This window comes from Furipterus horrens, unplaced genomic scaffold (assembly GCF_987537825.1).
Source record: "Furipterus horrens unplaced genomic scaffold, mFurHor1.1.pri manual_scaffold_12, whole genome shotgun sequence".
NCBI lineage: Eukaryota > Metazoa > Chordata > Mammalia > Chiroptera > Furipteridae > Furipterus > Furipterus horrens.
Window position 1 is genome coordinate 70,598,820 of NW_028327182.1, and position 72,089 is coordinate 70,670,908.

At 40.8% G+C, this 72,089-nt stretch overlaps 1 pseudogene; it reads right to left on the reverse strand.

Annotated features, from left to right (window-relative positions):
- Nucleotides 1-23,403: 23,403 nt before the first annotated feature.
- On the reverse strand, nucleotides 23,404-35,681 carry LOC149996337 (heat shock protein HSP 90-beta pseudogene; annotated as a pseudogene).
- Between the last annotated feature and the right edge of the window lie 36,408 nt (nucleotides 35,682-72,089).

Here is a 72,089-nt window from a genome sequence, read left to right on the forward strand (position 1 = left end):
CAAGGCTAAACACCTGATGTACCTGCCACTTAGTGGGTGTCCAGTCAGCCACTCCTTCCACTCAAGGCCTATGTGGCCCTAGAACAGAGTTTTCTGTCAAGGATTCCCTTAGCTCTGAGAGTACTTCAGAGCTTGGAAGGAGGCAGGGGCAGCAAGAGGTAATCTCTCAAGGACGAGGGACCTGTTCTTCAGGACAAAGCCCATTTCTAGCAGGTCCATCTGGGTACTCCTGCACAGGGCCTAGCAGGGCACCTGGAAGAGGCTCATTCCCACCTGTATGTTAGTGAACTGAGCTGTAAAGGATGGTCCACCTGCTGGACTAATGGAAGGAGGAGAAGGGAGCACCAGCAAAGGCTGAGATTAACTTAGAGATGGGTGTCCAGCAGCCAGAGTGTGCAAGTGTGTGTGTGTGTGAGCTGTAAGGCAGGCAAGGCCCCAGCCAGGCTGAGGGCAAAGAAGAAAACCTAATGGTAGAAATCTAAAATCTAATGGAGAAGCTGTCCCTGCAAAGATGATGGACAAGTGTAGAATTGGGCTCTGAGAGTGGAAGTGTGGGCTATGGAGAGAAGAGGGCCATTCAAAACTATACCATGTTGAAAAGAATGTGATTAAAAAGCAGGTGGAAACAGAGGTGGGCAAAGGAAAGATGAGATATGATAAAGGCATCTCCACCACAGATCACTATTTTCAAAAGTGGTTGGCGAGGCTGCTGGGCAGTAGGTGGCTTGAAAACTAAATAATTTGCCCAAGTTTTCACCCAGCAGATCAAGATGGGGACTTTAGCTCCTTTTTACTCCAGGGCACACTAAGGGAGAAAAGCGGAAGACACCCCTCTGGATATCCCATACCCTCGGGACACTGCCACCTCAGATGGATAGCTGCCCCGTATTTCCTTCAGTAGTGAAACACTGCCACCACTCTCCACTCCTCCTTGTGACTCAAAAACTAGCTTTGACATGTCAGTTCAGAGTAATCCTGGCTGGGTACTCTTGTGAAGAAGCCCAGGAGAGTACCTACTTCCTCTGTCACCACTTTACTCCACAGTGTTTCAGTGGGGTGACCATGATGCATCCACCTGCATCCCTGCTCTGAACGAGCCACGAAGAATAGAAAGAGAAAAGCCAAACAGGCATTTGCACCATCCAGCCTTAGGCTTTGGTCTGTAGGAAGCTAGAACCAGCTCAGCCATGGGGAAGTGTTGTCAGTCTTTGCAAATGTGTCTTTTCCTGATATTCACCTGACCATTATTGAGACGGGTTTACCAGGTTCCCCTTGAGATGAGCTGGATCAGAACAGGCACCTTGAGTAGCTGTTATGGATCAGGATGCAGAATTAGTAAGACCCTGATCATCCTGAAGGAATTGCTAGTTAAACAAGTAGTTGCTTGTTGAGCACAGGGGTGAGAGGTGTTGCTGGTCAACCTCCACCTGTGTCCCCAAGGGCCTGTCTGGGATTAAAACCCACCAAGAGGAAGGAATCCCAGTGTTGTGGACAAGACAAGCACACCCTCACTAGCTGTGAGCACTCCTCTGAGGAACAAGCCCCACCACTTTGGGTGATGCATTGAAGAAATAGCCAAGAAAGCACTGCTTTGTGACTGCTGAATTTCCCGATGGACCTGGCGTTACTATGTGAAAGCACATGAAAGAGTCTGGCTTAAATGTCAGGTGGAGTCTACCACAGGAAATGACAGATAATTTATCTGGAATGACCGCTGAAGACCAAGGAATTACATCCTGGCTGTTTGAACGGACATTGGCCATTTTGCACACAAACATGGTAGCCTCAATTTTCTCCGTCCCTTGAGTGCCTTAATATTCACCCATAAATGGAATGGAAAAATGGGTAATGATAAAGGAGAGAACTATCCTATTCCCATCCCATGTGTTTGAAAATTTACTCAATTGCCTTCTGATGGAGCAGTTCTGGACAGCCCTGGTGGTATGCATGGATGAAAGGGCACCCAGGAAGCAGGCCCGACACACTCCTCAAACACAGAGAAGTGAGCACCTGAGCCATGCTGAACCCAAATGCCTGTTCCAGCACCCTCTTCAGTTAGCCCCCTCTCCATGGCCTGTCTTAAGATTGTAGCTCTTCCTCCCAGGACCCCATGATCCCTGGACCCCCACCCAACTCTACTTTAGTTTTTGGAACAGCACTTTTCACCATTCACCAAGCTATGCATGGCAGTTCTTTATAGGTAAGAATGTACTTCCTGTGCCAGAATGCAGGCCCCATGAGGACAGGGAGTTTTGTTGTTGTCGCTGAAGATGAGAAGAATCGCTGGTATGTTCTGGGTGCTAATAAAGATTGTTGAATGGAAGCAAAAAAAGAGAGGGGCAGGAAGTGAGGAATAAAAAGCAGAGTAGGAGAAAATGCAGGCTACACCTCACAAAGGTAGTTTGAAGGTAGCAGCTGTGGATAAGCAGTCTGTCTGTGAATCCATTTCAGGATTTACATTCATTGACTATATCATGGGACTCCAGTGTGCAATTATAGCCAGAAGTGCTTTTTCACTAAGGTACATAATGATTCATGCTGAGAATGTAATTAAAATATTGTGGTAGTTTAAAAATAATACTCTATTAGGATAATACACCAAAATGGCTAATTCAGAATGAGTGCTTTCTGCTTTGATTGCATTTGGTTAGTATGGTATATCAAACACTTTCATCTGAAACATCAAGGTCTACATAAATACATCACTGTGATTCTGGGTGGATGACATTTGAAAATCTCTGTGTGCTCCAGAAGTGTCTGAGAGCAACATCTCAAGCTGACTCTGGTTTTTGAAGTTCTGGCATGCCTCAGGGCTCCTCTAAATATCATCTATGGTCAGTGCACTTGAAGGCTGGACTCCTGCTTGACAACCTTTGCCTTTGCCCTTTTGAAAATTACACAGGTTGGAATTCTGAGACCCAAACGATGCAGAGGTCCATGCTCCTGTGTAGGGAGGGGCCCTAGGGCACCCTCTAGTGCAGTTCAGGGACCTCTTGACCCACCTAGGAAAGGGGTCTGGAGGCGGTAGGGCCTTACCACCCAGACCACACCTTCCTTGGTCTCCAGTAGGGCAGAGGTGGATCTCTTAGGGATCAAGACTGACTTCGTAGGAATATTGAAACAATGATGTACAATTAGCACTTATTGGAGTCTGCTACACTCATTGAGTATTTGTTCTAACCAGTCTCACAAACTTTGGCTGCCTCAGAGTTGTCCAGAGGCCATGTTAGGACACCAATTGCTGTGCCCACCTTGTAGGCTCCCAGAGGATGCCCAGGCTGTTGATCGGTGCCACCATGGAGATCCACTGCTCCCATGGTGCCCTATGACAAGCACTTCACACTGACAAATGCATCCAGGCTTCATGCAACCCTAAAAAACAAAGTAAGATTGAAAAACAACAAGCAGAAAAACAAGATGAAGAGTAGGTTAGGAATCTACTCCGGTTCACACACTGTATGTGTCTCATGGGCCTGTGTTCTTACCTAGTACACTGAGTGTAGACAGAGGAATTACCATGGATCAAAATTGCTTCTGAGCCAGAACTATCACTCTAGTAGCTTCCTGGGGCCACCAGAACAAAGTACCACTGACTGTGTGGCTGAAACAACAGAAATATATAGTCTCACGATTCTGGAGGCCAGAAATTTGAGAGCAAGGTATTTGCAGGGCTGGTTCCTCCTGCGGCTTTGAGGGAGACTCTATTCCAGGCCTCCCTCCCAGCTTCTGGTGTTTATGGCAATCATTGGTATTCTTTGACTTGTGGGTGCATCACCCTGATTTCTGCCTATTTTGTCACATGGCATCCTCTCTTTCTGTGTGTCTCTGCATCTCCTTGCCTATTTTCATGAGGACATCAGTTATCAGATTAGGACCCATTCTAATGGCCTTATGTTAACTAACTAGATCCACATGACCGACCTATTTTCAAATAAGGTCTCATTCTGAAGTCGGGAAGGGGGAGCAGGGAGATTAGGACTTCCACATGTCTGTTTAGGAGACACAACTCAATGCATAACAGAGGGCATATTGTATTACCTAAACCCATAATCTGGATTTGCAATGGAAGCAGAATCCCTGATCCTGGGGTACAGCTGCTGCTGAGGTTCTCACTACCCAGGCAGGAATGCAGGGTGGGTGGGGCACAGGAAGAAAACCCCCTGCCTCTCCTCTTGTCCTACCATTGGCCAATACCCTGTGCTTGCCATTGGCCAAGCCACAGGGAAGCCAGAGTATAAGGGAGCCTGGGAAATGTAGTTCCCGAGATCTGGAGTAGAGCCATAATGGGGAGTGGGCCTGCAGGCAGAAGGCACAGCGAGGTCCACCTAACCCAGATTCTAGTCCTCATCAGCCTTTGTGCTAATGCTAACCAACACTTTTATGCCAGGCTTAATAGAGATGATCAGCTCATGAATTCCCCTCAATTCCAGTTTACCTCCTGCCAGCAAGCACACTGGAAGAAGAAAGCCAGAAGGCCAGTTCCAGCAGTGAAGCCAACCTCAGAGTTACTCAAATGGCCTTTTTTTAGCTAGTGGACATTTAGCTGATCTTACTGTGAGATGGCCTGCCTCTTGTTTGGCCTTCTCATTTGGCCTTGGGCACTTCTGGAAGAGGGAAGAAAGCCCAACATCACTCAGAGTCTACACCCACCAGTGGAGACAGATATTCACCTGTTTCTGTTCAGAAAAGTGTGACTAATTTTTCTTAAATCATTCACTCACATATTTGAGCAAACATATAGTAAATGTTTCTATTCCTAGCAATCATTAAATAAGATTACATTCTTCTCCAGAGTCAAAGTTGATCATCCCCATTCATTAGGGTCTTTGGATGATCTTAGTATTACAAGCATGATGTGGTGGCATTTACATCAGAAACATATACAGAAAATATGCTTGGGCACTTTTATCCCACACAGAGTGATACACAATTATAAGTATCATAGCACAGGTGCCAGGAGTGGGCAGACAAAATGTCTTGTGGGGCTGAAGAAACTGAACCTCATTCTTGAGTTATATGAGCAGATGAATGTCGAATTAAAGAGAAACCAGGCCTTAGTTTGCTGACAATTAGGAAGAGGTGAGGTAGATTCTGGGTGAAAAAAAGTGGTATTTATAATAGTTTCATGACCTAGACACATCGTGTCCGAAGGATGACAAACAGGTTGTAAAAAATAGTATTAAGGCCAAATGATGAATTTTGAGCTGTTCGCATTTTTCAATTTCCGACTGCCCACTGCACACCCAGCTCCCACGCCTTCTGGGCCTTCTCCTGGCCAGCCCAGCAGGTGCCTTTTTTTATTTTGTCTCTCTGTGTCCAGTCTTATCCCTGCAGTCTCCCTTGAAAATGCCATCAGTGCAACCTGAAGCTCAAGTGTCCCCTGGTGCATGGTGGGGGCGATTCACAAATGGTGGCCAGGCTGGTTGTTTCTGAAAGGAGCCTTCATTCCAAGAACTGACAGGCTGTCGTGTATGATGCTCATTAGCACTGGGCCCTCCTGTGTTATATGGCACAGCAAAGAAACCAAACAAAGGGCAGGGCTCTCTCATATCTTGGCTCTACTTACTTAGAAGAATTACTTTTTATTTTATTTTTGTTTACTTTGTTTGGGGAGCATGATTTCTGGTCTTGGCTTTGGGGTTTTTTTTGAAGATAAGTATAGAAAGAAGGAAGAAAACAGAGGTCAGGAAAGATGGAGATAAGTCAGCCACCCCACCAGGCAAACTGCTGTGAAATCTATAAATATTGCACCTCATTCTCTGTGAAGCGTGATCCTCTGAAAGTGCAGAGTGAATGCACTTGCATTCTGCGTGCAGTAGGAGAAATCAGTTTTTAAAAGGGTCTCTCGGAAACTGTGCAGAGATCGGCTTTTTATATCTTTACATCCATGTACCATTAAATAGAGTTTTCAGTATAATAAGAGTCTTGGTCCACCATCCCTTACCTTTAAACAAATGGTCATTTCTTCATGGAAGCTTTTATTTATTTATTTATTTATTTATTTATTTATTTATTTATTTATTTATTTGGCAAGAAAACTAGGCCCTTTCCTTTGTGGAGGGAAATATTGTTTGACCATGGGACAGGGAGGCAGCCCCAGGCACTATTGCACTGTTTCTTAGGTGGAGGGGGAAGTAGGGGTCTTCTGGTCCCAAGACCCTTTGCTGGAACAGTGTCTAGGAACAACACTGTGTGAGGGTAGGACGGGGCCAGCTGCCACCAGGGAACAATTGGCCAGGTTCCGACCCCCGTCCCCGGGACTTCCCTTCACTTTCTCAGCCTTTCTAACTTGTCTCTATCCCACTCCCCCTCAAAAGAAAAAAAACTATTGTCCAGTGCAAAGAGCAATAGATGAGAGCTCATCCATCTGCTCTTCACTAATAACAGTCACGGCCATCACCATTGTCATCGTTGTCTTCATCATCATCATCATCATCTTCCATTTAGTAACTCAGGTGCTAAACATATCCTCTCTTTTAGTGGAGCCGATCTTCACCCAAGCCTGGAAAATTGTTACGATTATTCTTATTTTACTAAGGAAATGGTCCTATCCTACTAGGACCACACAGGTTTCTAGATCCAATTATCCAATAATCCAATAATCGGGTTGGCCTGATGACAGAAGCCCCTTCTGCCCTCAGGGAAAGTCTGAATCTCAGCTGCCTCCCTGGGAAGTTGATGCCAGGACCTCTGAGAGGGGGCAACCCCTACACCCCCCTCTGGCCACTCCATATCTCTGTCTTACTCTCCTTTACTGGCACCCACCCTATCCTCATTTCTTTTTGTTGGTCCTCCTAGACCCTTTGTTGATGACAACATGGAGGAGTGATGCACATTTTTAATACTTCTTTTGTTTCTCACATGTGGTTTGATGCTGCCTATTCTCAATTCAAAAAGCAGGTGGATTAGAAGGCTTATGTGTCTCTTAGAAAAATTCATCTGTAAAATATAACTCTTTGTCCTTTTCCTGTGGACCATGGAGCCATCTAGAATAAAGATTGGCTGAGTTTCTCTACACATACATGCCATTCTGACCTGAGGGTGAGTCAACAAGACAATTCCACTTGCTAATTGTTCATCTCTAAAGGCTGAACTACAGCTGTGAAAACATTGGCACACACCAGCCCATGGCCACACAGCAACCACTTTCTTCATTACAGCTCACCTGCCAATGTACTATTTGATAAGTTAATATTTATCGTTACCTGCCAGGACCATGCTAGCTCTTCAGTTATCCATTCACTAACTCTCAATCACCTTATGAAGTAGATCCTACTATTATTCCCATTTCACAGATAAGGAAGTGAAGTGACTTGCCCCAGTTCTCACAGCTCCTGGACATTTGCATTTCAGGTAGCCTGGCTCCAGGCTCATTGGTTTAACTCCTGTGACGTGCTGCCCTGGGAAGGTGTGACAGGGCAATGAACGTGGAGTCAAATCTAATAGCTCCAGCACATCTTAGTCAGAATATTGGTGAAAAAGTGAACAGTGAATTAATGAATTAGTAAGCAACTATGACACCCACAGAGAGATCCTGGTTTTACTAACTTTTTCATTGGCTCGAATGAATTGGCCAGCTGCTTTGATATTATACAAACATAGATTCGGCCACTTCAGTGATTCTGAAGGAAATTTCCTAATGATGAAACAAGTCGTAAACTCTTCTCCCCCATGGAAAACCAATGCTACCATCCAATCTGCTCATCTTTTGGTGGAAAAGTACCTGGATCTTTATCTGAAATTATTTATTCATTCTAGCCAGAAAATAATCCATTGGCACTTTAGTTCTGTGATGTGCAGAGCGTAGGCATAAGTCCGTGTGATTAGACCTGCCCACCCTCCATCCTATGCACTTTGGGTATGAGCAGAAGGGTCACTTATGCATTTTTATATCTTCTTTGTGAAATGATGCCTTTTATAATATATTGTCAGCCCGTTTCTTACTTAATGTTACACACCACCTTATGTTTCTCCTTACCTGATACAGAGACTGTCATTCTACTCTCCTTTTCTTTTTCTTCCTTTCTTCTTTCTGCCTTTCATTTAACTGGAATTTCTAAGCATTCCTTTATTTGCAGCCTTTCTTTATTATATTGTTTTAGCTATGTTCCTTGTGCCCAGAATATACCCTATGAATTGTTTGCTAATCCAATCTGAGAGACTCTCTCTTTTCATATAATAAAGTCTGTCCATTGTATTTAGTGGAATGGCTAATTACTTGGTTTTATTTCTTCCATTTTAAAGTTTTTTGTTTATTTATTTTGGTAGTAATTTTTCCACTTCTCTCTTGGCTAGTTTGACCAGGCATTGTTATTCGCTCTTGTGCCTCCTACTATATGGATAGCTCCTTTGTACCATTGTTAATAATGTCTTTCCTTCCTGGTGTGTATAATCAGTTGTATATTACTTTACATACCATGACAACAAGATCCCAGGTATTTCTCCCACTGAGACACTCACAGCCTTCCCCTGAGCCTCCCACACACTGATCATCTAAGTAAAAGGAGAGCAGGGGAGTGCTTCATGCCTGTTTTCTACTTCGAAACTCAGCCCCCTCAGATGACATGGCTTCTATGCTCCAGTCCCCATCATGTGAACACTGAGATTCTGTAGATTTAATACTTTTACTTATAGACTATTACAAGGTTTTGCCTGTGGTATGTCTCTTCAATTCAAAAATATTTATTTAGCACCTGTATTTCTCATTTCTAGATAAGTTATCATCACCGTTTATATGTATCTGTGTGTGTTTATCTGCTTGTTTACTTGCTTATCTCAAGATTACTCACCACTCCTTCCTTAGGTGTTTTCCCAGGAAGGTGACCTGAATACTCACAGCTATCCTTTCTTCACCTCAACACCCCAAATGCTGGAGGAATCTTGCGTTGTGTGCTCCCTTGTGGAGTCTATAATTATATTCTATCATCTTCTGGCTTTAGTGTTCCAGATGAGAAATCGATGTCCATCTGATTCTTTTTCCTTTGTAATTTCTTCTTTACTTCTGCAGGCTTGTAGATTTTCCTCTTTATTCCTGTCATGTAGGGGATATTCCCTAACTATTTCTGGCCATGTTGTCTTTACTTAGCAGAGCTTCCTAAATCTGCAGACTCTACTCTCTCTTTAGCTTTTTTACTATTTGTTTATAAATGTCCCTCCTTCATCTGTTCTTTTTTGTTTGTTTGTTTGTTTGTTTGTTTGTTTTTAATTTTCCATCTGGGACTCTTATTTTTCAGCTGGAAAGTTCAGTTTTGAAATATCTTCTCTTCTCCATCCACTAGGGCACTTGTTAGATTCTCAACAGTGACCATTCTCCACTCTAATTTAGCTATTTTTTTCCCACAGGAAATGTGGTATTTGCTATAAGAAATAACTATTGTGTTAGACTTAAGTCTCTGATAGCAGTTTGTGCAGACACCATTCCAAGCACTCCCACTTGTACTCTGGTGGAGGGCCCCTACCCCCACCCCAGGAGTGTTATTTGCTTTGCTGCTCTGCAGGGCCATGGACACCCTGCTAAAGGGACAGCTCAAGGGTCACCCCTGGCCTTGGGCAGTGCCCTGTCCAACCCCAGGAGAACCCTTTGTGCCCTGGTCTCCTCATACTCTCTCAGGAGTGGAGAACACCAGCTTTGACTTCTTCCTTAGCTCCTTGGGCCAAAAGAGCCCAACCACCTGCCAGGCTTTGTGGGGCTACATTCTGGGGCCTCTCTCCAGAACTTCAAGTCTCAGAATGTTGCCAGAGTCCTTAGCGCCCATCCCAGGCTCCTGTTCAGACCAGAGAGACTGTCAAGAAAGTCCCACATCTGTTCCTAAACCCCAACAGGGCCAAGGCCCCAGGGCTGCTGGTGTAGAAGTAGCCAGCTGCAGCTGGGAGAGACATCCACATCCATCTTCCAGAATCCTGTCTCACAGCTTCTACACCAAGGCATCTGTCCCCATGCACTTGTGTTAATTAGCATAGTGGCATTAAGGATGTTTGTGGAAGTCTTCTCAGAAACAGTTACACCTCGGAATTTTTGTTTAGCATTATAATCCCTCTTTTAAGTGGGAAACACAGAACAAGCAGATACACACTTGATTATTAATGATAGCTATTAGTACTAACATTTTGTATACCATTTTTGAATGTTTACTGTGTCTGGGCTCTGTGTAACCATTGTTTTAATTGTTGTTTCATTTAATCCTCATGATACTCCATGAACTTGACATTCTTGTTTTTCCTTTTCAGGTAAGAAAATAGAAGTGTGAAGAATTTAAATTTCCCAGAGATGCTCAATGGGTAAGTGGCAAAGTTGGGTCTGTCTCCAAAACCTGATACTTTTCATAGCACTTAGGACACTTTTTAGGATCACTTTGTCTGCATATTTATTTTTCTGGTATCTGTCCTTCCCCTGGACTGTGTGTCCATAGGGGAGGCATTTTCTTCTCCATTATGGGTGGACCCAACACCCACATAGGGACTGGTGCACAATGGGCTCTCAACAGATACCAATGTGAGAGCAGAAGACCTGCTCTTCAATTCTTTATTGATGAGAAGCATTCCTTTTACTGATGTCTACTCTTTTGCTGTCTTTGTCCTAGAGTACAGGACAAGCTTAAAGGTGGTATGGAGATGTGGGGGGATTAGCTCAGCCTTCCCACTGGTTCTCAGTTGGGCAGAGGAAGTGGGAACTGAGCTGATCCCAAAGAGGCTGGGAGTTGGCGAGCAGGCCAGGAGGCCAAGGCCCATCCTCGAATGAAACACGGTCTCCAGTGCAAACCTCAGACACCAGAAGGCAGGATCTCACAGGACTCCAGAGAACAGACAGGGGTTGCTGTGCTGAGAGAAGGTCAACCAAAGAGCAGAGCATTGTCCCTTGCCCAGCCAGGCTTTGCCCCTGATACCTGCTCTGTGCTGACAGTCTCCACTCTGGGGGCTTCATCAGTGTGCACTGCGGCTTCCTGCAGACCCATCCTGAACTAGGGACTCATCAAAGAGAGGGCCTGTGTGTCCCCCAACTCTCATCCCCAATTAACACATGAGTGAGTGCATGAGCATTGAAAGACCAGGATGAAGAACTGCTATGTCTTAAATTCCACTTTTCCTCCCTGAGGGAGAAAATTTTAGAAAGATTAATGATTGTGATGACAAATATATTTTAAAATTAGGGGTGGCACATCTTTCCTCATCAATTCCTATTTTTTGGGTCATTAAACCTTGAAGTTTTAAATGGAAAGACACTCATTCAATTAAAGCAGAGCTTCAGAGATGTGTGAAATGTCAAGAAATGGGCCTCAAGTCCTTCTTATCATTTGTGTCTGTGACAACTGTGTCTTGGCAAATCTTTGTACATTAGCTTACTATTTTCTTAAGTGTCTTATTGCTTTGGTGGGATCACCCATTAATTCACATTCCATCCTGGTCTCCAGCACAGCTCATTCTCCAGGTCTGAATCCCATGCTTTGGCATGCTCTGCACATCCCAGAATACTCTGCTCCAATGTCTGCCTGCAAGAAGTCACCACCCTCAGAGGAGCCATAATATATCTGAATTAATGATAAAATCTGATGGCCACATAACTTGGTCCACCTGTTCTCAATGAAACCCTATCCCACACCTCTAACTAGCACCTGGTTATCTTCAGGCTGCTCCCTTAGGAGGGCAGCAAGAAGCTACAGTTTCACAGATCGGCCTTCTGGCCCTTCAGATTACACCTGGCCTGCAATGCCCAGCTTTGGCATGCAGAACAGGTGCAGGCACTCCTTGACCTGCATAGACAGATTGATACCCACCCCCAACCTGTGATTCATGGTGTTCCTTATCCCTCATCTGCTCATTCAGCCCTGGTACAACCAGCTTCCTGACACATTCCTTTCATCTCATTTCTCTGGTGTTGCTCCCCAGATCTGCAACCCTCTGCTAGATTTTGAATCCAACGTCTGCAGTGATACTTATTGGTAGCTGAGCCCTTATCATCTCTGCTTCATAGGTTAGGCTGTGTCCCAACACACTGAATGTCTCCTCTGGGCCTCAGACTCCCAGCTATGTTATACTGGCCCTGTCTTGCTCCTGGTGTGGGCTCAGCTCTATGGAAACTTGCCTTCAAATTTTTATGGGAAAATGATTTTTCTCTCTAGAATTTTAACCCAAACAATCAAGACTGACTACATTTTCAGACACATAATTGCTTAGTAAATATATCTCCCACCCAATATCAGCAGGCTCCTGGAAAATGTGCCCCACCAAATGAGAGAAAAACTGAGACAAAGATAAGGGATTCAGGAAACAGGGAGGTAGGCAAAGGGACTTTCCTGAGAGTGAGAGGAATTCAGAGGACACAGGTGTGGAGGAGGAGCGAGGAAAACTGCAGGATAGCTGTCTTCCAGAAAAGAGGGAAATGGCAGCTTGCCTAATGTCTTTTGCATTTTGAGAGGAGGTTTGCAATTCTCACAGAGAGTTTAGAAATAAATTAGTGATAAGTAAGTAAAAACTAATGCAGTGAAATAGCAAATCGGTTAAGTCTGGAAAAACAAAAGAGCTGTGTAAGGAAGGAAATGAAGCTGTAGTACACGAATTGACTCTGCTGTGAATGATAGTTATGTTGTTATAAAATGTAATTTCCTCTACTCAAATATCGACCTACTCAGGTTGTACGCCATATTGGGTCCATGGGGGAGAAAAGGTCTATATAAGGCAGTGGAGGGGGTGGACATGGAAAGGAGCTAAATCCTCTATAATTCTCCATAATAGAAAGTCAGAAGAAATTAAAGTTAAAAAATCAAGAAAGAAAGAGTATAAGTATGCCATTTAGAAATGCAAAGATATGTATGAGAAGAAGCAATGAAAAGATTCTAACAGCATTGCCTCTGGGGAGTGTAATGGCTGATGTGGAACTTAGGGGAAGGACACAGTTGTTTTTCTCATAAGCCTAATTTGAAATTTTTGACTATGGATACATCAATGATAAAAATATTTTTTTGAAGTTTAAAGAAAGACTCAAAAGGCACTAAAACCTAGTTTGATGAACACAATATGGAAGCATGAAGACTGCTGAGTTTCCGGCATTTCCTGGCATTCACGCAGTCAGCTAGTGTCAATAATTTGGGGGCCAGAAATGATTATATGTTTGCAATTAGCTGAAAAAAGTAATTAAATTTTTTACCTCATTATCTAATTATTGCCTGTCCCCTAATTACTTATGTGGCCTTTGTAGTAATTGTGGGAAATGTCAAAAGGTGAGATAAAGAAAAAATCAAGATTTACTTGTAATGGTTAGTAGTACTGTTTCTGGTTTTAACTGGGCAACAAGGAAAACTGTGTCTTTATTCCTTTGAATATTCCTTTCTTCCTGTCTTTATTGCCATATTGTGAACTACATATCTAAGTAAAATTCCACTTGAATGGTTTTATTGTATTTATGCTCAATTTAAGGCTGTATGGAACACATATTTAACCAGAAAGAAAGTTGATTTGCCTTCCTTTACCTCTTCTCATCTGAAAGACAATTATGGTGTTTGAGTCCTATATCTTAGAGTTGCTTCCATGGAACAACATGGAAATGAGGGAGCTCCACAGAAATCATCTTAGGTCTGCAGGTTTTGCTATGTGCTTTGCCCTTTCTGGTTTGTTTTCATACCAGTAGTCATCTAGCTCAAATAGTGAGTTGGGGGAGGTGGATAGAGGGCCAACCTTGTCTCAGCCCCTACTGGGATTCAGAACCAGTCCTCACACAACTCTATCCATTTAAAGATGAGAACAGAGAGGTTTAGTAACTTGCCCAATGCTACAAAGCTGATGCATGGTCAAGTGGGGGTTCACGCGCACTTCTCAATGGCTGTGAGGTATGTGTTCCCTTGTCCATCGTGGCTGTGCTGATCACCCTGCAACCTTGACATTGCCTTACCCTGACCCCTCAAGTGTTCCAGGGGGTGACCGTGCTAGCATGGTGTGAGAATTCAAAGAAACAGTCCTGTGAAGTCGTTAGAACAGCCAGCCAGGCACAAAAGAGGACAATGATTGTCCCCTTCTTATGTTTTTATTGTTGCTGGTGTTATTGTTAAACTATCTGCTTTTCCTCTGGGTTTGCGTTTTAATGTAAAGACATATTTGGACTCTGTGTGACTGGATTTGCAATGTCTGTGGGACACAGTCCCACAGAAAGTCGCTGATGAGAACTTCTTAAGAACAAGATAGGGTGGAGATGATGGAGCAGGTGCTGTGAGCAGGGCGGGCGAAAAAGAGGAATCAGAGTGTGTTTCGTTGTCCAAGGTAATATACACATGAAAGGGTGTTCTGTTCTCTCCTGTGACAGTGACTCTGAGCTGGATCTAAAAATGCAATATTAAATGGAGAACGTGGACACTGTCCTGTGCCTTCTATGGAGAAGAAATGGGTGGAGGCTGCAAAACATCAACCAGGACTTGAATCATTCCCATTTGTCAGATAAGGACACACTTTCTCTTCTCAGTGCCCACAAGGACCCTACCTTGGGCAAACACAGACAGGCATCCAATGACTAGAACAGGGAGTCTTTGGGATCCAGCCAACCCCATCTGCAGATTTGGCTCTCCAGGGGGTCAGCTGAGATCCCAGGACACCTGGGCTTTCCTCCCTGTCATCCCAACTGGTCTTGTCCTGGGTTTTCCCTGACTTCTTGGTATTATGTGGCCCCAAATATTCTCTTGGGAAGGAGGGTCATAGATGTTACAGGTGAAAGGAACCCTGAAAATAATATCACCTCTTTATGGGGCGTCATCTCTGTTCAAAGCAAGTCTTTAGGTGCCTGGTGTGTGAACTGATAAAAACTGCTGCTGTGTTCAAGACATGAATGGGGGCTGGAAGCCCCTGCTTTGCTTCTCCCATATAGAATCACCAGTCCCTGGGATCCTGGAGTGCTGTTAGGAAGCCTACGTCTTGTCCATTTTGAATTCACTGATGAGGAAACAAGCCCCAAGAGGCAGGGTGTGTTCCAGGTGTGTCCTAGAAGTGTTCTAGGTGTGTCCAAGCTGCTGGGATAATCTCTGACACAGATCTTTGTCTTTCAGAGCAGCCCCAGGCTGAGTCTGGCTACTGAGGGAGCTCCCCATCTTCTGTGGCATTTGAGTGAGAGTTTTGGTTTCTTGACCAACCTATGCTGATTTAGTTCTCAGACACACACACACACTCACCAGTTAGAAAACTATCACTTTTGTCAGAAACATCACAACAGGAAATACATATAAAATGGGGCTGCCACTCCTCTGGGTCACCAATGAAGAGCTCACTTTCTACCTGATGCCCAGCTGTATCTGGTGTAAATGAGTCCTCTCCTCTGGCTGGAACAGCCACCCCTATTTCCTTGGAAGTTTTGGCTCTCCCTCACTAACAGACCCCACACTGAGCATTATCAGAATCCCCTGTGCGATGTTCTGAACCAGCCACTGCTTCTGATCCCACAGGTCTCAGGCAGTACTGAGACCTTACTTTGCTCCCAAGTTTCCAGGTGCTGGGAGAAGCACTGTCTCTGCTTATGTAGGGATGGTGACAGGAGCATAAGGGAGACATGGATGTTTATAAATGGCCTCACACACAGCAGAATTTTAGCTTTGATTTTCTCTCCTCCTGGTAAACAGTTAGAACCTGGCCCCTGAGCCCACCCACTCTCCAATCCACAAGGTCAGAATGTGAATCTTCACCCCTGCTTGACTCTCCATACACTGTCCTCTGAATGTGCCACCTCAATGGTGCGGCATCAGGGGCCATCTGGACCTTTGTAAAGAATGTTGTTTTCACTTAGAGCCACGCTGTTGGTGCAGGGACCAGTCAACCTGGTGACTGCACAAGAGGCACATTTCTGGGCTGTTGTGAGGGACTCACATGTCAGCAACGCTGAACTCTGCAGTGGCCATGTCCATCGTCAGAGGTGTGTGTGTGTCATTGTGGGAATTACTCTGAACCTGTTCCATCAGCCAGAGACTAAATAAGATACCCACACCTGCTGGTGACTACTCACTCCAGATACTGACCACATATTGTCACAGCGGTGCCTATATAAGCTCATGACCAAGTTTAACACTGAAGCTTAGCATTTCTGGCCAATCTATTTCATTTTTCCACTCTAGCCATTCACTCATGCAATCACTCAGCAATTATTTCTTACACACTGCTATTGGCACCAACTATGGTGAGCATTAGAGAGGCAATGATTAATAAGAAAGGTGTCCCTCTGTCTTCGTAGCAGTTACAGTTTAGTGGTTCGCACATCACACATATATTTACATAAATGATGACTTACAATTAGCAGCACCACAAACTCTGCCACAGGGCATGCTGTGGAGTCTGCTCTGTCCATGGAACCAAGAAAGTTTCCCTGAGCAAATACATTTTAGCTACAACACAAAGGGAAACAGCATCAGGCCAGCAGAGATGGGAGAGAGCACTGCTCACTGTACCACCCAGCCAGACTCACTCCTCCACTGTTTCCAGTAATAGAGCAAAGGTTAGCACTGCCCCTGAGTCTGAGCATTAAGGGGCCATTTTTCTCTAGAGCCAGCATTGTGGAGCAGTGGGAGAAAATGTGGGTGTTGTGAGATACAGCTGTCTCATCCCACAGTGACATTCTGTCTCTACTCTCTTTCTTGTATCAGGGACTGTGACCATTTTCCTGTAAGGACATGGGGTGGTTTCTGTGGCCTGACCTTGAAGGGAGATGCCCAAGAAAACAAATTTGCTCTCTGGGATCATGCTATGTCCCTGGGAATCCCAGTTTTCTTTTCTTAAAAATACTTGGGAAAACAGTTTCCACACATCCAGGATGAAGAGAAATTTTGTGGATTGAACAGTTCTGTCTTCCCTGAGCCAACCCCTTGCTTCATACTGGGGTTCTGAGCTGTCTTAATAAAGAGGCAGTCTGAGCAAGGGCTTCTGTGGCTCCATTCTTCTTCCTGGAGTTAGGCTCCTATCTGTCTGCTTTGGGAAGAGGCCTCAAGGAAGGGGGTGCTGCTTCTTGAGCTTCCCTAGGAAGCTGCCTAGACTTTTATGTGAGTGAGCCCCCATGTGCCCAGGCCTTCCATGCTGCCCAATACCTAGCTCTGAACTCTCACCCCACAGATCCTGAGAGCTTTGCCTCAGACATCACCAGGATTGCACCACAGCCTGTTCCTCTGCAAGCTGCCACAGTGGCTTTTTCTCTTTCTAGAAAGTCAATGTTGGACATGCCTGCTAGGTTCTCAGGGTCCCTTGCAGTCCGCAGAATCTTTTACAACACAGGCTGTAGCCCTCCAAGTACTCCACGTCTGTGACTCCAGGTGAGGCCCTCACCACCCGCCTTGCCCATCCCAAGTGTGTATGAATTCACCCCTTGGTCAGGCTCTTGATCTGGGAATTCATCATCAGGTCAGCTTACTGTAGACTATTTACCAAAGCCTCCTTGTGTCACAGAGAATGTTCTCATTGAACAGTCATATTCCTTTGCTAAGAAATATGGTTCTCCCTACCCTAAGGGCCAGCCTCAGACACAGAGGCAGGTCAAGGACTAGCTGCCTTGAGACTTGTGTTTATGTTTTTCTGTTGGAAGTTTGGGCTGAAGTTCTAGTAAATTGCTAGACCTCACTGTCCTTCTGACATCTTCCTGGTTCACCCATTTCAGTGATCTATAAAGGGCACTTTGGAATGAAAAGGGATCCAAAAAGACATTTAGAAAAAAGTGTGTGATGCGATTATTAGATAAAAGCACCTTTGCAGCAAACGCCTTTCTTTGGACCCCTGTGCATGGAAGGAAACCTTGGCTTCTCACCTGCAGATGGAAAATCCCGTGTGACTGCTATTCCTGGTCATGTTGTGTGTGGGGCACTTGAGCAAGAGCCCCAAAGTCAGCTGTTGAGGGGCCTGGGTGCCCCCAGTGAGGAATCTGCCTCCTCCTGCTCTGTGCTGGGCCATAGACTATTGAAAACCAACCAGCACAGGAATCAGCCTGGAAGATGGTCACAGGCAGTGGATCAATCCCCCAAGTGTGACCATCTTGGGCTGGCCTGTGCCCGCCTTCCCTTAAGTGTTTGTCTCTGAGACTGCCTGGGGCTAACCCCATCAGTTCGGCCTGCTCAAGGCCCACCACCCCGACTTCTCTCAAGGAATGTCAATCGTGGGTCAGTGTCAGATTTAGAGAGGCTTCTGTTTGTCGTTTAGGGTCACTTACATGCTGTTTGTATATCATTCTCAATTATATTCCCAGGGCCTCCCACAGCACCTGGCATATCATAGGTGCCCAATAGATGTTTGCTAACAAATGTTGCCCCAGGATAACTTGTCAGGTGTGCCCAGGCTGCCCCTCACTTCCTCTCTTTTCCCAGGAGATAGCTGAGAGCTGCTGGAAGCTGTGGGCAGACTCAGGCTTCCCCAACCACATGCTGGCAATTGTCAGGGCCAACACATAGCCCACCTATCACCAATCTTTACCCTGGGGGTGGAGTTCCCTCTTCAGTGACAGAGCACACCCTGTCCCCAGTTGAACCATGCTATTCCAGCATATAGCACTTTTTCTCAGTCCAGGTCCTTTCAAGACTCACTCTGGACATCTGGCTTCCAGACAGGACGCTCCTAGCATGACCTCCTAGTCCTTCAGGCTCCACCTTGTGTCTCTTCTCCAAGGAAGGTGCTTGGCTCCAGTCTTCATCTCTACTGGAGATGTAGCCAATACAGGCTGACATCTGCTCTCCCATGCAGAGGGATCACTAGGCTAGGCCACTAGTTTCTGAGTAACCCAGAGACAGGAACTGTCTGATTTTGCTAACTGTCCTACCTCCCCTGTGCAAGTGGGAAGGCTTAATAAGCATTTGTTGGGTGAATGAATAAATGAAGAACTGTTAGGGGATTCTCTGGAGTGCTCACCATGTTTCGATGTACTGTGCAGACATGAGCATTGATCTACTCACTGTCCATCCCCTCTCACTAGAGTGCGAGGAATCTGTACTATGAAGTGAGTGCTTGCAAAATAGCAAGATGTGCTCAGTAAAATAATTTATCTTTCCACTCTGACACAGAGCAGATATTTAATAAACAGCCTGTGTGTTACATTGCTTAAACTCTCAGACTTAATTCACCAGTTACATATTATTATAAATTCAGTACTTACCATGCATATGTATATCACATATTAATACACAAGATCAGTCCTGGGAAGAGTCCAACCATTTTTAATATAATGAGAACGTTTTGCATGACATCAATGTAACCTGGCAGCCAAGGAGAGTGGACTGGAATGCACATATGTGAACAATGATGACTTCACTCTACTAGTCAGTGAGGTTAGTAGACACCATTGAGCAAGCATGTGTACTGTGAGGTCACCGCATTCAAAATGACTGAGTAGGTAGAGCAATAAATCTGCATTAAGCTTTGCATTAAGCTTGAACATTCCTTCATGGAAACTATTTGATGATTCAGAGACCACAGCTATGGGCAACTGGTGATTGGCAGGTTCATCAGGACAACACACCCAGTCATGCAACATGTCTCATGCAGAGTTTTTTTGCAAAACATCAAATCACCCAGGTGACTCAGCCCCCCTACAGCCCATATTTGATGCCCTGCGACTTCTGGCTTTTCCCCAAAACTAAAATCACTTTTGAAAGGGAAGAGATTTCAGAACTTCAGTGAGATTTAGGAAAATACAATGGGGCAGCTGATGGCAACTGGGAGAACTGTGTGAGGTCCCAAGGTGCCTACTTTGAATGGGACTGAGTCATCATTGTCCTATGTACAATGTTTCTCGTATTTTGTGTTGTCTTCAACAAATGTCTCTTTTTCATAGGATATGTCTGGATACCCTCTGTACGGGCCTTTTATGTACTTCTATAACATTTATTAACCGTCTACTATGAGCTGGTTGCTAGTGCTATTGGCAATCCTGACACACAGACCTTTGTATAACATGAGCAAGTAGGAAACAGTGTTTGTCCTGGTGTCAGTTGGGGTTGTCTACCCACAGAAACTGAAACCAAATCAGCTAATTTCTAGTGCATGTGGCTGGAAGAGTGAAAATAGGCAGGGAAAGGGCAGGCACTAGCTGTACCCTAAGTCACGACTGTCCCTTTTACCCATTGGGGGTAGAGGTGGCTAGATATTTATTGGAAAAATAGCATGTGCTCAGTTCTAGACATTGTGTATCACTATTACTCATGTAATTTAATGTACAAATACTCATCATGGAAGGAAACTTAGGAATCTCTGGTCTAGAGCTTCTTAACTCCCTGAGATTATATCCCATTAACAATATAATCATGAACCCACCACAATAAAAACAAAAAGCCCATTTTTCACAAAAATGTTTTAAGGAACATAAACAGTGTTATTTAGAATAAAGTTTACACTTATGGATCTAAACACCAAAGTGATCATTGCAGTAATAGCTATAAATATTAATACATTACTTCTCTGATACTTTAAAATATAAATCAATGTTTAAGCTATAAAATTATGTGCAATTCATGTTCCTGATTTGACTAGAACATAACAAACAACATCAACTGCATTAATTGCTGTAACATTGCTAATGGTGGGGCACTGGAGTGGCTTGTACTAGTTGAAGAGATCCAGCCCTGTCAGTTTTTTCCCAGATCCATGGTCATAAATTTCACACCGGTTTCTTGAACTCAGCCATCATGGGAGTATTTATACTGGAGAAATTGACAAACATTACAAGTCAGGGCTTCTTTTCCTTTTTCTCCCTTCTCTCCTTTCTTCTTTTCTTTCTTTTGAGAGCCAGTTTTTAAACACTTACCAGCACACCTCCACCTGCATCCCACCTAAACCAAGTTTACACCCAAGTATCTATTGTTTTCTGTGGAGGTTCCCTGCTCAGTTCTAGTCACTTTCTGACCCTAACACACAAATGACAGATGGAAAAACTAAGATTCAGAGAGACTGTGGAACTGGCCCATTATAACACAAATTATAACAACAAAACTAAAAGAAATAAAAACCCAGGCCTATTTTACCTCTATCAAATTCATTGCTTTCTCTACTATATTTGTGTCCTACTGTGGTAGGACATACTGTATAAGGTTTTGAGACAAAATTGCTTTGCATTTAGAATTTGAGATTTTAGAGTTAAGTACTTCAGTAAAGTTATGTTTTATATGGAGTGTCACAGAAGAGTACATTTGTAAAAATTACTGAAGAGTGTTCTGTTCATAGGATATCATTTAATGTTGCTCAACTGTGTAGTTATTTATTATTTCTAATGAAAACATATTCCCATAATTGTTCAAAACCACCTCAGGACTGATAACTATATAATATAAGTATTTTATAGGTGTAATTCAATTAATCTCCAAAGAAAAATATCTATTGGATGAATGTAAACATACTGGTTAAATTGTATATCTTCATTTCTTCCACTCCAATGACCAAGACTGTGGAGAATAGACTATAAAAATGGCACCAAAGAGCTTATTCTATTTTTCATCATTGCTGCGATACCCATAGTTGGTGGTGAAACATTGCAATCCAATGCTAGCTGGCAATGAAACACCAAGTGTGAGCTGTACATTGAGTTTAGGTAATGTACCAGAAAACACTGCATGAAAACACTAATTTTCTCAATATATATTGGTAGTCATGGTGTTTACCAATGAGAAGTGAAGATGTTTTTAAACAGTTTATTAACTTGAAGTCTTGGCCGGGATGCATGTAAGTACTGTATAACTGGTGTTAAAATTGGAGACATGAGCACTGTGAGGTCTTGGCTGAATTATTCTCGTGAAGCTGGTCTGGGGAACAACCTGGATCATATGAACTCTTAACTCCATTCCCAACATTACTCCAAAATGAACAGCTTCTTCTCTCTTCTCCAGGCCACCTCTACTTAGCTTACACTAGGGACGCACACTCAACTTCTGAAAGAAAACTCCACACACATTCACCTTTAAGCCAGTCATTCTATTGAAGGAGAGCAGAGCTATTATTAACAACACATCTCAAGCTGCTGAGCAAAGAGCTGGTTTAATTTAATTTATCTGGCCTATAAAAAAATAAAATAAGACAAGTAAAATATATGTTATTATCAGCCTTAGATGACACCAGCATTCAAACATTTTATTATCTTATTATTGAGCAGTATTTCCAAGAAGAGCCTCTTTGTCTCATATACCATTCTTAGACATCTATTCTTCAGTTTTAAGGAATAACTGTTGTCTAAGAGCAAAAGGGAAAAAATAGTATCTTGTGGATATTAAAATGGTTGATCTGAATGAGTGCGAAAAGCTGGTTCCGTCTTTGCCCGATTTGACTTTCCAGTGCGTTCTGTCCTTATGTTTCTGTGACATGGTTAGAACCTAATATTAGGTGGTTTCAATTCTTGTGCCTTTTAAAATAATCCTCATTGACAAACTGTGGAAAAAGGGTCAAAATCTGACAGTGTCCTCTGGCTCCCAAGCATTGTCACATTGTTGCATGGAGCGTTTGTTTGTTTGTTTCCGTGAGGTCTGTGGCAGCTGTGCTTCATTTCCAGATTAAAGGCGTGGGAATGAATATGCCTGGTCTTCATATCAACCTAATCAGTATCTACTGATATTCAAGTGAGCAAAGAGCAATCCAGCACTGAAGCTGGTCCCCTTTCTGCACTCTAGTCTAGTACCAGGAAAAATTATGCATTAATTCAACAACCACATTAAAGAACCCTGTGGATATGGAACAAGACATCCACACCAAAGTGCACTTCAACCAAAGCAGAATCAGAGTAGAGTGGGAGAACCATTTCCTGCAAGATGAAGAGACCAAGGAACGGTTAATCATTTCAGGTGGTCAGCTGGCATTTGCTTTCATTTTTCATGTTTATAGCATGATTATTACCACTTTCTAGTGATATCCTTATGACCCCAGGAATTTTTTCTGACTGGATTATATTTAAAGGGTTGGAACAGGAAGAAGAGAATTGTTTCCAGATTAATTTGTTGAACAAATTAAACACATTTTATATACATTTTATGATAATAAAATAAAACTTTTGACAGCTAAGAGGGGAGGTTATGGGTGGAAGGATTGAGCAAAAAGGAAAAAGAACTCATGGGCATGGACAACAGTGTGGGGATGGTGGGGGGCATATAAGGGCACTAAATGGCAATGAGAAAATACAATAAAAATAAATAAATAAAATTTAAAAAACCTTTATGGAGGTTTTTTTTTAACTGCATCTTCTTTATTTTGCATACTTTAATTTCAGAACAAAATTTAAAAAACACAATACACAACAAATCCAAGCCTGATATCAACTATGAGAAGGGAAGGCTTGAGACCCTTGTAACCTGCCTTAGGCAGACAGGAGAGAAAAAAAATAAAATAAACAGCAGAGGAAACCAGGGGGCTAGGACCACTCAAGGCTGTTGGGAGAACCGTGAAGACACTACACAGGACAGACACAAGGTCTGCAGATAGAAACTCCCAATCTACTTATTTCATGTGAGAGGCATCCTCATCACCCTCAAGAGAGGGGATCTTATCAGGAACAGCAGCACTGGGTTCTTCTGCTGTCACTTCATTTTCATCAATGCCTAGGCCTAGCTTGATCATGCAATAGATGTAGTTGGAGTGGGCCTGGGGATCCTCAAGTAAGAAGCCAGAAGAGAGCAGGGCAGTTTCAAAAAACAACACCACAGGTCCTTGACAGCATTGTCATTCTTGTCTGCCTCTGCCTTCTGTCATAGAGTCTCCACAATGGGGTGGTCAGGGTTGATCTCCAAATGCTTTTTGGCCATCATGTAGCCCATTGTAGAGTTATCACGAAGTGCCTGAGCTTTCATGATACGCTCCATATTAGCTCCCCAGCCATAGGTGCTAGTCACAATACAACAGGGCAAAGACACAAACCTATTGGAGATTGTCACCTTCCCCACCTTCTTATCCAAAATCTCTTTCATGAGTTTGCAGAGGTTCTCAAAATTGGCCTTGCTCTCTTCTATTTTCTTCTTCCCTTCTTCATCCTCAGCTAGCTCCAGGCCCTCCTTGGTAACCGAAACCAAACACTTCCCATCAAACTCCTTGAGCTACTGTTCACAGTACTCATCGATAGGCTTCATCATATATACTACCTCAAAGCCCCACTTCTGCACTCGTCCCACAAAAGCAGAGTTGGCAACTTGCTCTTTGTTCTCACCGGTGATGTAATAGATAAACTCCTGGGTTTCCTTCATGCAAGAAACAGACTCCAAAAGAGAAGTCATTTCATCTCCAGACTGGGAAGTGTGATAGCGCGGAAGCTCAGAAAGGCATCACCAATTAGTTGAGTCCTCATGGATTCCAAGCTTTAAGTTTTTAGAGAATGCCTCATAGAATTTCTTATAGTCCTCCTTGTCTTCTGACAGCTCAAAGAAGAGCTCAAGGCACTTCTTAACAATGTTTTTATGAGTGACCTTCAAGATTTTGCTCTGCTGGAGCATTTCTCAGGAGATGTTCAGGGGCAGATCCTCAGAGTCAACCACACTGCCGATGAAATTGAGATACTCTGGTATCAACTCATTACAGCTGTCCATGATGAACACACAGTGGACATACAGTTTGATGTTGTTCTTATTATTATTATTCTCAAAGAGGTCAAAGGGAGCCCGATGGGGAATGAATAGCAATGCCCTAAATTCCAACCCACCTTCTACAGAGAAGTGCTTGACGGCGAAGTGGTCTTCCCAATCATTGGTAGGGCTCTTATAGAATTCTCCATATTCCTCCTGGGTGATGTCATCAAAGTTTCTGGTCCAAATGGGCTTGGTCTTATTCAGTACTTCATGATTGATGTATTTCTCCTTAATCTTCTTTGTTTTCTTTTTCTTATCCTTAGCACTATCATCCTCCTCATCTGAACCCACGTCTTCAATCTTGGGCTTCTCCTCATTATTTTTATCTTCCTCTTCTTTCTCCCCTTTCTCCTCCTGTACTTCATCATCACTGATTTCTTTCTCTCATTCCTTCTCCAAATAAAGGGTTATGAGATAACCTATGAACTATGAGTGCTTATTCACCACTTCTTTGACCTGCTTCTCCTCTAAGTACTCTGTCTGGTCTTCTCTGAGGTGAAGGATCACTTTGGTACCCCGGCTGATGAACTCACCGTGGTCAGCTTGCACAGTGAAAGAACCCGCAGCAGAAGACTCCCAGACATACTACTCGTCATCATTGTGCTTTGTGACCACTACTACTTTCTCTGCTTCCAGGTAGGCAGAGTAAAAGTCAACACTAAACTGTCCAATCATGGAAATGTCTGCACCAGCCTTAAGAGCCTCCATAAATGCTTTTGTGCCAGACTTGGCAATGGTTCCCAAATTATTTACAAGATCAGCTTTGGTCATGCCAATGCCTGTGTCTATCAGACTCAAGGTGCATTCCTGGGGATGATGTCAATTTTCAGCTCTTTACCACTGTCCAACTTGAAATGGTCAGTCAGGCTCTTGTAGTGTATCTTGTCCAAGGCATCAGAAGCATTACTAATCAACTCCCAAAGAAAAATTTCTTTGTTAGAGTAGAAGGTGTTGATGATGAGAGACGTGAGCTGGGCAATTTCTGCCTGGAAGGTGAAAGTCACCACCTCCTCTTCTCCATGGTGCACTTCCTCAGGTATCTTGAGGGTGAAGAGACCCAAATACTAGAGAGCGTGATCTGTTTTCAGCTCACACACCATAAAACAGAATGCGTAGGGTTGACTCAAGAGAGCTTTTTTTTTTTTTTTTTTTTTTTGTAGAACATTTGGAGTATATGTAGAACCCCTAAGGAAAAAAAAAAAATACAGGTATCCCTAATCTCATTCCCAGACGGAAATCTTTGTTAATGGGCATGGTTCATTAGAATAGGTATTTCTACTACAAACATCATAGAGCTCCTAAAAATTCTCAGTTATGCAAAATTTTTTAAAAAATAGGTTTGGGCAGACTCACAAAATCTATGGAACTTTGTAACTAGAACCTTAATAGAAATGATATCATCTGAATATTCCTGCAGGGTACCCTTAGTGATATCTGGAAATGTTTTTGGTTCTTGGGACTAAGGATGCTACTGACATTGAGTGGATGAGGCTAGAGGTACTGCTAATACCCCCCAGTGCACAGAATAGCCCACAGCAAAGCCTAACCCAGCCAAACTGTCACTAGTGCTGAACACAAACTCCAGCCTTAACCACTTACTCCCTAAAGACCCCCAACAAAACTCGACCTTTCCTGTAACATCCCACTCATTAGCTCTCTCCTCATGTTTCCATTTCTGATTCATTTATTCATTTACAAGCATATAAAATATGAGAATACAAAAATGAATTGGACACAACCCTAGCCCTGGAGAATCCCACATTCTAAATGATATCAACAGTATCAACAACATCAGTTCACTTTATATCTATTAACTCATCTAACTACCCAATGAGAAAGTCCTATGATAGCTTTTATTTTACAAACACAGAAATTGGTACATTAACAAACAATTATAATAGATAAAAGGGTCAACATCAACATGCAATTAATGCCACAGGATCACAGCAAATTTACTGAATTCTTTTCATGGCAAGATCTAGGGATATAGTGGTGAGCAAAAACCTGATTTTTTAATAATTAACGTAATTTATGACAATTGGTTATTTTAACATTATATGCCAAAATTCAAGTACATTTCAATTTTTAATGTTCATTTTTCAAAAATGATTTTTCCAAAAACCTAACTTATTCTTTAATTTTTTTAAAGGATACAAATATTGTTAATTTCCTTTATACTGACCTGTGGCTTTTGGGAAAGAAAAAAAGGACATGTATAATTGCCACAAAGAATATCATTTTTAAGGAAACAACATCTAAATTTAAAACTCTCCTTAAGGATATCAACAAAAGTAATACATTGATAACGGATTTTGTTTCTTTTATCCCAAGTTTCTATGGATAGTTTTCATGCTATTTCTTCATGTTTTTATGTATGTGTGGTGGGGTGGTATGGATAGAGCAATAAATGACATAGGAAATAACATAATCAATACTATCCAATATGGTAGCCACTGGCCATATGTGGCTTTTAAAATTTAAATTTGGATATATATTATTTATCAAATAAAATAAAACCTCAGTTGTTCATTCGCATTCACTGCATTTCATACACTCAAAAACCATGCCTGGTTAGTGGCTATCATCATATGGCTCAGGACAGATGTACATTTCCATCATCACACAAAGTTCTGTTGACAGCATCATGATAAATCCCCATGTTTCTAACTGTCATCCAGCAACAAAATAAGGGTCTATTATAAATTTCTAACTCTTCACTTAGTCAGCCTTTGTGAGTAAGGAGCACACTGCCATATCAAACAATGTGACATGATTTTTTTGTGATTCTAAAAATTTTGTCACTTTTGATGCCTTGAGAAAGAACAATCAGATTTTATATGGACACATTTTCAAATTTGGCTTTAAGAAGAACTAACTTTGAGAACCCCATAAACTGTTCAGAAGTCCCCAAGACCTGATAATTGTGTTCTAGGATGAAAGGGAGGTTTCAAGTGGTGTCTATGGGACAAGGACATGGACACAGAGCTGGACAGACTCTAGCCCAGTAAAGGGAGGAATCTACCGCCTTGAAATTTGTCATGACAATGGGCCTAGAAGCAAAAACTTTGTCATTCAAGTGAGTCAATACCCTGTGGGGCATGCAGAGGACCCTCAAGGCCTTGGGTTGTTATGGTGTGATCACATTAAAATGACACACAAAATCAAAAGCAGGAAATGAAAAGATTCCTTCAGTTACAAGGTTTTCCTTCAGTTTCCTTCTTTTAGGGAACACCAAGATTAAAACAAACCAACAAGCTGACCTGGAATTCTGTGTGTTTCTCATGTCTTTTTAAAATTGATATATAATTGACATATTTTTCTTTCTTTTTTAAATTGAGGTAATTAACAGATAACATTGTATCAGTTTAAGGTACACCATGCATTGATTGGATACCTTTACGTATATACTGCAATATGATTATTACCATAGCATTAACTAACACCTCTATCAGGTCCAACAATTATTTCATTTTGTGGTGAGAACATTTAAGGTCTAGTGTCTTAGCAACTTCGAAGTTTATAATGATGTATTGTTGACTTTAATCATATGCTGTGCATTAGATCTTCAGGACTTATCTTCTAGTTGCAAGTGTGTACTCTTTGATCAATGTCTCCCCAATTCTCCTTCTGCCAGCAGCTGGTAACCACCATTCTACTCTGTTTTTATGAGTTCAGCTTTTTGAGGTGAGATCATACAGTATTCATCTTTCTCCTGTCTGAGTTATCTCATTTAACCTAATGCCCACAAGGTCCATCCGTGTTGTCATAAATGGTAGGATTTCCTTCCGTCACTGAGTAATCTTCCATTTCTGAGTACGTATCCAAAGGAAACAAAAATAGGATGTTGAAAAAATGTCTGCACTCCCATGTTCATTGTACCATTATTTACAATAGTCTGCACTCCCATGTTCATTGTACCATTATTTACAATAGCTAAGAGTTGTAAACAACCTCAGTATCCGTCAATGGATGAATGGTTAAAGAAGATGTGCATGTGTTTTTAAGGATAGAAGGTGAGAAATGAATAATTTTTCCAGCCAACAGATGGCCAGCTCCCTCTTGGGCCTCCAAGTTTCTTATTTAACCTGCAGGCCTCTGAGCCATTGGTGACTTCCAGCCCAGAAGGAATTTATCTGTCCTTCCAGGAAAGCTATTCATACGCATTGGTGAGAAGTGCCCACTACCACCATGAGGCAGTCGACAGGGAAAGGGATTTCCTTTTTTTCCTCATCGAGGCAATTTCCTTCCTGCTATAGCAAGTCCCAGATGGGGGAAATTCACGGCCCACATGCAACCTCAAATCATGAAAATCAGTAATAGGAAGCAGCCCTCACCCTTCAGAGCATGAACATGCTACTCCATGGGGGTGCCTTTGAAACCAGAGTACACCCTGCGCGTGGGTTTGCTGGGGCGGGGGAGTTGCTGATCTCCCTCTCATGCAGCTGCTGGCTGATACCATTTTGCTCTTGCTTTGTTCCTCACAACCCCTTTGCACTGAACCCCAGATGCAAGTGAAATGGTCACAAAAGAAGTATCTGGGTTAAATGTGTGCTAAACAGGTTTAAAATTACTGCTCATTGTTTGGAAGCAGATGCAAGCCTCAAACAAATGCAAAACATCAAGGCAGATGCAAAAGGGAGGGCAATTTGAAAATCAGATCCTAAGTGCCTGATTCTGTAGTGGGTGAAATGGGCTGCCTCCCCTAGCCATCCACAAGGCTCGTTGGGCCAGCTGCCCCAAAGGGCAGTGAGAACCATGTACCAAACTCAGGAGGGGCCCAGAAAGGGCAGACACCCCCTCAGGTCTTTGACTCTGTCACAGTTGTCTACTTTTTTAACAGTGGTTTCTTTATTTCTAGTATCTTGGGAACTGCTATTAAAATGAGCATCAAGCTTTATGAGGTTGCCCAGGAGCCTTTTCTCTCCTCCATACACCAAAGCTCCCACACCCCCACCAATGAAGAGCTGGGTTGCTTAGTACAGTTTTGTTCTTTGTTGTTCCCTGGGTACATTTTGCACACCTGTGTCACTGGTGTGTGACATGGTTTATACTTATATAATCTACTCTTTGAGCCTGGCTTCCTGCACAAACATTTTTAACTTGGTGCATGGATTTCATGATGATAACTTTTATCACAGAACCTAGATCTTGTCATGAGGTCTTTCAAAAAGTCTTCTTTTTATCACAGCACCAATAGCAAATGAGCTAACATTTCCTATTTTGTGCTATGCATTTTCATAAACTCTTGACTTTTACCTCTGTGCGGCAGACATCATTCTTTGTACTGACAAATTGGAACCCTGTCACCTTCTCAGGTGTTTGGTCAATATCAGGATATTGCACATGGCCTGCCTCAACCACTGTCCCAGTGTTATGGTCCCATTCCTCATTGATTGCATCCTAGATCCCATTCTGTTTTCACTGGCCCCAAACTGTTGCCAGCTGGAGTTGGCTCATGCTTTCTTTGGAACTGCTACAACCCAAATGGCCCAGGGGACCTAGAGTTTATTGTACTCCCTGAAGGGAAAGCTCTCCCTGAAGCTGGCTGAGTCCCAGTGAATAGGGCACACACAATTGCAGTCAGAGTGTTTGCTATATTGCTGTACCAAACACTAGCTCTCAAGGCTTTTCTGCACAGACACACTCAGTGTCCTTGAAAAAAAAGGACAGTGGTGCTCTCACTGCCAGGGCCAAGCCAGAGATATGGTAGGTTCAAGGCTTTGGTAACTTGAGTGAGAAGGTTTCCCATGGGAGCAGGAATAGTGCTTCCTTTTCCCAGGAAGCACAGGATGGAGCAGGACAGCTGGGGATGTGGAAATAAATTCCCACCGAGACAAAGAAAAGGTCCCAGAACAGAAAACCTGTGCTGAATCCAGTGAATTTGAAGATCTGAGGTGTTTGGGGGCCTCAGAAATTGGATAACTTCACCACATCTTTGGATGTTTAAAATATAAAATTGCTTGGGAAAAAGGGCAACTTTTGGACATCAAGCTGTGGTTTTGTTTAGATTTGTGATGGTTCAGGACCATGTAGACTATAAGTGGCCCCAAATCAACCCATGTGATCTAATAGGTTAGTCAGGACCCTGATTCTGTCAGCATCCAGAGAGAAGACAGCACTGAGAATGAACATGTAAAGGCTCTGCCTTCCCATGAGCCATGGTCAGCTGTGCCTCAGTTTCCTCCTGTGGTATTCAGAGGAGATGCTTCCATCTCTGTTTTAACTCCCAGGATTAAGCAGCCCTGTGTGATCCCCTAGAGACACTTTTTCCTTGCTGTGTGTGGCATATTGCCATCTAAACACTGGAAGGAAATCCATTTGAAACATCTCTTCTATGTTGATAAAATTAAATTTTTTTACAAACACACATTCAACCCTAGGGGCCACGAAGACGGTGCAATACAGCACCATTTTGCACCCTATTAAAGCCAGAAGGTGTCTTTGTGAATCTTGCCTCGTGTCCTTATGTGGGGGAAACTGGAGCAGTACTTTCTGAGGCTGTTTCGTGAGGTTGTTTTCTGTGTACACAATACAAAGCAGAAAATTGAAACAGAGGATTACTGGAGGAGACACATTGTAGCCAGCTATATAATGCACATTATTTATCCTTTATTAAGTCCAGACATGATAAAGAGCCCTGCTCCTCCTGGGGTGTGGACAAGTGGATGTCTAGAACCCTCACAGGCAACAATTATCTTTATAAATAGTCCGGCGATGCTCGGCCTCCTGTATTCTCCACAACAGCACACACAGTGCAGGGCCCCATATCCCAAATAGCACTTGAGCCTTCACAGATATCAAGCACAAAGCAGCCAGGTATGAGTCACACAACCTGGGCCCAGGGAGAGAGACTGAAACATAAAGCAGGGTTAATCAATGGCAACCCAAACAGAAAACGTGTTTTCAAAAACATCTTCACTTCCCACACTCCAGTTTCCATTAGCAGAGAACAGATGGAGCCCGGACATGGGGGTGTTGAACTTGGCCCAGGGAGGCTGTTAAGTGGGAGAGTTTCTGGGAATTAGTTAGGTGCTCGATCTTCTATTTACATTTAGGGCTCACTCTGTGCAGAGTGCCCAGAGACTGTAACTTACTCACTCATAGGATGAAAGGGCCCTCCTCTCTCCTCCTGATTAAATTATGAGCCACAGTCTACAGCTATACCATCCTGAACCCACCCGATCTTGTCTTAAATTATGAGCCACAGTAATTACCTCTTTCTTGAGATGGGCTCATTCTTCCTTGTGAGGGAGACTTGTGAACAGCACAGCTTGAATAGAGAAGGAAGCTCCAGAGGGTCAGGGGCTACTAGTTATAGGAGGGATATCTGCCTCTAGCCAGGGATATAATAAATGCAAGAGACAAAAAGGGCCCTGCAATATATATATAACTAGGTAAATTATCTCAAAGCTTTAGGCTTCTTATCTACAACACAGAAATAAAAACTCCAACCAACTCCAGAGGTTTTGTGACTATAACTATAAACTTCACATGGTATTTTAGAGGTATCTATGTTATAGTGGTCACTTTTCTTTAGCCCCTTTAAAAGACATTTGGTGTCCAGTATGGCAGGTATGCGTGTAGCGTGATTTTGGTTAAAATGTGGAGCTGAAAGGGACCTGAGAGACCATTTAGGCTGAAGCTTCCCAGCCTGGGTGGCCCTGACCCTGTAGGAGGCACTTGAAACTGAGGGATGGTCTAGGTACACACCTGTCGTGCAGTTTATTGAAGCAAGGATGCTCAAGGACCTGTGATGTAAGGTCAGTTCTTACAGATCAGAAAGTGAGGCTTAGGGAAGGAAGAAAAGACTCCCAAATTGTTTCCAGAGGCAGCTATTGAGTGGAAAGGGGGACAAGAGTGTAAGTGGGTGGGGAAGGAGTGGGAAGCTAACATTTTCTGGGTGTCTGTCATGCAGAGTCTGAGCACAGACATGACCCCACCTCCCTTCTCTACTGTAGCCCTATGATGTGGGTCTTCACTATCCCCATGTTAAATATGGGAAACTGAGGCTGGAAGAGTTAGCAAATTACACAATGTCACACAACTAGGAAGGGCAGGGTGTGCATCTGAAGCCATTTTATCCTGCACCAAGAGGGAGCAGCACCTCACAGTTTTGTTATAAAACTTGACTGTTCATACATTTTACATAGGTATACATGCATTTCTATTTATATACATAAGAAAATGGGTAGGAAACAGGTTTCCTGTGTTAATCAGAAGTCTCGCCAGACTTTCGGCCAAGATGGAGGTGTAGACAGACACGCTGTGTCTCCCTCCAAAACTAAGAAGGAATACAACTACCTCAAAACTAGAAACAACCAGAAGTTCCAGAAAATAAAACTGCATGGAAGTGCAGCAAACAAAGATATAAAGAAGAAATACTCATCCAGACAGGTAGGAGGGGTGGGGCCAGGGTGGAGAGGACGTGGTGTGGTGGCGGCGGCAGCAGCAGCGGCAGCGGCAGGCCAGCAGAATGCACAGTCACAAGTTTTAAAAAGTCAGGAGGCACACCTGGGGAGTGTCCCCAGCTCCTCACCAGACCTCGAAGCTCACGGTCCCAGCACTGGGGAAAATCAAGCCTCATTACTTCTGACTGTTCAGACCAGTGGGAGTTGGGGTGGAAGCAGAAACTACCAGTCTCAGCAGAGTCCACTTGTTTAAAGGGCCCCCACGGTCCTAGAGCATCTGCAGACCCACCCACTTTGGGAACCACGGGCAAGGCAGCAGCTAGAGGGGTGCCAGTCCAGTGGGAAAGGTGACTGGAAAAGGGGCGAATGCTGGGCAGGCACCACTGTTCCCTCTTGGGCCCCTCCCACACACACAGCACCACAACATCGTGAAACAGATTGCCCTGTACTGATGAATCCCTAAGGCTCCTCCTCTTACAACGTAACAAGAGTGACAGCTCTACCTGGGACCTGGAGGCAAACAAACACAGGAGCCTGTCAGAATGAGGAGACAGAGAAGTATGGCCCAAAGGGGGAAATAGATCAAGATTACAGTGGGAGAAGTAAGTGACGAGGAAATAGCCAACCTCAAGGATGAGGAGATAGACAACCTAACAGACACAGAATTCAAAACACTGGTGATAAAGATTCTCACAGGCTTGACAGATATGCTTGAGTATGGCAAATGCATAAGAGAAAAGTGAAGGCTGTGCTAAGAGAAATGAAAGAAAATCCACACAAAACCAATGGTGAAGGGAAGGAAACCAGGGTTCAAATCAATGATTTGGAATGTAAGGAAGGAAAAAACAGTCAACCAGTGCAGAATGAGGAAGCAAGAATTGAAAAAAATGAGGAAAACTTCCCAAATTTTGCGAAGGAGATGGACATACAGGTCTGGGAAGCACAGAGGGTCCTGGGTGAGCTGGACCCAGCGGGGACCACGCCAGGACGCATCATGATTGAGATGCCAAAGGTGAAAGATAAAGACAGAGTCCTCGGGACAGCAAGAGAAGGGCAGAGGGTTGCCTACAGGGGGTTGTCTATAGGACTATCAACTGATTTCTCAGAGGACACTTTGCAAGCAGGAAGGGACTGGCAAGCAGTATTCAATGTGATGAAAGGCAACCTGCAACCAAGATTACTCTATCCAACAAAGCTATCATTTGGAATAGAAGGGCAAATGAAGTGCTTCCCAGACAAGGTAAAGGTAAAGAAGTTCGTTATCACCAAGCCATTATTGTATGAAATGTCAAAGGGGCTTACTTAAGAAGAAGAAGATCAAAACTATGAACACTAAAATGACAACAAACTTATAAGTATCAACTGAATCTAAAAATTAAAAACAAATCCAATTGAGCAAATCAGAATAGGAACAGAATCATAGGTATGGGGATCATTTGGAGGGCTATCAGCTGTGAGTGGGGAGGGGAAGAAATGGGGAAATGGTGCAGGGACTAAGAAGCATACTCGGTTTGTACAAAATAGACAGGGGGAAGTTAAGAATAATATAGGAAAGGGTGAAACCAAAGAACTTATACGCACAACCCATGGGTATGAACTAAGGGGGGTGGGATTGCTGGAGGGAAGTGGGGTACTGGGTGGAGGGGAGCAAAGGAGAAAAATTGCAACTACTGTAACAACATAATCAATAAAACATACTTTAAAAAAATAAGTCTCTTTGGCATTTGGAGTTCTGCTTTGGTTTTGTTAAACTGAAGATGTTTATTGGAAATGCACGTAGGTCTAGGGCTCAGAGGCAGCAGACAATGTTTGAAATGGCCTTTGGCAGTTATTGACACAAGATAGGTCACAAATCACTGTGACTTCCATCTTTCTTTCACTCTCTTGCTCACTCTGATGAATTGAGCTGCCGTGCTGTGAGTTGTTTTACAGAGAAGCTCACCTGGCAAAAGCTAAGAGCAGCCACTGGAACTTAGGCTATCAATCCAACAGCCTGTTATGAACTGACTACTGTATCAGATTCTCCCTCCCTCTACTTAAGCCATGTTTTGCTTGTGTTACCTACAAAGAGTTATTTATTGTCTTTATGTGAAAAGAAAACCTTATTTTGAGAAAAACCTTATCCTGTCTTATTTCCCAAAAGAGCCTTGGCAAATTTGAACCATCCCAATGTAATGACCTGGTGATTTATAGGCCTTTTCTCCATTTGCCCATGCTGGGCTCTCAGCACAGCTCTCAAGCGCAGTCTAAGAGAGACTTCCCATTGTCCACCCATCCAGACTTGTCACCACTTCCTCAAGGGAACTTCCTCCAATGGCCCCAAGAGGGTTAGTTCACCTGGCTCCTGGGTAAGACACTTATCACTTTATGATACAATGGCTTTCTTTTAGGTTTTCGTGGACTTTGAAAAAAATGAAATAAACTTGTGCCAATTGACTTCAAGAGCTAGCAACTTCTATTTTAGAGATGAAAAAAAAACAGTTGCCATTTCTTGTTTTAGTTCATGAAAACCCAACTGAAAATACTGAGCATTATTTGAGAAAAAATTTAACAAAAGAATGATGCCTTTTGGGGGATAAATTAGAATGTTTAGAAGAGGATATATCCACACCTATAAAAGAGAAACTTTTAATACCCTACTTAACTACTTAATAATTCTAAACATATTAATACATCATAAAAGATCCCAATGAAGATAGGCATCATCTCTCACCTGTGTGAGAACACGGTGGGACAGCAGGGCTCTGGCCATGGTCCTGATGCTGGGTTCTACCTAGGCCTAGTTCTGTCATTCTTTTAACTTGGTAATTCTCATCAATGTAATTTAACTCCCACAGGCTTCCCTTGTGAAAAACAACAATGATGATTAATATTTACCCTAAGAAGTCTTCATTTCAACTAGAACCATCCAATGTAATGGTTCAGTGATTTATGTGGCTTTTTCTTCCACAAGCCATGGAGTGATGATAGAACAAGGGAAGAGGGTACAGAAGCTGGAGCCTTTATGAAGCTAACTTGGCCCTGCCTATCAGGACCTGCTGTTAGCAGATACTATGGTAACCTGTATCTGCTACATGTCTTGTATCTACAATTAGTTAGGTGAAGCTCTGACTGAATATAGTGGTGGAAGGTTCCGCTGCATTTGTTTACTATTAACTCAGTGCTCCCTGCATCTACCTGTATCCTGCATCTTCAGAAGTGGGTGACTTGTGGTCCAGAGTAATTCTTAATTTATACAACATGTGGTTTACCTGCATGCCTCTTTTCTTTGCCTCCCTCTAAACAGGATGGTTTACTGTTCATTGGCTTGGCAATTTTTTTCCTGGTTCAGAGTCAAATGTAAAATACCCTCCAACCTCAGGAAGTTCCAAAACATAAAGGAAAATCACAAGGCCACCTGGGAACCATGGCTATTGGTGTCCTTGCTTTGCTCTCTGGCTTGAGACATCTTTATTCCCTATTCCTTAAAGGGGTAAATGGAAAGGATCATGGTTCATGAGACATAACTCACAGACCAGATGGTGCTGGTCAGACCAGGGTGGAAGGTGAGGACAGAGCCCTACTCATCTCATAGCTACCTATAGAAGGAACAGTAGAGCTTTTCCCATTGATTCCTACATGCAGTGGGAAGAATAGATGAGAAAATAAATAGACCTCAAAAGTAAAATAAATAAAGTTTCAGCTTTCCTATGAACATGCTGCAGAGTACCTGCAATTCTCATTATTTGGCAGTAGTTGTGTTATATAAAGTCACTGTAAACCCTGAATTACTTTAGGTATATTTCTTCTTGAAGACATTTTATTTAATATATATTGTTGATTCATTAACATGGAACTCACAGCCAACAGTACAATATGAGGTCTGTCCAGAAGGTATCCAGCCATGTAATATTAAAAATAGACATTTGTTGAAGAAGATACAAGAAACATTGTACATAGGACAATGACGCCTCAGTCCCCTTTAAAATAGGCACCTTAGGACCTCACACAGTTCTCCCAATCTCCATCAGCTGCTTCATCATATTCTCTTAAATCGCATCGATTGTCTGAAATCTCCTCCCTTTCAAAGGTGGTGTTAGTTTTGGGAAAAGCCAGAAGTTGCAGGGCACCAAATCTGGGCTGTGGGCAGGCTGAGTCACCTGGGTAATGTGATGTTTCTCAAAAAAACTCTGCATGAGACATGATGCATGAGGGGGCATGTTGTCGTGATGAAGCTGCCAATCACCAGTTGCCCATAGCTGCAGCCTTGTGAATCATCTGAATGGTTTCCACAGAGTAATGTTCAAGTGTAATGCAAAATTTGATACAGATTCGTTGCTCTACCCACGCAATCATTTTGAATGCGACAGCCACACGCTACACATACACACTCAATGGTGTCTACTGCCCCCACTGACTAGTAGAGCGAAATCATCATTGTTCATGCATGTGCATTCCAGTCCGCTCTCCTTGGCTGCCAGGTTATGTCAATGTCATTCTAACCATTCTTGTTACATTAACAATGGCTGGACTTTTTCCAGATAGACCTTGTATACTTTGTACCTGAAGGGAGCTCATGTAACGCATGTACTTTCCTCGTAAGGCACATTACAGTCTTCTTGGACTTCGGAACAGTAGACAGCAACAGTGAAATCACAAGATACATAGTGTTTAATGACTATGATTTACTGCTAAAACTAATATTGTATGTCAGCTATAATTGAAAAATAAATTTTAAAAACATTAAAATCATTAATAAAAAGCACAAAATTGTGAAAAACATGGGACCAAATAGATCACAAAAGGGATGCTTGTTTATCAAATGAGAGCTGAAACAGGAAGGCAGAGTGTTGCCCTCTGAGACCTCAGCTGGGAACATGTGCATCAGGCAACCCAAATTTCACCACTCTGCACATATAAGTGAATGATTGCAATAGTGTGGTGGTGAATGAGCTAGGGGTTATGAATAAATGTTAACAAGTAGGCAAACTTGTAAATATGGAATTCACGAATACTGAGGATCCACTGTCTATAATTCCTGGGAGCCTAGATAGAGTTCTCTGCATAAGCAGGCAGTTGAGCAGAGCATTTCAGAGATGAGGCTCTGAGTCCAATCCTGGCCCTGTCACTTCTGCTGTATAACCTTAGGAAAGTCATTTACCCACTCTCTGCTCTGGCATTGTCTTCTGTAAAATGAGAGCTTATACAGTCCTACAATAGTGTTGTGAGGTTGGATAAGACCTGGCACACACTTACTTCAGTAAACATCAGTTACTGTTATTGTTGTTGATAGTTTATTATCATTGCCAGTCACTGTAGACATTAAGTCCACCGAAAAGAGTGAGATTATGAACTACAGTGCCCAGGACTCCACTATGCTAAGGAGGTATTTACTGAAGATGATATGTAGAATAATTACCTTCTCTGGGAGTAAGGGAAGAATAAATAAGGCTTGTTTGGGTCCTGAAAGTCATGTAGGAGTTAGCCACTTAAAGAAATGGAGAACAAGTATTCCTGTCAAAGGGGCCAGTATCTGCAAATAACCTTAAGTGAGGAGGAGCTTGGAGTACTGGAGGAACTAAAAGGAGGCCCCTGTGGCTACAGCATAGTATCATTAGGTAAGGTTGGAGTGGTAAGCAAGGACTAGATCTGGCCAGGATATTTCTGGCCATATTACAGATTTTAGACTTTAAGATCAATGAGAAGTCATTGCAATATTTTAATCAAGAGGATGACATGATTAGATTTAGGTTTAGATCCAGTCTCTAGCCTATAGTGGCCCCATGAAGGTGTAGCCTGTAGCAAATAGCTGCCTCAACCCACTATACTACAGTCAGCAGCATTCTGTATAATGCATTTCTGTACTGTAATCCATAGCATTGTATATAATGCATTTCTAAGTTCAGACTTAGAGTGAGCCCTTAAAATATAGAATCATTGTCCCACATTGCCTGCAAGAAAAATTGACTTTAACTTCCAGGCTTAAGGAATGAATATAGTGACTAATGTATTTGTATTTCATCTTCAATCTTTTAAAATCCAAATAATTTATTAATTTTTCTACTAGCTTCTAAGCTCCTCTCTAGAAATTTAACACAGTTCAGAATCTATGTCAACCCTTTTAGGCCACTAGGAATTCATTTAGGGAACTAAAGTGGCAATTTATTAGCAAACTAGCATGGAAGCTCCTTTCCTTGTCTTTGTATTTGTTTTTACATTTGGCTCACTCTGTAAAGTAGAAATTACTTAAGACCTCAGAGAGTAAAGGTAGCATCCAGATTGCTTAATTTATGACTAGTGAGAGATTCTACAGGAGAATTTGGTTCATTAAAAAATGATTTATATTACAAACACTTCCAGAGACTCTTTGGCATCAGTCTTTTTTAAAAATTAAATAAATAAAAAGTAATTTAATATAATTCAACACCTCCTCCAAAAAAAGAATACTGTTGATGGAGCCTGAATTCAGTACAAGAACAAAGCAAACAGTTCTACTTCTTATTTGATCTACAAATTTTCAGGCTGAAAATTTTCCAGTTTAAGATCCAAACTAAATATAGAGAGCCGGTGTCTAAATTTAGCAGGATGACTCTCTCTATTCAATTCTGGGTCTTTTCACTGTCACCAACCAGAGCTCCCCACTGAGACTTAAAGATGTGAGCTGCAATAAGCTGCCCTCTCTCAGGGCTGGAAGTCTGGGAGCAGGAGGGGGAAGAAAAAAGGCCTAGAGACTATGAAGAGGAGAGGGAAGTAGTTCTGGGAGGGCAAAAAAGGGGTCTCATACCTGGTAGTTTATTCCATCTCTTACCTTCTAGAGGGAAAAGCATGCCAACCACAGTGGGGGGAAGCAGATTATATCAAGGAATCAAAAACAACCATTTATGTTTGGTAAGAAGACAACATGGGCTTGAAAACTCTTTGATTCATTCTGGTAAAAAGAGAAATTGGGATTAATTTAATAAGCAGCTAGAGATAAACTATTAGCCTGGGGAGGGAAGTGATATTACATTCATTAGGAAAAGTACTTATCTGTAATGGCTAGATTTAGAACCAAGTAATGGAGATCTAAAAATAAAACAATAAGAAAGAAAGAAGAAAGGGTGCAGGGCTGGCATACATTTACATACAGACTGGTATAATGGGTACATGGTCTATAGAAATCAAACTCTTTTCAGATGTCTGCATTTTCATTACTGAGGATGGCAACTTGCTCTCATGGTCCCAAATGGCTGTTGGTGCTCCAGCCACCAAACCCATCTGTCAAGCAGCAGGATGGACCGGGGAGAGAAAAAAGGCATGCTCTTCCATACTCCTTCAGAAGTTTCACTCAATACATAACTTCTGATTACATTTGGTTGGGGAAAACCTTGCTCACATGGCCACACACAGTTGCAAGGGAGGCTGGGAAATATTGCAGCATTGTTATAGCTCAGTTAATTTTCAAAAGAAGGAAAGTGGATATTTGGGGAGTGATTTTCAGGACCCTCCACAGAACAAGCCCCTAACCAGGTGACTGCTGTATATCACAATCTTCTTAATGGGAATGTGTCAGCAGCTTGAGCATCATTGAAAATGAGTCTTTGTGGGAATTATAGTGGGAGTGAAGATAGAAGTGTGGCTGTCAGAAAACTCTCTGCAATAATGCCATTTGGTAAATCATGGACCACAGTGGCAAAGTATAATTGTGAGGTGATTGGTCACACTAATGAGACATTAAATTCGTATAATACCAGCTAATAAGAAGGCATAGGGAGGAGACTGGCCTCTTATAAAATGGGTCACAGGAGAATTGCTCACCGAGAGTAATTAATGTGCTGCCCAGAGGGGCCATTTTCAAAAGAGAGGCCATCCTACGTGTGCTCTGAATGTGGGCCTCCTAAGCCCTTAAGTACAACCTGTACTACAAGAGGTCTGCTGCTTTCGTGGTGGAGAGTCATGCAGCACAGCACCCAGGCCCATGCCCTGTGTGCTTCCATCACCTTTGCAAATGACTTGGGAGGAAGATATGAAGATCACCAGGAAAAACACAATCTGAGTAAATTTCCAGAGTCAGCAGGGTGGGGGCTGTGTTCAAAGTCAGTTGGAAGGACCATGGGAAAGTGGAAATGATAGGGAGGATGTGCCACTGAAATGAAGGCAGAGCCAGTCATCAAACATAGAAGTGTTCAGACCTCCAGCCCCTGGCCCTTGAGTTTTCTCCTGCTCTCACCTTCCTCTGGCCTCACCATCCTCCTGTTTGAATTTAGACCAGTGAAGTACTGGAACACATTTAAAATCCAGCCAGGACTGGGAACCCTGCTTTGTAGTGCTTGCCAATTTCCATGGTGTAAGTACTCCCACTACGGTGGGTTTCATGCTGCCAGGACAATGTTCCTGAATACAGAGTTGGAAAGGGATACACAGTGTGGGATGCTTCTTCTCTCCTGATTTCCATCAACCCTTTTCTGAATTTATCAGTTCTTCCCCAAGGCAGCCAAGATCAGCCAATAGTCACAAGTTACATTCACCTTTTTGATCTTTTTTTCCCAAAGCTAGAAATTGATTCAGGACACCATTTGCCTTCCAAGTTACCACCTGATGTTTTGCCATTGCCTTGCATGGGTATCCCTCTAATAAAAGATTCTTCACCAGACCACCATGGGATGCCACCTGTTTCAGGTTATTTTAACAGCAGCTCTCATTTCAAGGCACTAACTTTTGCATTTGTGTGGGATAGTACACATGATTTTGTGGAAACCACCCCACCCTCAGTGACTTCAGACAACAAAAGATTTTGTCTGGTTCATGCTACATGTCCATCTGCATTGGGGGGACCCTGCTCCTCCTCATCTTTCCTCAGGTATCTGGTCAGCAGAGCCTTCCCTGAAATGTAACCAGTGACCAGAGCTGGCTCACTCTCTGAGGAGAAGGGAGTAATTCACAGCAACCCCACAGACTGGGTGGATATGACCACAGCATGAGTGACCACTGCAAAGTGCTAAGTCTGGGCTGCTGATTCAGCTAGAAAATGACACCAAGGTCAGAGATGAAAGCTTTGTATACAAGTCATTTATAAAGAAACATTTTACACTGTAGCTATTGACTCTGCCCTGAATTACCAAGTTATCTCAATGCTGTGTCATTTGTCATGAAAGATCCTGGAGATAGGGTGGCCATTGCTATTATTGTCCCTTAAGTGAATATCTGTTGAGTGATCGTTCCCAGGAGAGGAAGGCAAGTAGGACATGGGGCTTCCCAGCTGTTGACTTAAGGACAAGCTCTCAGGCATGCTGAGCAAACTTTACCAATTTTTTAAAATCTCCATCTAGGCAAAATCTTCACTAAGTTTGTAGAGGTTAATTCAGGTGAAGGAATATCTACTGATTATCTCCTTCAGTGCCTGGTGACTCACTGTGCCTATGGGGAGTACATTGGCTCAGTTCAAATTGACAATTACCTGCCTTGCCCAGTGACATCTCCTGCATGTACTGCTCCTTTGAGTTAAAAAGCCATTTAAAACAAGAAAATGAAACAAAGTTCCAATAATATTTCACGAGGCACTGGCCAGTCTTTATTTGCCAGTCTGCATTCCAGGCATTGTGGAAATGGAAATGATACAAAGATCATTAAGACTTATTTCCATTCCTCAAAAAACGTCGTTTTCTGAAATGAGAAATAAATACTTAACAAATACAAGAAAATGAAAAGAGAAGAAATAGGAGATCTTGAAGGGGTAGGGGCTGAGTGTGCAAATATCTGGTTTCAAGGTCCAAAGTAAATATCAATTCTATATTAAATGTCACCTTTATTACTTTGAAATCTTATTTTTTTTAATGGCAGGTGATAAAAACAAGTCTCTCTTATCTTACCTCTGTTCTAGCCACCACTTCTTTTCCCTGGATGCATTCAATATTACACCTTCAGAAATATTTCATGAATGTACAACATATATAAGCAAATAAATATATTTTCATTCATTTCTCCATTTTTATACACAAGTGGTAGCATATTAAATATAACATATATGTCTTGCCTGAGTTTTTATATCAAAGTCTAGCATATTAAGATCCATAAAAAAGACTACATTTTCTTTCATGATGACATAGATTAATTCCTTTAGATGAATGAACTATAATTTGTTTTACCAATTCTCATGTTGAATTAGTTTATTAATATTTTGAAATAACAAAAAATAAGTAAGATGCACAAGGATACCTGAGGGACAAGTTTCTAAAAATGAGATTGATGTTAAAAGTTTGCAAACATTTAAAATTTTAAAGTACATTGCCAAACTGTTCTCCAAAGAAGTTGAACTGACATACACTCCCACCAGATTGCATGAACGTGCTTGTCTATTTGCACCCTGCTCAGTACATTTCCAATCCAAGAGATGAAAATAATATAACATTTTAGCTGTAATTAGCATTTCTCTGAGTGTCTAAGAAAGGTTGAGCATCTTTTCATATGTTGAAGACCCATTTATGTTTCCTTTTGTTATAACCATCTAGTGACACTGAACATTTCCCACTGAGTTGAAATTTTTCATTGACTTGCAAGAGCTCTTTATTTCTTACGGAAATTAACTATTTGTGATATAAGTTGTAAATATTGTTCCCAAATGGTCCTCTGTCTTTCCTCTTTTGGGGGGTGGGGGGAACGTGGAGAGTTTTGCTTACAAATACTATATATTTGTAAAGCCAGGTTGGTCAATCTTTTCTTTTACCAGTTTTTGCTGGTTACAAATACCTTCTTACTTTGGTATTATCTTCTTTAAAATATACCATGATTTATTCTATTAGTATAATTTCATTTATTATGTCTAAAATTTTGATTACATGAAATTTAATCTGGTTAAAGGTGGCATCACTTGTTACCCCATTGTTTCAACACTACTTGTTAAATAACTCATCTTTCCCTCAGTTATCTGAAATGTCACCTTTATCATATACTAAATTTCAGTATGTATTTAGGCCTCTTTCTAGACTTTCAAAACTGTCACAAATCATCCTAGTTAGGTACTAATACTGCAGTATTAATTATATCTTAATAATATGTTTGACTATAAGGACTGATTAACCTTATTCTTTTTTAAAAAATAATCTTAGCCATCCTTGTGCTTTTATTTTTTACATAAGTCAGTTTAACTTGTTCTCCCCTACCACAAAAATCCTTTAATGTTTTTATTACAGTCACACTGAATTTATAAATTAACATAAAAAACATGTATCTCTGTGATTTATGCATTATCATATTTTTTAAAGTATATTTTATTGATTATATTGTTACAATAGTTCCAATTTTTTCCCCTTTGCTCCCCTCCGCCCAGCACCCCCCTTCCCCAACAATCCCCTCCCCAAGTCCATGCCCATGGGTCATATATACAAGCTCTCCTGCCTCACCTTTTCATATATTCTTCTTCTTTTTTTTAAATAATTAATTAATTAGTTAAATATTTTAACAATAAAAAATAACAATCCCTCCCTCTCAGACTTAAGACCCTTTACAATCTTATAAAGGACAATGGACGAAGGTCTCGAGCTCCTCTAGCTGCTTCAAGCTGGACATGGTTGTCGTCCTACCTACCCTTGGGTCAAGAAATCCCTAATAAGAGTGGGGGTGTGGAGGGGAGGGTGGCCTTCCCACAAGGGGAAGGATCGTGCAGACTCCAGGTTGGTTGGCTGTCTCTGGACAACGGCATGCTTGGTTTAACAGGCTGGCATCCTTGTTGTATTCTGGGGGCAACAGGGTTAAAGAACATCATTCAATCCGTAACCACTAGATGACAAAAGACAGGTATTAATTTTTCAATGTCCCACATTATGGAAAAGAAGGGCTTCTTTGGAGGAAGGTATGCCAGGTACATCTCAACTGTCCAAAACCCTTTTGCCCATTATACTTAGTTTGGACTGAGGGAAATATTTTAGGTTTCCCCCCTCTCAGACCTCTGGGCTCTTTCTGTCCAAGCCATTAGGATAGAAAAGAGAAACCAGTTTTAAAGTGAAGTCCACAGACCACCCTGTTCTTCACCAACCCAGCCACTTAGTTCAGCCAAACCATTGAGTCTCAGGAGGCAGCAATGCAGACAGGATTAAGTGAGGCCTATACGTACAGACAATCACTCAGGTAATGAGATCATAGGCTTATGCCCTTTGAAAACAGAAAACACATGTTAATTTATGTAACATAACCCACATACAAGTCTCTAAATCTGTAGGACTGTCTTATCGGAAAGACATCCAGTTGCAAGGCATTTGACATTCTTCTTGCCTGCAAATTAAACATCTTTGATAATGCCACAGACATAGTTTCACTTTCAAATGAAAACAAATTTTAAATGAAAAGAAACTTTAAAGACGGTTAGCTGCACTACTTTATAGTCTACCACTGGGCATTGTGATCTTCCTTGAATCATGATTTTTCTCCCTAAGATTACCCTCCTTTTCATTAAAGGGACTGCATTAAGTTCATTTTTAATTTATCCTGTTCATTTGCATAAACACAACAAGAGCAGCAAATGATCACTTATGATCTTTTGTTCTGCTTTGCTGGAACTTACGCAAGGAACATTTAGGGTGACCTTCAGTCTGCCCTTCAGGGCACAGAAGCTGAGCCACATACCTGGCATTCAGCCTTGCCTGTAAACACCTGTCTTTTCCAGGTCCTCCTGGTTTTCCATTGTGCCTTAAGGTCCCTTCTAGCCATCTTTCAGGAAAACAACCTTCATTCCTTCCCTGGAAAGATTGCTATGGACCGCTCGTCCATCCAAGGTACCAGGCCTTTTATCTCGTGGACTTTTATAACCTTTGAAAGTCATTCCCAGTTCCTCGGGGCTTTTTGGTAACAACCAAAGCCCAAGCATGTCTCCTTTAAGCGTGACATTCCATTCAAAGTCTTAGTTAAAAAAAAAACAAAAAACCTCTATTAACAACTGGTCTTATTAGTTTTATGCAAAGAAACTTAGGTCATTACTTACTTCTTTAGAATGCCAAATTCTGGAGGGATCAGATAGGGAGAAAATATATACAGTGTGAAGGAAAATCCTTGTCCTTCTAATATTCACTGAACTTGCATTTCTATTCTTTATATTTTTATTTTTCCCCCCCAACTAAAAATTTTTCTGTTTGTTTGTTTTTCCATTACAGTTGTCTCACTTTTTTCCCCCTCTTGCTTCCCTGCACCCTGTCCCCCCTTCTTCCACATTCAGTCTCCACCCAGTTGTCCATGTCCATGGGTCATTTATACATGTTCTTTGACTAGACCCTTCCCCTTCTTACCACTTCTCTCCCTCCCATCTCCCCCTTTGTTACTGTTAGTTTATTCCTTGTTTACATACCTCTGGTTCAATTTTGCTCATTTGTTTGTGTTGCTCATTAGTTTCCTGTAACAGGTGATAGCATAAGGTAATTTTCTTTTGTTGCCTGGCTTATTTCGCTAAGCATAATTCTCTCTAGTTCCAATCATGTTGTTGCAAATGGTAGAAGTTCCTTCTTTCTTTCAGTACTTATTCATTGTCATTTTCCCCCCTTTGTACTTGTGTTCCTCTCTGTCTCTCTCTGTTTCTTCATCTTCTTAAAGCAGACCCTTTAGCATCTCTTGCAATGCTGGTTTGGTGGAGATGTATTCTTTTAGCCTTCTTTTGTCTTGGAAACTCCTTATTTCACCTTCCATTTTGAATGAGAGCCTTGCTGGGTAGAGTATTCTTGGTTGTAGGCCTTTGTTTTTTATTACTTGGAATATATTTTGCCATTCCCTTCTGGCTTGTAGTGTTTCTGCTGAGAAATCTGATGATAGCCTTATTGGAGCTCCCTTGTATGTTATTAGTTGTTTCTCTCTTGCTGCTTTTAGGATTCTCTCTTTGTCTTTCAATGTTGCCATTTTAATTATGATGTGTCTTGAAGTGGGCCTGTTGGGGTTCATCTTCATTGGGACCCTCTGTGCTTCCTGGACTTGCATGATTCTTTCTCTCTTCATGTTAGGGAAGTTTTCTGTCATTAGTTTTTCAAAGAGGTTTTCTATTCCTTGCTCTTCTTCTCTTTCTGAAATTCCTATGATACGGATATTATTACGTTTCATGTTATCCTGCAGCTGTCTTAGAGCCTCTTCAGTCTTGTTCAGTCTTTTTTCGTTTCGTTGCACTGTCTGTGAGTTTTTGTCTACATTGTCCTCCAGCTCGCTGATCCGATCTTCTGCTTCCTCTAGCCTGTTTTTAATTCCTTCTATTGTGTTCTTCAATGCAGAGATCTTATTCTTCATTTCCTCCTGGCTCTTATTGATAGCTTCCATGTCCTTTTTGATGCTGGTATAATTCTCAGTAAGTTCCTTATAGTTCTTCTGGAGTTCACTGTAGTTTTTCTGGAGTTCTTTGTAGTTTCTGCTGAGCTCATTGAGCTTCTCCATAATCCATGCTTTCAATTCCATATCTGATAGTTTGCTCCCCTCTATTTCATTTAGCACTCTTTCTGGGGACTCTACCTTTCCTTTCGATGGGGGGTTGTTTCTCTGTCTCCCCATTTTTGTGACTCCTATTGTTTGTTGGTGCTTCTTAGAATGAGCTGCACTTCCTGGATCTGCCCCTGGACATTATCATATTTAAAACAATGTACTTTACTTTTCATTTGTTAAAGCTTCCTTTATGCCTTCAGGAACATTTATAGTTTTCCTGTAAATTATTTCCATCTATTTTATCATTCTCATTGCTCTATTAAATGGGGCCTCTTCTTTGGTATTTCTTCCAATACGTGTTTCTATGTTCTGCTTCTAGGCCACTACCTGGTGGTGTAGTTGGTGGATAGTCATCCCAGACTTTTTAAAAACAATGATAATTATGCCATCTTTTATCTTCTTGCATTTCCTGTACCTTCATTATTTGAGGTACATCCCACAGTGTTCTAGGAAAATCCTCCCCTTTCTGGTTGTAGATTTCTGCAGCCCTGCCTGAAATGTTTTAATCTTTGTCATAGATATAACTAGAAGTTGTGGCTGCTCTGAAAGCTTCAATGACTTCTGTTCACTTATGCATCATTAGGCCTGAATAAATGATATTCAGGTAGTTACTCATATTCTATAAGGCCTCTTTTCCATGGTGGGGGAACAAGATATTACTACCAACTTAATCTTTTAAAGAAGAAACGTGAATTGACCTACCAAAAATGATTTCCTGACACTTACTGCATCTTTAATCTTTGCTATGCAGGTCCTGCCACCTGCAACAATGCTGTCTGATTACAGAGGACCTGAGCTGGATGCAGCCCAACAGCCTTCTCAGCCACTAACACAAAGCTTCAGTCTTGGAGTCATGAGGGGCCAGACACCACCTGTCAGGTCTACATCATCAAGAAATGAAAGAGTTACCTCTGGATCCCTTTGGTCCTCATCAGTGCACACATTATGCAGATGCTATGAGCCAATGTCCTAGGACACTTGTCTCCTCCCCTATCAGTTTGGTCATGAAAGCTCCCATGGTTTTTCCAGTGCTTCATAACCAATGCACACGAGTTCCAACCAAACTTAGAGTGAGTTTGTTCTTCTCTGAGTGGGCTTCACGACCTTCAAGTATCTTACCTTCTTTCATTTTCCACACGAAATTCACCAAACTGAATCACACGCCCCAGGAAGACCTCTGATTGTATTGGACTCCATATAGAAAGCATTCTGAGATGCAAGTGCACACTAGCTGGCTGGTCATTTCCATCTTCTAGTTTTCAGTGTCTTTTTTTTCCTCTTTACTTGTTTATTTAGGAATGCATAGACAAAGAAGACTAATTAGACACATCCTTGAAAGTTGTTAATAGGTAAAGAGAAAAACCAAATCAAAGGGCTCTGCCAGTCAATGTTTTTAAGTACTTTGTAAGCAGTGTGGTGGCAAGCATGGAAAGGACACAACCCAACCTACTGAAGGAGATTCTCCTTACAGTCTCTGGAGAACTCAAAGCACTGCATAGTCACACATTTCCCCAGATACCCAGATCCACCTGAAGCCACTTTGAACTGTTATCATTGTTTACATGATGGAAAATATGAGGGAGAGAGAAGAATTAGCTCAGCATCTGACTGTTCAATTTACTGAGCTAATGTCAGAAGAAAATGTCAGCTATAAAATCATGTCTACAAATGCCTATTATTTTTTAGGACAAAATGATATGTTTATAAGTAATTAGGTGATTAGAGACATTTTTTGTTGTAAGGAAGTGGTTTTCCCACCAGTATGATCTCCAGTCTTCACAAGAGCAAAACCTATAACACATGGAAATAGAGATTGAGGAAAAAGACTTTACCTACATGCTGTTAGAGCAATAGAAGTTCTTTGGAAGAAGTGCATGCACAGTATGGAGCATCTCACCTGCCCTTGGGCAGAAGCAGAGTGCATCTGAAGACAGAAGAGTGACTCGGATGTACAACAATCTTAGGTCAAGGCACCTTCAACAGTGACAAGGAAGCTTCTAGTGACAGGTGCACAACATTTTTGGAAGACAAGACTCTGCCTGGAACATTCTGGCATATTTGGATCTGGATTGTCCAAAGAGAGTGACCAGAAGGGAATTAAAGATACATCAACTTGAAATTAGCTGTATAAAACAGGTCAAAGGCCTGTTTGCACAAAATGGACAGAGAGTTGTTCAAAGGAACAAATGTCATCAAAGTATGTTGACTATTGTTCAATGTGAAATTTCTAAGGTGGTTATAGGTATAAGGAAAGGATGGAAACATAGAGGATGTGAGGAAAAGACACCTAGCTATACCAGGCACCTGCCCACCAAGAACCTGTTCTGAAATGGGCGGGAGACACAGCCAGCTATACTCATGTCTTCTTTAACCATAGCCAAGTCTTCTCCTTTTTTTCACTAACTCTTCACATAAGCCCATGTATTCTTAGGGGAGATTTCATTACCATATTTTGTGATTCATTTCTTCTTCCATTATCTAGGCAAATTTCTTCAGGTTTGAGGTTTGGGAATACTTCAAGGTACAATCCCTGAAGAAAACTTGGTTCTACCACTGATTCTTAGACAATCTGATCAAATCTAAAAGATTTTTTTCTCCTGCTAAAATCCAGAAGAAAAATAAAAAATAAATGTACTTAACATCTCAGTGACTATACACAGCTGAATTTTGCCAGTTTCCTTGTCATCCTCTCAACCCAGAACGATTAACTCAAGATCAACATATTAATTAAATTCGATATGGATTTGGATTACAAATTGCAATCATCTGAGAGATGAGGAGATGGTGTCTGTTTCGGAAAACTTTTACTCTGCAGCTCAGGATTAACAGACAAACACAAGCCCTGCCTGTGCAATTTGTCCTCAGACATGTAAGTACAAATGCATGCTTCCTGACTCTCCTGAGAAAGGGGGTTTCATCTGGATGCCTGCAATGCTGAAAGTTTCTGTAAAATCCCTGCTTCCGGAAGGACAATCATGGTGTGTTTATGGAGGATGGGGGATTTCGTCTCCAGTATTCAGGGAATGTTACTGACATTTTCTATTCTTTTAAATCTTGTAAGTTTTCAGACAAGGAGACCTAGCTCCAGAATGGATTTGCTCAAGTTTATGCAATCTAATTGCTAGAAGAGAATAGTAACCACATTTTTTGTTTGTTTCATGAGGAAAAGGGGGGATCTGAAAATAAATAAGTGAAGGACCCATTGGAATTAGAAAAATTGGGTCATATAAAAGAAAGTCTTAAATTGAATCTGGTTAGTTTTAGAAAGTATCCCAATATAGGGTGAAAAGCTTCCATCAATCATGTTTTTTTTTCTTCTTTGATCTGGGGAAGAATAATAACATGGATAAGAGGAACTGTGCTTCAGGGGGTTGGAATCCGTGACATAGTCAGTGCAGTCTTGAGTGATGTGTCAAGCAGATCTCATGAGTTGAGAGGGGGAAAGATTACAGATTTAACCAATTGATGGGTTTTACCCGAAAAAGATGAATGTTGCAGGTAAGGGACATCCCCAAGGTGTGTTGCATGGCTTCTCTAGTGTCATCTCTTTGTGAAGGGCATGAAGATACAGGTCTCATACACACACACACACACACACACACACACACACACACACACACACCCTTTCCTGGGAGCCCTCACCATGGCAGACTTTTTCAAAGTTAAAAGTAAAAGTAAAACCTCTATGTCTTGAGAACTGGTTATTTTTCTAGTTCTATGAATTTCTGTTTAGTTGCTAAAGTATTATTTTAAAATATGTGGCAGTTATTTTCTGATAAAAAGTGATAATTCTCAGTGTGCTCAAGGTTGCGAGAAAACTGGTACTTTCTTTTTCTTTTATTTTAACTTCATGTTCATTTTATTTAGTTTTTTAAAATTTATTTTATTTTATTGTTGTTCAGTAAAACAAACAAATGAGCAAAATAGAACCGGAGACATGGAAATAAGGTACTTTTTTTCAACATTGTTGAGGGCATGAGTATCTTTAGAAAGGAATTTTGATATGTATTTTGAGTCACCAAAATGTCACCAAAATAACATTTGACCCACTAATCCTATCCTCAGAAAATTTCCCTAAGGAAAAATGCTAAATATCATACATGAAAATATATGTGATAATTTATTCAATAATAGGCAAAACTGATAAAAAGGAACTAGAAGAATCATCTTATAAACTATGGTGTAAAATATGTTGAATTTTTTGAAACTATTTGACAACATGGAAATTAAAAATAACTGTGTAAAATGACCAATGCAAGACACAGGAATGGATTATACACTTGGGTTACATTCATAAGCAAAAGTGATTTCTGCAAAAAAGAGAAGTTGAAAAGGAATAAGTCTTCTCTTTCATCATCTTATAATTAGATGTATTGATATTTTATTGTAATTTCTGATATACTTGCATTTGCATCAGGCTTCTTATTTCATATTTTGCATTTATTCCACTTCAAGTTAGGCAGCATTCTAAGAATTCCTCCCCATGGTGAACACACACTGTATAACTGTGAATAGATAAGGTCATGTTATTCAAGACTCCATCTTAACAGAGATGCCTGCTGGCCTTGAGAAGTGAGGTGTGGCTTGGCTTGGTGAAGGCTCAGAGGCTGGGATTTAAGGGCAGCCTCCTGGAGCTGAGGGCATTCCCAGCCCACAGGCAGAAGGAAAATGGAGCTTCAGTCCTAGAACCTCAAGGAACTCAGTTCTCCTAGCAACCCAGAGCTTGGAAAAAGGCTCCAGCCTCATATGTGATCTCAGTCTCAGCCCACATCATGATTTTAGCCTGCCAAGACCCAAAACTAGACTACAACTAGACTCCTGACACACAGAACATATGAGATGATAAATGTGTGGGTTTTAAGATGCTAAGTTTATGACAATTTTTTGTGCAGTATTACGATAATAATACACACACCGGTTTTATATTTCTTTTTACTTCCTTAGTTGGATTATTTTAGATTTATTTTATATTTTTTCTCATTTTATTTTTGTCCCTCTACTAATTAGATAGTTACCAATTCTATTTTTATTCTTTTAGTAGTCATCATAGCTTCTAACACAAGAATAATTAATGTATCAAAATATGAAGCTAGTCAATACTTAGAACCTCTTAACTGCCTCCCCTCCATCCTGAATTTTATACTATTGCTGTCATTTATTTGAATCCTACCTTGATTATTTTCTTTTTGAACTTATTAGACATAATTATTTTTGCTATTCTGGAGAAGATGGTGGAGGAGTGAGGGGATGCTGTGCTTTCTGGCTCCCAAGACCCGTGTGTAGTTTGGACTAATTGCAGACAGGACATCTCAGTGAGCAGCTGGACACTGGCAGGAGTCAAGCCTTGGCAATGCTGGATTAGAGAAAACCATCTGGGAGCGACCTGTTTGGTGAGGATAGCAGAGGAAAAAGGGACGAGACAGGATTTCTGACTGGGGTGGCTCCTTGAGCTGCGGTTGGAAGTACACAAGGACATTTTAGTGACCACAGGCTTCTCCAGAGAGGAATCGGGAGGAGATCAGATCTCTGCCCACTGGCAGAGTCAGGAGCGGGCCAGGTGGCATCTGGTGCTGAAAGACTAGAAAGAGCGAAGTACTCTGCATGTGAGAATGTGATTTTCCTATATTTTTTATTCTTGTGTACTGTGGAGAGGGGAGGAAGGGTTGGGGATGATAGGACATTCTTGAGGAGCGCAGGCGCAAGAGAGCACTTGCCCACTCCCCAACCCTCCCCTTGGGTAGTGCGGGCACTCACAGAGAAGTGCCCTCATACACTACCCCAGGTGCGCAGCCAGGTTGCTGGCCGTGCATCTGAGTGCCCCCAGACACACCCCAACACACATAAGATCAGTGCCCCAACGGGAGCAGGGAGAACCTGCTGGGCAAGCAAAAGACTGTACACAGAAACCCCTGGCCAACCCCAGTGGGCGCCAGGCTGGAGCACAGTCCACTTGCACTAGCTCTGCTTGTGCCCACCCAGGCGGGTGCAGGAACAGGGCACAGCAGCGGTTCGGGAACAGCGAATGGCAGTGACTCACAGACGCTCACTTTCACCGTGCACAAGTGTCCGGGGCCCCACCCCAAGGGGCGAGAGTCCGACTCCGAGGGCACAGCTCGGCAGGCCTGAGGCTAGCGCATAGGCCACCTTGTGTGTGCATGTGCGCGCAGTCACAAGCACCCCAGCCGGCTCCAAACAGGCACCAAACGAACACACCGGCCACCGCGGACACGTGGGAGTAACCTGGGTGTGCAACCAAGACTGCACGCAGGCACACACTGCTGCTGCAAGGATCAGGAACCTCTGGCCAGCCTCAACAGACCAACTGTGGATCCAGAAAAAGAAGATAAAACACAAAGGCTGAACTGAGTAAAAACTTTCCTTTTGTTTACATATTTTTTTAAATTTTTATTTCTATTTTAGTTCTTTTTATTTGTATTTTATTTTAATTTTTTAATTTCTTATCTTTTATTTTAAAAAATATTTTTAAAACTATCTCTTTAATTTGTTTCATACCATCTCTCCTTCTCATCCTTCCTCTTTAATTTTTGTTTATTTGTTTGTCACTTTTGTTTAGTCTCCCTTTCACACTAAATAAATAGAATATAACTACTATATAAATTTAAGACTATGCAATTCCATTTCTTACTATATCCTGCATTCTTCCCTCTTTTCTTTTATTATTATTATTAACATACAATGTAAATATTACTTACTGTCTTGCATAGTCTCGACACCATTTGCTACTATTATTGATCTATCATACCCTCTCTAAAAAATTATATTTTTCCTCACTAAAAACAACTCTTATCTATTCTTCCTATAGTATAAAAGCCCTAAGCTCTCTACATTTATATTAATACTGGCTCATTTGCTGACCATAGCGGGATAGAGGGTGGGGGATATTTTTGAGGGTGTGGGTTTCCTGCCTGGGCTGTGTGTTTATGTTTTTAACAGTGTCTCCACAAAAGAACTCAAGACAAAGAAGACAGAGTGACTCTCAATCAACTAGCCAGAGGGAAGATATCACCAAAGAGCATCTGAAATACAACCAGACAGCATAAACAAATGACATAAAGGGTATCCCAAGAACATTAGGCTCAGGAGATCAAAGAGACTGCACCACTGAAACCCCCAAATCTCCTATAAAGATCTCATAACACAAAGGTGGGAAGTCAAAGCAGACAAATCCAAAAAACAAAAACAAACAAGAAGAATCCAACATGGTAAGACGCAGAAACAACCTCCCAATGAAAAGAAAAGAGGAATCCCCAAAAAGAGAGGCAGATGGAATAGACATAGCCCAAATGTCAGACATGGAATTCAAAATAATGATGGTGAAGAAGCTCAATATACTCGACAACCTCAAAAACAATTCCGATAACCTCCAAGGAAGTTACCAACAGCTCCAAGAAAGTTACAGGGAACTTACGGAGAACTACACCAGCAAAGAAAAGGACATAGGAACTATTAACAAGAACCAGGAAGAAATGAAGAATACAATCTCCGAACGGAAAAACACAGTAGAATCAATCAAAAGCAGGCTAAACAAAGCAAAGGATTGGATCAGTGAGTTAGAGGACAATGTAGAAAAAAATTCCCAGACAATACAACAAAATAAAAAAAGATTGAAAAAGTACGAAGGAGATGTAAGGGAATTACAAGATAGCATGTGGAAAAAAAATATCCGAATCATTGGTATAAAAGAGGAAGAAGAAGAACGAGGAACAGAAAAGCTGCTAGGAGAAGAAATGGCAGAAAGTTTTCCAAACCTGATGAGAGAAAAAGTTATGCAAGTTCAGGAAGCACAGAGAGCCCCAATGAAGAGGAACCCAAAAAAACCCACTCCAAAGCACAACATAATTAAAATGACAACATTCAACGACAAAGAGAGAATCCTAAAAGCAGCAAGAGAAAAACAGCAAATAACATACAAGGGAGCTCCGATAAGGCTAACGAGCGATTTCTCAACAGAAACACTACAAGCCAGAAGGGAATGGTCAAAAATATTTCAAGCAATGAAAAACAAAGGCCTACAACCAAGACTACTCTACCCAGCAAGGCTCTCATTCAAAATGGAAGGTGAAATAAGGAGTTTCTCAGACAAAGGAAGACTGAAAGAATACATCTCAACTAAACCAGCATTGCAAGAGATGCTAAAGGGAATGTTTAAAAAAAAAAGAAGAAAAAAAGAGGAGAGAAACACAGGTACAAAGGGGAATGAATAAATACATGTCAATAATAACCTTCAGTGTAAATGGATTAAATGCTCCAATTAAAAGACATAGGGTAACAGAATGGATAAGAAAACAGTACCCACATATTTGCTGTCTACAAGAAACACACCTCAAAACAAAAGATTTACACAGACTGAAAGTAAAGGGATACAAAAAAGTATTCCAAGCAAATGGACATGAAAAAAAAGCTGGTGTAGCAATACTCATATCAGACAAAACGGATTTCAAAGCAAGGGCAATAAAAAGAGATAAAGAAGGACATTTCATAATACTTAAGGGAACAATCCATCAAGAAGATATAGCACTGATAAACATATATGCACCCAACATAGGAGCGCCCAAATACATAAAGCAAATACTAGAAGACCACAAGGAGGATATTAACAGCAACACACTCATAGTAAGGGACTTTAACACCCCATTATCAACAACAGACAGATCTTCAAAGCAAAGAAACACCAAGGATATACAGGCATTGAACAACACACTAAACCACATGGACTTAACTGATATATATAGAACTTTTCACCCCAAAGAAGCAAATATACATTCTTTTCAAATGCACATGGGACATTTTCAAAGATAGACCACATCATAGGACACAAAACAAGCCTCAACAAATTCAAGAAAATTGAAATCATACCAAGCATCTTTTCAGACCACAATGCCTTGAAACTAAAAATCAACCTCAGAGAAAAAAATCAAAGACATCCAAACTCATGGAGAATGAATAACATGCTATTAGATAATGAATGGGTTAACAATGACATCAAAGAAGAAATCAAGAAAATTTTGGAAACTAATGAAAATGAACACACAACAGCCCCACACCTATGGGACACAGCAAAAACAGTCTTAAGAGGGAAGTCCACAGCAATACAGGCATATCTGAAAAGGATGGAAGAATCTCAAATAAAAAATCTAACCCTAAAGCTACAAGAACTAGAACAACAACAACAAACAAAGCCTAAGGCAAGAAGAAGGAAGGAAATCATCACGATCCGAGCAGAATTAAATGACGTAGAGACCAAACAAACAATTCAAAAGATCAACAAAACTAGGAGCTGGTTCTTTGAAAAAATAAACAAAATCGACAAGCCTTTAGCCAGGCTCATCAAGAAAAAAAGAGAGAAGACCCAAATAAACAAAATCGGAAACAAAAGAGAAGAAATCACGACTGATACCACAGAAATACAAAGGATTGTAAGAAATTACTACAAACATCTGTATGGCAAGAAATTTGACAACCTAGAAGAAATGGACAAACTTCTAGAAACATACAACCTTCCAAAACTGAATCAAGAAGAAGTAGAAAGTCTCAACAGACCATGAACAAAGAAGGAAGCTGAAACAGTAATCAAAAATCTCCCGGCACACAAAAGCCCTGGACCGGATGGCTTCACAGGCGAATTTTACAAAACATTCAGGGAACAACTAACACCTACTCTTCTCAAACTATTCCAAAAAATCCAAGAAGAGGGAAGACTCCCAAACTCTTTCTATGAAGCCAGTATTACCCTCATTCCAAAACCAGGTCAAGACACAACAAAGAAAGCGAACTACAGGCCACTATCACTGATGAACATAGATGCTAAAATCCTCAACAAAATATTGGCAAACAGGATCCAGCAATACATTAAAAATATCATACACCACGATCAAGTGGGATTCATCCCAGAGATGCAAGGATGGTTTCATATTCGCAAATCAATAAATACGATACCTCACCTAAACAAAACGAAAGACAAAAATCACGCGATCATATCAATAGATGCAGAAAAAGCACTTGATAAAGTACAACACCCATTTATGATGAAAACACTCAGCAAAATGGGAATAGAGGGAGCGTACCTTAACATAATTAAGGCTATATATGAGAGACCTGAAGCCAACATCATACTCAATGGGCAAAAACTGAAAGCATTCTCCCTGAAATCAGGAACAAGACAAGGATGTCCACTCTCTCCACTCCTATTCAACATAGTGTTGGAAGCCCTAGCCACAGCAATCAGACAAGAAAAAGAAATAAAAGGCATCCAAATTGGGAAAGAAGGAATAAAACTATCATTATATGCAGATGACATGATAGTATACATAGAAAACCCTATAAACTCCACTAAAAAACTACTCAAAATAATAAGCAAATTTGGCAAAATAGCAAGGTACAAAATAAATATACAGAAATCTAAGGCATTTCTGTACACCAACAATAAAATATCAGAGACAGAAACAAAAAAGAAAACACCATTTACTATAGCAACAAGAAAAATAAAGTACCTAGGAATAAACTTAACCAAAGAGATAAAAGACCTGTACTCTGAAAAGTACGTAACATTGAAGAAAGAAATTAAGGAAGATACAAATAAATGGAAGCAAATACCATGTTCCTGGAGGGGAACAATCAACATCAACAAAATGGCCATACTACCCAAAGCAATTTACAGATTCAATGCAATCCCTATTAAAATACCAATGACATATTTCACAGACCTAGAACAAATACTTCAAAAATTCATATGGAACCAAAAAAGACCCCGAAGAGCCAAAGCAATCTTGAGACAGAGGAACACAGCAGGAGGAATCACAATACCAGACATCAAACAATACTGCAAAGCCACTGTGATCAAAATAGTCTGATACTGACATAAGAACAGACATATAGATCAATGGAACAGAATAGAGAGTCCAGAAATAAATCCAGGACTATACGGTCAACTAATATTTGATAAAGGAGGAAGGAACATAAAACAGAGTGAGAAGAGCCTCTTCAACATATGGTGCTGGGAGAACTGGACAGGGACGTGCAAAAAAATGAAACTAGACCACCAACTTACACCACACACGAGAATAAACTCAAGATGGGTCAAAGACTTAAATGTAAGCCGTGACACCATAAAAGTCCTAGAGGAAATCATAGGCAGGAAAATTTCAGATATCCCACGTAACAATATTTTCACGGATATATCTCCTAAGGCAAGAGAAATAAAGGGAAAAAATAAGCAAATGGGACTGTATAAAACTAAAGAGTTTCTGCTCAGCAAAAGAAAACATCAGCAAGATGAAAAGGGAACCAACCATATGGGAAAACATATTTGTCAATGATATCTCAGACAAGGGATTGATCTCCAAAACATATAAAGAACTCATATGACTCAACACCAAGAAGACAGACAGCCCAACTAAAAAATGGGCAAAGGACCTGAACAAACACTTCTCCGAAGAGGACATACAGAAGGTCCATAGACACATGAAAGAATGCTCAACATCACTAGCCATCAGAGAGATGCAAATAAAAACCACAATGAGATACCACTTTACACCAGTCAGAATGGCCATCATCAACAAATCAACAAACAACAAGTGGTGGCGAGGATGTGGAGAAACGGGAACCCTGGTGCACTGTTGGTGGGAATGCAGACTGGTGCAGCCACTATGGAAAACAGTATGGAATTACCTCAAAAAACTAAAAATGGAACTGCCTTTTGAACCAGCGATTTCACTGCTAGGATTATACCTGAAAAATCCTAAAACCCTAATTCAAAAGAACTTATGCACCCCTATGTTAATAGCAGCACTGTTTGTAATAGCTAAGTGCTGGAAACAGCCTAAGTGCCCATCTGTAGATGAGTGGATCAAAAAACTATGGTACATTTACACAATGGAACACTATGCAGCAGAAAGAAAGAAGGAACTCCTGCCATTTGCGACAACATGGATGGAACTAGAGAGAATTATGCTTAGTGAAATAAGCCAGGCAAAGAAAGAAAAATACTATATGATATCACCTAATACAGGAAACGAAAGAACAACATAACAAACAAACTAAATAGGACAAGGAGCAGAATAACAGTCAATGGGGAGGGGGGAGAAGGTGGATAAGTAAGGGAAGGGTTTAGTCAAGGAACGTGTATAAATGACTCATGGACATGGACTACGGGGAGGGACATGATTGTGGGAGAAGGGGTGGGCTGAGTAGGGGGGAGCAATGGAGAAATAATGGGACAACTGTAATTGAAAAACCAAAAAAAAAAAAAATTAAGAAAAATATTTTTGCTTTGTATTCATTTGGATTTTCCCAATATTTGTATTCTCTCTTATTTCAGACCATGTAAATGGGGGTGCGGGGAGGGTCACATTCCATCTGTATGATAACAAATTCTCTGTTTATGTTTTTCTAAAAGTGCCCTTGTATTCCCTCTTCACTCAAAAGATGATTTTGCTGGGTATAGTTTTGAAATTGATGGTTATTTACTTTCACTGGAGATAAAATTCCAGTTTCCTGGCTTCCACTGTTGCTAATGACTTAGCTGTCAGTTAACCCCTTTGAAAGTAGCCCGTCCTTTCTCACTAGTGCTTTTCAGACACTTTCTTGTTTGTGGTTTTCCATTAGTTTGGTACACTGTATCAAGGTATGAATTCTTTTAATTATTATGTTTTGAATAATGGAGTTCTTTAATCTGTGGTATGACATTGTCTATCAATTCTGGAAAATCTCAGCTATTATATCTTCAAATATTATCTCTAACCAGTCTTATCATTTTGTTTTTTTTCTGAGACTCTAAATTAGATATATGTCATACCTAAAAAATAACCTCTCTGGCTTTTAATTCTTTCAAATTTTCTATCTTTTTGTTTCTCTGTGCTACATTCTGAATAATTTCTTTAGATCTATTTTTCAGTTCAATGATTCTTTTTCAGCCGAACCTGCTTGCAAGCCTGTCAATTAAGTTTTTAATTTTAATTATTATATTCTCTTTTAAAAGCTCTATTTGGTTGTTTTCCAGTGTTCATGGTACCTGTTTTTTACTTATATTTTAATATATTTTATTTATTCAAACATATTAAAAGTATTTTATTTTCTGAGTTTAATAATTTCCATATCTCCTTCAACTCTGTTACTGTAGTTTTTGTTTGATTCTCTTTTAAAATTTTCAACTCTCCGCTGAAATTCCCCAACTGTTTATGCATGTTTATATTGTCCACAAGTACCTTTAAAGTATTAATCAGTTGTTTAAATTCTCTGTGTCTGACAGCTCTGTATTACCTGTCTGGTTCTGTTTATGGCTATATTCCCTAATAGTGAATATAGTTCCTTCCTTCCTTCCTTCTTCTCTGCCTCCCTCCCTCCCTCCTTTCCTTCCTTCCCACCCTTTTTGTAAGTCTTAAACTTTTTGGTTGAAAATGAAACAATACATGTGGGACAATAATACTGAGTTAATAATATTTAAGCCTGGAAATGGGCACACCTCTTCTTCATTATTAATGTGAGGATTGAGTCAGTCTAGTCAAGAGTTGAGTTTGTGATTTGTTGTTTCTATGGTTACCTTCCAGCACACCATCAGCTTCATGTTCCTCCAGCTTTACTGGGGGAAGAGGAGCCTATTTTGTCAGATAATTTCTCTTGTCATTTGCTTCATTCTTAGTTCTAGGCCTCTCATTTTCACCCATGCCTCTGAATGGCTCTCTCCACACACTTGCCTCTCCCCTGTAGCAGACTGCTATGCTTGCTATGTGGCACATGCTGGCCTGGTAGTGGGGGTCCAGGGCCTTCTCTGTGGCCTAGGTGGAGACTCAGTCTTGGAAGGTACCACCTTCCTGGGTGGAGTGGGAAGCTTTCTTAGTAATCCTTTTCTTTGGGCAGTGGAAAATCTCTAATGATTCAGACGAGGATGGCTTCCTGCCCCTCCTCCAGCTGCAGTGTGTTTTCTTTTGTGCCCTGAGAGTGACAGGGTTTGCTGCCCTTTTCTGCAGGCATTAGGATTCTTGTGTAGTGGCAGGCACTTCCCTTCTCCAATCCTTCCCCCGAGAGGAGTTTTGTCCACAGTGGGTGCAAAGTCCCCTTGAATCCATGGCCCCAGTGGGTTTTTTACTTTTGCCTTAACCCACATTCAGCCTTAGGCAACTTGTTAACATTTTCAACTGAATTCTTCTCACCCATCTGACCTCTATGTAGCCTCATCTTCTCTCTATGCTCTGACCCAGGTGAGCTAAAACCTGCATGCTGTCTCTCATTGGAGGCACCTGTCTTTGCTTAGATTTCAGACTAGTTGGTTGACCTGCAACCTCAGCACTCTGATGGATTCAAAAAAGGGCACACTTGGGGAGAAAGGGGGTAAATAGGGGAAGGGTTTAGTAAAGAAACTAGTATAAATGACCTATGGAGGTGGACAACGGCATGGGGATTGACTGGGGGAGAAGGCTTGGGCAAGGTGAGGGGAGAGCAATGGGGGGGAAATGGGATGACTGTAATAGAAAAACAATAAATAAATAAATAATTTTTGAAAAAGAAATGACACATTTGTTGATTATTGGCTTTTTCTTGTTGCTGAATAAGAATGGCCTTTTCGAGTTTTCTGCATCTGCTGCTCAGTTTCCAGGAACTGCTTGTCATAGTGTATTTAGCCAGTACCCTCTGATAAACTTGTTGTTTTTTTTCCCCAATCCTTTGCTATTTCAAACACCTCTTTAAGAAATAACATTATTTTTCATAGTTAAGAATGTCTCTGATTGACTAGAAGTGAAATTGCTAGGTCAAAAGGAAAACACATTTTTAATATTCATGTTTGTGGCCATATTGCCCTCTGTAAAACTCAAGGAGTTTATGATCATGCCAGCTCTCATCAGATCACACTTTTGATCTGTGTCTGCATTGAAATGGAAAATGGTTTCTGTGTAGTCTTAATATGTTTTATCTTATTATAGTGCAATTGAACTTCTTTTCATATATTAAAGTTATTTGCTTACTGAACTGGGAGCTTAAAATGGCTAAAATAGTAAATTATATGTTATGTGTTTTTTTACCACAGTAAAAAAAACAATTTGCGTTCATTTTTATGAATGAAGTATTCATATTTTTACCCACTTTATAATTGATATGTTTGTCTAACATGTTTCAGTAGATTCTTCTAGGTTTCTAAGTAGATAGTCATATTTTCTGAAAATAAAGATGATAGTGTATTATCCTTTAAAACATATTAGGGAGCCCTGACTGGTGTAGCTCAGTGGATCGGGCAATGTCCTGCAAGCCAAACGTCACCAGTTCAATTTCCACTCAAGGCACATGCTTGGATCACAGACCAGGTTTCATTTGGGTGTGCATGAGAGTCAGCCAATAAATGTTTGTCTCCCTCTCTTTCTCCCTCCCTTCCTCTCTCTCCAAAATTAAATAAGTAAAATCTAAAAAAAATATTAGGGAGAATAGACATTCTTGTCTTCTCTTTGGCTTTACCGTGAATTCTTTCCTGTTCTCACCATTAACTACGTGGTTCACTATTGATTTGATATGGTCAGTCTTTATTAGGAGAAATCTATTTACAGTCCCAAAACATCTTTTGATTAAGAAACAGTGTATTCCTAAAAAAAAAAAAAAAAAAAAAATGCAGTTGAAATTAAGATTAGTATTGCATTGAATTACTGAATTAGTTTCAGGAGAACTACAGCCACATTATTTGCTGTTATTTAATCTTATATGTAAATAAAACCAATATTTAATATCATTCCTTGTATATTAGGACACTTCTATTCTTGAGTTATTTCTTAATTTTTCTTTTAGTAGTTAATTTATATATCTGAATAATATTTTAGAAATAATATGTGGTGGCATATGTCCTGAATTCTCAGTTAAGCATTAATATCTTTCTGCTGCCTTCATCCATGAACAATAACCCAGCTAGACAATGAATTCTTGATTCTCAACTTTCTACTATCAGAATCTCTTATTGGTTGATTATTGCATCCTCACATTTAAACTAACCTGATGTGTCAAATAATTTATAAACATATACTTTGTTGCATATAGAAATTTTTATGCGTGAAAGTCACATATTTTACTGGGACATGTCTGTAAGGAACTCTGGGTTTCTCGGCGTGGATGAAGAAACTACTGACACTCACCATCTGAGAAAGGAAGGGAAGGGGTTTTCTCTGAGGAAAATCGCCCTTGTTTCTTTATTAGCCAGGGTTTTTATCTACTTTCCACACACAGAACTGCATAAGGAAAACATGCAGCCCTTCCCCAAATAGTAGGGAGTGAAAGGGAAATGCAGATCAATACAGGGTTGAAACGCCCAGGTATTTTATACAAGGTCAAAAACATTTCCTCTTACTTAATCATTCTGTTCTTCACATTTTACTGACAAGGATTTGAGGTTATTCTAGAGAAAAACAGAGCAGGCTCCCTTTTCCTTAAAAGCCACTTTGTATTTCTATTCTGTCTTTAAAATCCCCCAGAGGGTGGGATTCAGAGCAAGCATAAAAGATAAGAAACCTGCAGGTTAAGTCCCAAGTTCCCGTTTTGGGGCGGGTCTCCACACAGCACTGGTCAAAGTCAAACCACGCCTGCCTTTCTCCCACATATGTCTAGTTGTAAGTCTTCTTTTATGTATTTTACTTGGAGTAAAATATATCACTTTAAACTACAGATTCAGGTATTCAGCTCAGAAAAGTTCTTAAATTATAGCTTTGACTCTGTACTTCTTTTACTTATCCTATTCTCTTTTTCAAAAATGTCAGTTATTTGCATCTTTAACTTCTGTTGTATGTGCATGCATTCTGAGCCTATTCTTTTCATAGTTTTCACTTCTTTATCCATTTTCTTTACTTTTATCTTCCACACCACTGATCCAATTTTCCACTTCTTAATCTCTGCTTTTTCTTTCCAACACTGTTAGAAAGTTTTCCATGGCATTATTTCTTTTATTTCATTCTTTCCATAAGTATTCCAGATACAGTTTAATCTAGCAGGCTATCTTATCATCTCATCTGTCTCATCTTTTAGCTCAAGTTCATAACTTCACATTGTCCTTATATTTCATGGAGAGTACAAAGCAAGTGTATAAAATTTTTGCTTTCTTATGTAGTTAATATTGTTCAAAACCATGCTAGTCTTCTCCCTCATACTTTAGGGTTATTCTTTTTATACATAAAAATATGTCCATAGATGTTGCATGAAGATTTTATTCTGTTTTGTTTCCTACATATCTGCTTTTGTTTCAGGAGATTCTCATCACCCTGATATCTACCTAGTGTATTATCTTTGAAGGTCTCCAATATTCACCTCTATGCTTGTAAAATTACTTTTTTTAAATTTAATTTAATTTTTTGGTTTTTCAATTACAGTTGTCCCATTATTTCTCCATTGCTCCCCCCTACTCAGCCCACCCCTTCTCCCACAATCATGTCCCTCCCCGTAGTCCATGTCCATGAGTCATTTATACACGTTCCTTGACTAAACCCTTCCCTTACTTATCCACCTTCTCCCCCCTCCCCATTGACTGTTATTCTGCTCCTTGTCCTATTTAGTTTGTTTGTTATGTTGTTCTTTCGTTTCCTGTATTAGGTGATATCATATAGTATTTTTCTTTCTTTGCCTGGCTTATTTCACTAAGCATAATTCTCTCTAGTTCCATCCATGTTGTCGCAAATGGCAGGAGTTCCTTCTTTCTTTCTGCTGCATAGTGTTCCATTGTGTAAATGTACCATAGTTTTTTGATCCACTCATCTACAGATGGGCACTTAGGCTGTTTCCAGCACTTAGCTATTACAAACAGTGCTGCTATTAACATAGGGGTGCATAAGTTCTTTTGAATTAGGGTTTTAGGATTTTTCAGGTATAATCCTAGCAGTGAAATCGCTGGTTCAAAAGGCAGTTCCATTTTTAGTTTTTTGAGGTAATTCCATACTGTTTTCCATAGTGGCTGCACCAGTCTGCATTCCCACCAACAGTGCACCAGGGTTCCCGTTTCTCCACATCCTCGCCACCACTTGTTGTTTGTTGATTTGTTGATGATGGCCATTCTGACTGGTGTAAAGTGGTATCTCATTGTGGTTTTTATTTGCATCTCTCTGATGGCTAGTGATGTTGAGCATTCTTTCATGTGTCTATGGACCTTCTGTATGTCCTCTTCGGAGAAGTGTTTGTTCAGGTCCTTTGCCCATTTTTTAGTTGGGCTGTCTGTCTTCTTGGTGTTGAGTCATATGAGTTCTTTATATGTTTTGGAGATCAATCCCTTGTCTGAGATATCATTGACAAATATGTTTTCCCATATGGTTGGTTCCCTTTTCATCTTGCTGATGTTTTCTTTTGCTGAGCAGAAACTCTTTAGTTTTATACAGTCCCATTTGCTTATTTTTTCCCTTTATTTCTCTTGCCTTAGGAGATATATCCGTGAAAATATTGTTACGTGGGATATCTGAAATTTTCCTGCCTATGATTTCCTCTAGGACTTTTATGGTGTCACGGCTTACATTTAAGTCTTTGATCCATCTTGAGTTTATTCTCGTGTGTGGTGTAAGTTGGTGGTCTAGTTTCATTTTTTTGCACGTCCCTGTCCAGTTCTCCCAGCACCATATGTTGAAGAGGCTCTTCTCACTCCGTTTTATGTTCCTTCCTCCTTTATCAAATATTAGTTGACCGTATAGTCCTGGATTTATTTCTGGACTCTCTATTCTGTTCCATTGATCTATATGTCTGTTCTTATGTCAGTATCAGACTATTTTGATCACAGTGGCTTTGCAGTATTGTTTGATGTCTGGTATTGTGATTCCTCCTGCTGTGTTCCTCTGTCTCAAGATTGCTTTGGCTCTTCGGGGTCTTTTTTGGTTCCATATGAATTTTTGAAGTATTTGTTCTAGGTCTGTGAAATATGTCATTGGTATTTTAATAGGGATTGCATTGAATCTGTAAATTGCTTTGGGTAGTATGGCCATTTTGTTGATGTTGATTGTTCCCCTCCAGGAACATGGTATTTGCTTCCATTTATTTGTATCTTCCTTAATTTCTTTCTTCAATGTTACGTACTTTTCAGAGTACAGGTCTTTTATCTCTTTGGTTAAGTTTATTCCTAGGTACTTTATTTTTCTTGTTGCTATAGTAAATGGTGTTTTCTTTTTTGTTTCTGTCTCTGATATTTTATTGTTGGTGTACAGAAATGCCTTAGATTTCTGTATATTTATTTTGTACCTTGCTATTTTGCCAAATTTGCTTATTATTTTGAGTAGTTTTTTAGTGGAGTTTATAGGGTTTTCTATGTATACTATCATGTCATCTGCATATAATGATAGTTTTATTCCTTCTTTCCCAATTTGGATGCCTTTTATTTCTTTTTCTTGTCTGATTGCTGTGGCTAGGGCTTCCAACACTATGTTGAATAGGAGTGGAGAGAGTGGACATCCTTGTCTTGTTCCTGATTTCAGGGAGAATGCTTTCAGTTTTTGCCCATTGAGTATGATGTTGGCTTCAGGTCTCTCATATATAGCCTTAATTATGTTAAGGTACGCTCCCTCTATTCCCATTTTGCTGAGTGTTTTCATCATAAATGGGTGTTGTACTTTATCAAGTGCTTTTTCTGCATCTATTGATATGATCGCGTGATTTTTGTCTTTCGTTTTGTTTAGGTGAGGTATCGTATTTATTGATTTGCGAATATGAAACCATCCTTGCATCTCTGGGATGAATCCCACTTGATCGTGGTGTATGATATTTTTAATGTATTGCTGGATCCTGTTTGCCAATATTTTGTTGAGGATTTTAGCATCTATGTTCATCAGTGATAGTGGCCTGTAGTTCGCTTTCTTTGTTGTGTCTTGACCTGGTTTTGGAATGAGGGTAATACTGGCTTCATAGAAAGAGTTTGGGAGTCTTCCCTCTTCTTGGATTTTTTGGAATAGTTTGAGAAGAGTAGGTGTTAGTTGTTCCCTGAATGTTTTGTAAAATTCGCCTGTGAAGCCATCCGGTCCAGGGCTTTTGTGTGCCGGGAGATTTTTGATTACTGTTTCAGCTTCCTTCTTTGTTCATGGTCTGTTGAGACTTTCTACTTCTTCTTGATTCAGTTTTGGAAGGTTGTATGTTTCTAGAAGTTTGTCCATTTCTTCTAGGTTGTCAAATTTCTTGCCATACAGATGTTTGTAGTAATTTCTTACAATCCTTTGTATTTCTGTGGTATCAGTCGTGATTTCTTCTCTTTTGTTTCCGATTTTGTTTATTTGGGTCTTCTCTCTTTTTTTCTTGATGAGCCTGGCTAAAGGCTTGTCGATTTTGTTTATTTTTTCAAAGAACCAGCTCCTAGTTTTGTTGATCTTTTGAATTGTTTGTTTGGTCTCTACGTCATTTAATTCTGCTCGGATCGTGATGATTTCCTTCCTTCTTCTTGCCTTAGGCTTTGTTTGTTGTTGTTGTTCTAGTTCTTGTAGCTTTAGGGTTAGATTTTTTATTTGAGATTCTTCCATCCTTTTCAGATATGCCTGTATTGCTGTGGACTTCCCTCTTAAGACTGTTTTTGCTGTGTCCCATAGGTGTGGGGCTGTTGTGTGTTCATTTTCATTAGTTTCCAAAATTTTCTTGATTTCTTCTTTGATGTCATTGTTAACCCATTCATTATCTAATAGCATGTTATTCATTCTCCATGAGTTTGGATGTCTTTGATTTTTTTCTCTGAGGTTGATTTTTAGTTTCAAGGCATTGTGGTCTGAAAAGATGCTTGGTATGATTTCAATTTTCTTGAATTTGTTGAGGCTTGTTTTGTGTCCTATGATGTGGTCTATCTTTGAAAATGTCCCATGTGCATTTGAAAAGAATGTATATTTGCTTCTTTGGGGTGAAAAGTTCTATATATATCAGTTAAGTCCATGTGGTTTAGTGTGTTGTTCAATGCCTGTATATCCTTGGTGTTTCTTTGCTTTGAAGATCTGTCTGTTGTTGATAATGGGGTGTTAAAGTCCCTTACTATGAGTGTGTTGCTGTTAATATCCTCCTTGTGGTCTTCTAGTATTTGCTTTATGTATTTGGGCGCTCCTATGTTGGGTGCATATATGTTTATCAGTGCTATATCTTCTTGATGGATTGTTCCCTTAAGTATTATGAAATGTCCTTCTTTATCTCTTTTTATTGCCCTTGCTTTGAAATCCGTTTTGTCTGATATGAGTATTGCTACACCAGCTTTTTTTTCATGTCCATTTGCTTGGAATACTTTTTTGTATCCCTTTACTTTCAGTCTGTGTAAATCTTTTGTTTTGAGGTGTGTTTCTTGTAGACAGCAAATATGTGGGTACTGTTTTCTTATCCATTCTGTTACCCTATGTCTTTTAATTGGAGCATTTAATCCATTTACACTGAAGGTTATTATTGACATGTATTTATTCATTCCCCTTTGTACCTGTGTTTCTCTCCTCTTTTTTTCTTCTTTTTTTTTTAAACATTCCCTTTAGCATCTCTTGCAATGCTGGTTTAGTTGAGATGTATTCTTTCAGTCTTCCTTTGTCTGAGAAACTCCTTATTTCACCTTCCATTTTGAATGAGAGCCTTGCTGGGTAGAGTAGTCTTGGTTGTAGGCCTTTGTTTTTCATTGCTTGAAATATTTTTGACCATTCCCTTCTGGCTTGTAGTGTTTCTGTTGAGAAATCGCTCGTTAGCCTTATCGGAGCTCCCTTGTATGTTATTTGCTGTTTTTCTCTTGCTGCTTTTAGGATTCTCTCTTTGTCGTTGAATGTTGTCATTTTAATTATGTTGTGCTTTGGAGTGGGTTTTTTTGGGTTCCTCTTCATTGGGGCTCTCTGTGCTTCCTGAACTTGCATAACTTTTTCTCTCATCAGGTTTGGAAAACTTTCTGCCATTTCTTCTCCTAGCAGCTTTTCTGTTCCTCGTTCTTCTTCTTCCTCTTTTATACCAATGATTCGGATATTTTTTTTCCACATGCTATCTTGTAATTCCCTTACATCTCCTTCGTACTTTTTCAATCTTTTTTTATTTTGTTGTATTGTCTGGGAATTTTTTTCTACATTGTCCTCTAACTCACTGATCCAATCCTTTGCTTTGTTTAGCCTGCTTTTGATTGATTCTACTGTGTTTTTCCGTTCGGAGATTGTATTCTTCATTTCTTCCTGGTTCTTGTTAATAGTTCCTATGTCCTTTTCTTTGCTGGTGTAGTTCTCCGTAAGTTCCCTGTAACTTTCTTGGAGCTGTTGGTAACTTCCTTGGAGGTTATCGGAATTGTTTTTGAGGTTGTCGAGTATATTGAGCTTCTTCACCATCATTATTTTGAATTCCATGTCTGACATTTGGGCTATGTCTATTCCATCTGCCTCTCTTTTTGGGGATTCCTCTTTTCTTTTCATTGGGAGGTTGTTTCTGCGTCTTACCATGTTGGATTCTTCTTGTTTGTTTTTGTTTTTTGGATTTGTCTGCTTTGACTTCCCACCTTTGTGTTATGAGATCTTTATAGGAGATTTGGGGGTTTCAGTGGTGCAGTCTCTTTGATCTCCTGAGCCTAATGTTCTTGGGATACCCTTTATGTCATTTGTTTATGCTGTCTGGTTGTATTTCAGATGCTCTTTGGTGATATCTTCCCTCTGGCTAGTTGATTGAGAGTCACTCTGTCTTCTTTGTCTTGAGTTCTTTTGTGGAGACACTGTTAAAAACATAAACACACAGCCCAGGCAGGAAACCCACACCCTCAAAAATATCCCCCACCCTCTATCCCGCTATGGTCAGCAAATGAGCCAGTATTAATATAAATGTAGAGAGCTTAGGGCTTTTATACTATAGGAAGAATAGATAAGAGTTGTTTTTAGTGAGGAAAAATATAATTTTTTAGAGAGGGTATGATAGATCAATAATAGTAGCAAATGGTGTCGAGACTATGCAAGACAGTAAGTAATATTTACATTGTATGTTAATAATAATAATAAAAGAAAAGAGGGAAGAATGCAGGATATAGTAAGAAATGGAATTGCATAGTCTTAAATTTATATAGTAGTTATATTCTATTTATTTAGTGTGAAAGGGAGACTAAACAAAAGTGACAAACAAATAAACAAAAATTAAAGAGGAAGGATGAGAAGGAGAGATGGTATGAAACAAATTAAAGAGATAGTTTTAAAAATATTTTTTAAAATAAAAGATAAGAAATTAAAAAATTAAAATAAAATACAAATAAAAAGAACTAAAATAGAAATAAAAATTTAAAAAAATATGTAAACAAAAGGAAAGTTTTTACTCAGTTCAGCCTTTGTGTTTTATCTTCTTTTTCTGGATCCACAGTTGGTCTGTTGAGGCTGGCCAGAGGTTCCTGATCGTGGGGGCATCGGTGTGCGTCTGGGGAGCGGTGTTGGTTGTGCGTCCGGGTAACACCCGCGTGCCCCAGTGGCCAGTGCGTTCGTTTGGCGCCTATTGGAGCTGGCCCGGGTGCTTGTGCCCGTGAGCATATGCACTCACACGGTGGCCTGCATCCTAGCCTCAGGCCTGCCGAGCTGCGCCCTGGAGTCGGTCTCTTGCTCCTTGGGGTAGAGCCCCAGACACTTGTGCACGGTGGAAGTGAGCATCTGTGAGTCGCCGCGGCCTGCTGTTCCTGTGCCATAGCTACCTGCTGATCCTGCACCCGCCTGGGTGGGCACGAGTAGAGCTTGCGCAAGTGGGCTGTGCGCTGGCCTGACACCTATTGGGGCCGGCCAGGGGTGTCTGCTCGTAAAATTCCTTTTATCTGCTCTAATGCTAGTAAACTGTTTGATAAAAAGTTATGTTATTTGTTCAGTAATCTAACAGTTGTGACAAGGGAGAGTTGCTGGGGAGGTGAGAAAAGCTGTGTACCAGTGACCCTTTCATTTTTTCACTTTAGTTTTGTGGTTATCCAGCCTCCACTCCATGTACAGAGTATAGCTACATCTCAGTTCTTTATTAATGTTCCCATCTTTTGCATCCAGTAGGATTATTGTATTTTCTATCACAATCTCTGTGCTTTGGAAACAACAGGAACAGAAACAGGCCCAGGCCCCACCAACACTTTCTCATTTTCTGTTCCATAGGACCACATTTGTTCATGGGCCTTCTGATACTCCTGAGTTATAGCAGAGAACAGTTCCAAATAGTAGTTCAGTATCTGTGCCTCAAAGTTTAAGATTTTTAGTGTAATTTAGCCCAAATTGTTCCTGCTTACATTCCATGATCTTGCATCCTTTCTTTTCTTTTTTTAAAAATTATTTATTTATTTGTTTGTTTATTTTATTTTTAGAGAGAGGGGAAAGGAGAAAGAGAGGGAGAGAAACATCACTCTGTGGTTGCCTCTCATTCACACCCCCAACTGGGGACCTGATGTGCAACCTAGTAATGTGCCCTGACTGGGAATCGAACCAGCAACACTTGGCTCGCAGGCTGATGCTCAATCCACTGAGCCACGCATCCTTTCTTTTCTTAAGATAATTAGGTTTTTTTTTTAGTTGAGCACCCACTGCACTGTACCTAGTAAAGGTTTTCAGGACTGCTACTTATTGTGACATATTAGCCTGTAGCAGATCAACCTTCCTATCAAGAGCATCTAGAAAAACAATAAAATTGCTTTAAAATGTTCTCGAAGGAAACCAAGATCTACTAGGGCAGCCAAGAGATGAGACACCAAGGTTCTAGGAGTCTTATAGAGGTGAGCTCTGTGTTCTGCATGCTTCAGCTCCAAGAACTTCCCTGATTTATAAGGAAGATTATGGGCCTGAGTTTCCTGAGTTATAGGCCAAGAAATGAAAAATCCAAGCAGATATTAGTA